This window comes from Paramisgurnus dabryanus, chromosome 8 (assembly GCF_030506205.2).
Source record: "Paramisgurnus dabryanus chromosome 8, PD_genome_1.1, whole genome shotgun sequence".
In the NCBI taxonomy this organism is placed as follows: domain Eukaryota; kingdom Metazoa; phylum Chordata; class Actinopteri; order Cypriniformes; family Cobitidae; genus Paramisgurnus; species Paramisgurnus dabryanus.
In genome coordinates this window covers 13,843,290-13,915,378 of record NC_133344.1, presented here as the reverse complement: position 1 = coordinate 13,915,378, position 72,089 = coordinate 13,843,290, and the positions used below count along the sequence as shown (strand labels likewise).

General features: G+C 35.9%; 2 protein-coding genes across 2 annotated transcripts; both read left to right on the top strand.

Moving 5' to 3' along the window:
* Window positions 1-16,907: 16,907 nt before the first annotated feature.
* LOC135771900 (sialoadhesin-like) lies at window positions 16,908-55,061 on the top strand. Its single transcript, XM_073815556.1, has 10 exons — window positions 16,908-16,934; window positions 17,025-17,119; window positions 17,432-17,486; window positions 20,641-20,800; window positions 22,970-23,356; window positions 27,819-28,106; window positions 28,641-28,809; window positions 31,553-31,621; window positions 54,848-54,866; window positions 54,999-55,061. The coding sequence occupies exons 1-10, from the start codon at window positions 16,908-16,910 to the stop codon at window positions 55,059-55,061; spliced, it is 1,332 nt and encodes a 443-aa protein (XP_073671657.1).
* Window positions 55,062-61,974: 6,913 nt separating this feature from the next.
* On the top strand, window positions 61,975-70,974 carry LOC135770789 (sialoadhesin-like). Its single transcript, XM_065280595.1, has 11 exons — window positions 61,975-62,001; window positions 62,810-63,196; window positions 63,302-63,589; window positions 63,781-64,074; window positions 64,158-64,196; window positions 64,292-64,424; window positions 64,558-64,599; window positions 65,472-65,519; window positions 66,710-66,757; window positions 69,923-69,941; window positions 70,071-70,974. The coding sequence occupies exons 2-11, from the start codon at window positions 62,848-62,850 to the stop codon at window positions 70,134-70,136; spliced, it is 1,326 nt and encodes a 441-aa protein (XP_065136667.1). The 5' UTR covers window positions 61,975-62,001; window positions 62,810-62,847; the 3' UTR covers window positions 70,137-70,974.
* The last annotated feature ends 1,115 nt before the right edge of the window (window positions 70,975-72,089 follow it).

Here is a 72,089-nt window from a genome sequence, read left to right as displayed (position 1 = left end):
GACTCAGTCCTTGGCTGAAATTCCGAGGATCCTCGACATTGGAACAGTCCTTTCGATGGACGTCGATGACGTTGCATCCTCGAAATTCTGGAGAAATGGCTATTACCCCAACCTACATCTACAGCCATATTTTGTTTTTCAAACTTTAACTTGTACTTGTTCAACCACAAAACCAAGAAAAGGGAAAACCCTTTAGATCTTGGTTGGCGTGGACATCAGATCACTACTATTGAAACTTAAAAAAACTCAATTCTGTCTTCTGCTGAACAAAAGAAGGATTTGTTACTTTTTTATTTTGTTTCAGTTGTTTCTCATCCAGTCCAATTGACCTATGGCTAAGCCACGCCCCCTCCACAAACAATCAGTATTGGTGATAGGCGCAGCTGTCACCGCTGGAGACATTTCACATGCGATTGATGATTTTTAAAGACAGAAAGACTATATATCATCTCGAAGCCACCAAAATGGCCTTAACTATGCATTGGAGGGTTATATTAATAATTTTATTGTTGAGAAGGTCGACGAAAAGCTTAAATGTAAAGGTCACAGTGTAAACGTGATAAACCGCATCTCGTTGCCATACTGACCAAACAAAGGTCATTTGCTTGAGCAGGGGGCTGAGAAGGTAAGGATGAAACTTGGAAGCGAAATGTACATTTAAGTGTATTAAAGAAACTTATTTTGTCCCCATTCACTTCTTGTTTTCTAATGGTAAAGGGCTACACTCAATAAACCTATGAGAACAATAGTGAAAAACACTTTAGGTGGTAAACTGATGAAAGTCATGAGATGTGCACTGTTACATAGTTCTGCATGTTGTGTTTGGGATAATCTGAGATGTTTCTAACATTTGAGCCTGTTTGCAGTTTATATAAGTGGGATTTTTCTATATAAGAGGAAGCATTGTGATCCAGGGATGAAAGGACTGATATATCTTCTGTTTCAAGGTACCAAGCAAGAGATCTTGTCCAATGGCACTTTATATACATGTATTCATATAACTAATCCACTACAGTATAAACTGAGTAATAAACTTATTTCAGGTTAGGCTCCTGAGAAAACTTTTCTCAGTAAACATTTAGGGCTCTATCATACACCCAGCGCTATGCAGCGCAATGTGCGACGCAAGTGTCTTTTTCTAATTTCAACCCGGCTCAAAAATCATTTTCACGTTTAGTGCCACGTTGTTTAAATAGCAAATGCATTTGTGCCCATTTCTGCGCCCATGGGCGTTCTGATTTAAAAACGAGGTGTGTTCAGGTGCATTGTTGGCGCGTTGCTATTTTGAGGCAACTAAAATAGACTACGCCATTGACCAACTAAAACCTAGTCTAAAGTCAATGGCACAATATGTTTTTTGTTATTTAATGAGCGTGTTAGAAATATGCGCCTATCAACGGGACGACAACGCGGGTCCGTCATCTAAATAGGGATTAGACCCCCCTTTTAAAGGGGATGAGACCTGAGACTCTAATTGATTTATTGCATGTTACGCCCAAAACACTCCCCATTAAGAGAATAGGACCAAAACTTTTCGACTGTGCGATCGGCGAACAAACCATTTTTCCCGTCGTTAAATTAGCAAAAGTGGATTCGGACACGCCCATTTAGACAATGCGCTTAGATCGTTAAAATAGGGCCCTTACAGTTTGCTTTGCTTTACCCATTATGCCAAAAGTTAATGTTTCATATTGTTTTTTGCACAAATGCATTCTTGTACTGTCCATCTCTGTTTATTGAAAAAAAAGGTATCAAATATATATTCATTGCAACCTTAAAGCTTACACTGTATGTTTATAACTTATATGTTGCAGTATGCTAATTGAAAGCAAAAGTTATATAAAAATTTCACCTTCATGAGTTCACATTAACATGTAATTGATAGGGTAATGTGATTATAAAGCATATTTGGCGTGCTGTCAGAGCAGAGGGGAGGGCTCAGAGCTCCGAATTTTAGCCAGAGCTCAGAATACCCTCAGAATACTGGAATTCTGTTTTCAGTAAATATGTGTGTGCGGGTGTTAATTTCTTAAATGTGTTGCGCCTGGTGTCATTAAACTTTTAACATACAGAGAAGTATACGTGAGATTGTACATGCTGACAATCTCACACTTTTTGTGCAAGCAAGCAACCTGTCAGAACAGAAGACAATGGAGGCAGGGATACAAAACTTAAATGTTTATTAAATGTCTTTAACAGAAACCAAATAAATGTAATGGAGAAACAATGTGAAATGAACAATCCCAGAACATACACACACTCCTATTGTCACAGATTTCCCAGTATTAACCTTAAATTCAACATGGGGTATCTTCGAAGATAGGGAATACATAGCAAGTCCTGGTTGAGATTGAGGAGTCAGATAAGGTTTAGTACAGCAGCATAAAAACAGCTTAAACGAGACCGCACAAGGAGTGTGTGTATGATTGCAACTTAAATAGTGTGGTGAGAGGAACTGGTGACGTAATCAAAATTTAGGTGAAAGTGATCGTGGGGAATGAGTGTGGAGAGAACCTGGCGAATCCTTTACACAACCTTTCCAGCTTTAGTCAACAGCAGCATGAAGTTTGCAGATACATTAGATGTGTTGTCCTTAACACATGATGTGTTATTTTAACACATTTGTTTTAAGAGTGTAACTGTCACAGGTCGGGGCGGACCACAGATGTAAACAAGCCGCGCCCCTTCCTAGTTTCCACCTCAAGGAGGTCCCAAAGTCAACCCAATGATCAGACAACACAAGCGTAAGTATAATTTAAAAAGAACTTTATTTAATTTATTTAAAAAGTATAGGGAAAAGGGGCAAGGGTAAGTTAAAATAAAAGGTATCTCTGTCTGCTCTCCAGGTGGGCCGGGTAAAAAGGGGGAGGGAGGAATAGAGACCAAGTGCCGGGGATCCAAGGCACCACTGATGTCAAGGGGAAGGCAGTGGGGCAAGGCTACTACGCCTTGTCTTCTTGATCCCCTGGCGCCCTCCTGTTCTCCTGGAGGCAGATTAAAACAGTACAGTAAGTGGTGGTTCAGTGCTATGGATACCTGGGGGTCGTTCTGGCAACAAGCTGGTATATCACTCGGTGCTACCCTAGGGTGGTATCAGGTAGGTTCCTCTCTGTCAGCTAGGTTCGCACCCTCTTCGTCCTCCGACTCTCCACTGTAAACACAGAGTATTTCTTGTCAATGGCCAAGGCTCTTTCTCTCTTCCAGATACCTGTGGCAGTGTACACCTCCAACTCTCCACCGACGTCGGACTCGGACTCTATCCTTATACAGACTTCCAACGGTAAGTATCTCCAGGTATTGAATTTGGGCTCTCTCCTTCTGCAGGCTTTTAGCTGTAACACAGAGGATTACTTGGCAGACACTGGGACTTTCTCTCTCACCAGGTTGGCTCGTGACGACAGACCGATAAGTACTTCACAGGTATTGTACTCAGGTTCTCTCCTTCTGCAGGCTCTTAGCTGTAACACAGAAGATTACGTAACAGACACTGGGACTTTTGCTCTCGCCTGTTTGGCTCGGGACACATACAGGTAAGTACTTCACAGGTATTGTACTCAGGTTCTCTCTCTTCCTGCAGGCTTTTAGCTGTAACACAGAAGATTACGTAGCAGACACTGGGACTTCCACTCTCACCTAGTTGACTCGTGACAACGTACAGGTAAGTACTTCACAGGTATGGTACTCAGGTTCTCTCTCTTCCTGCAGGCTTTTAGCTGTGACACAGAGGATTACAATTACAGATTCGGGAAACTTATGCTGGTTATTCTGGCAGCTCCTTTCATAAAACAGAGGTAAGTTAGCTTTAGCTACTGCATCTCTTCAACTTTCCTTCGAGTTGTAGTAACTTTTGGTCATTCAACAGGTAATTACAACATCGACTACTACTTGTGGATGGGGGACTTACTGTGACTGCACTTCAATCGGTTGATAATATACTCCAAACCTTGAGATGGTGAGGCGTCGTGGTACAGCCTTCCCAGAGGCCTCTGGCACTGCAAAGGGGGGAGATCTAGCACCGTCATGCCGAGCCGAACGCTGCCCTCTCCTCTCTTCCACCTCAGCTACAGAGAACTGGACAGGGGCCACCTTTGAAGAGGCTCCGTAACAGGTGAGATAGGATCTTCGCCACCCTACGATGTTCTTCATACACACAAACACTTGTTAATATTGGTTTTACTCACAGCAGTCTAGGAAGTCGATGTCCTTCACCACCATTCCACCGAGTCAGGCCAAATCCAAGGGATGACCAAAACGGGTACTACACCTGAAGCTTCAATACAGGGACACACACAGCATATACAATGGATTGTTTAACCGGCTTCCACAGCCTCTCGTTCTCCCACGGCGGATTCAGTGAAGGGAGGGGGGCTACTGACAATACAAACACAGCATACCACTGCACTAATTCAAAGTGTATTCTCACAGCAAAGGCACAGACTCACCCACAGCACTCTATGTGAACATTAAGGTCGCAGCCCCGTCTTCCTTGCATTAAACCTGGGACCGTTTGGCGTTGTAGGTGTAGGCCAGCAATATAAACGTCGCTGCAGCGGCCCCGTGCTTCTCCCAGAATCGTCACTACCCGGCTCTCCCACCACTCTGCTCCGTGGCAGGGCCGTCAACCTATGTACTGAAAACTCACACTACCCGTTGAACAAGATAACTCCACAATACACACTGTATCAGACGCTGAGTACTCAGAGTGGTTTAACGATGGCCTCCTTTGTCTCCTTCTCCTATAGACCGATGAAATCCTCTTCGCCAGTGTTCAAATACAATGCTCTAATCTTCTCCAGCAGCTCTTACGGTGAGTAGTTCTTCATTAATACTCAAAACACAACAGTGATGCACATAAATCCATTCGTTTCCAAATTCTTCATAGATATCACATACTCAGCCTCTAGCTCTGTTTCCTCCTCTGCTTCGTTTCCAGTAAACAACAGCTCCTACTGCTACCAGCGTGACTGTGCCCAGGTCCTCACTCTTCAACACTGAAACGGTTTGGAAACACAACACAGCTACCACAGCGCCAACAATCCCAACAAATGAACTCCTGCTCCTTTAACAATCGTGCACAACTCCTTCCTTCCGCCTCTTACGGCCCGCACTCTTTCCGCTCGCTTCAAAAGCGATCCCCGGATCATCTGCGCCTACGGACTCTTCAGAAGGAGTGTGTGTGTCCGCCCTTGGCGGAAAGGAGCTTTTTCTGGATCAACCGCACTAGGCGGAACTGCATCTGCCTAAAGTCAACCGCCTTCACTCGTGTTTCTGCAGGTCTATTTATGTGTCTCCTTTTCAACACATCCTTCGATCACAGCTGCTGCATTAAATCCCCACACCTGTCGCTGATAAAGCCCTGATTGTGTGGCCCCCAAAACCAGGAAGTAAGGGTGTTTTTAAAATTTGGTCCGGGCAGAATCCTGCTTTGGGCGGAACCAATCTTCGCCATTTTTGGTTCCGCCCTATAAAAGTCACCCTGTGACATAACATGAACTATACATAAACAATACTTGTTCAGCATATGTCATGTTAATTTCAGCAAATTTCAATTTATTAATGCACAATTTAAAATGTAAAATAATTTTTAATGAATGTATTTTATTTGCTGTATGATGATCACTTGTAAAAATGTATGGAAATATAATCACATGATAGTGTGCTAATGACTGAAGATGTCTAATGTGTGAGACCGAGGCAGCATCACTTCTGGTAAGCTTTGTTCATATGTGTGAATTATAGCTAAGTTAGTATACGCTCAAAAAAAAAATAGAGAGAGAGAGAGAGAGAGAGAGAGAGAGAGAGAGAGAGAGAGAGAGAGAGAGAGAGAGTTCCGTTGAGGTAGCAGCAACAAAATGAGCTCCTGATTTTTTCATTATTTTTGGCCAGATAATGTATGTTTTTTGACTCAAACTTAAAGTACATGATTGGCTACTAAATGACGAACAAAAGAGGCAGAAGATTTTTAAGGAAAGACCTCTAATTATATTTTTGGAAGCACCTAAAGTTTATAGTAATTATAGAAAGCTCAATGGCAGTTATAACTGTTAGAGCAGAAGCATCTTTTAAAAATGAAGAGGAGCTGGATATAATATATCCACCAGATATTAAGTCTATAAAGACAAGAAAGGGATAAAAGAGAAGATCTTAAAAGACAATCCAGAGATACTACTGTCTGACTACAGTGGATCAGAAGATAAGAGAGTTCGGTGTAATCTGCTCTTCTTCACTGAAAACCCTTCAGCATGGCACACAGTCCTCTGCTCTAATATGATCTGTAGCAGAAGAGGTGGAATCAGTAAAGGCAGACAACTCACTCTGGAAGGACATGATGACACAAATATGATTGTGAACCTTTATCACAACGGCACAGTTATGGTACAAGGACCAGAAGCCAGTCTTGATGAATTTCAGAAAAACTTTAGACACTATAAAACAGAGGTTCATCATCTTGAGAAAGAGACTGAAGAGAAGAGCTCCACAGAAGATGTGTCCTGTAAACCATCAGTTAACATCACTGACCCCAGCTCAAAAACACCTCAAACACACAGACACATAAACAGTCCTGCATCTCCTAAAATAAAGGCCTTAAGAGACAACATCGCTGAACTGGAGCAGGACTACTGTCTGTTTAAAGAAGAAATAACCAACAGCCAAATACACCGTCAGATCAATCACCCTGGCATACAACAAATACAGCAGCTCTGTTCTACTGTCAGACAGCTGGTAGAGTCCAATGAGGAGCTGAGACGTGAACTAAAGATTGTTAAAGAGGAGCTGGTCAGGAGAGAACAACATAGCGACACACTGGAGAAACTGCTGGAGGAAACCAGAAACAAGATAAACACCAACACAACACAACATCAGCAGTGTGTCAGTACACAAACATACAACACATCCACTCCTGACTGCGTTACAACCACAGCTCAACATCAGCAGTGTATTAACACACAGTCACAGAGCTCCATCACCCCTGACTGTGTCACATCCACAGCTCAACATCAGCAGTGTATCGGCACACAATCACAGAGCTCCATCACTCCTGCAACACCACAATCTCATCAAACGTCTCAGAACCTCAGGAAGAAAAACAGCAGTGATATCAGACAGCATCCTCCACCAGCTACAATATCATCTAAGAGCACAAACAGAGAACAAAAGAGGATAGAAAACATCGTCATCCTCTGTGACTCCAACGGACATCATCTTAACCACAGACGTCTGTTTCCAGGAAGATCTGTGAAGAAGTTCTGGTGTCCTACTTCTCAATCTGCTTTGAGACTGCTGCGAGAGGGAGTATTAAGAACACTTTCACACGTATTTGGGCCGACTTACCTACTGTTCTTCATTAGGCAGCAGCACTGTGGATTACGCCATCACTGATATTAATCAAAATCACATCAACTACTTCACAGTGATGCCACAGCTTCCAATATCAGACCACAACCATATAGTCATCAGTCTGAACACATCAACAAATCATCTGTCATCTTCACATCAAAAAGCTAAGATGTTCTCCTTACCCACTAAATTCCTATGGAGTAAAGACAGTCCGGCCCAGTATAAATCTGAGCTCCACAGCACTGGTATCAGGAACATGGTTGACACTTTTATATTGACCGCATTTAAAGAAGAAAAGAAAAGCATCAATTTAGCAACAGAACAGCTAAGCAACATTTTTTCTACAGTCATCAGAAAAACCCTGAAGAAAAGAAGATCTTACAAGAGGAAAAAAGAAATGATGAAAGCTGAATGGTTTGATAAAGAATGCCAAACATCGAGGAAGGAACCCAGAAAACCAACAAATACGAGCATCATATCAACAAGCCCTTAAAACGTACAAGTCCATGCTCATGTGAAAGAAGGCCGACCATATGATGAAAAAGCTCAAAAAGATTGAGGAGGCAGTCGATCAAAACCAAAAAAGACAAACACATCCCTATCTCAGACCCAAACATTTGGACCGAACATTATGGAAATCTCTATACACAAAACAAACCAACCCTCACTCAGGAAACTCTGACCACACAGCTACAGTAAATAACCTGGAGCACACAATAAAGGATCAATTAAATCATTTGGACACGCCCATATTAAAGAGTAACTAAAAACTAAACCAACTTTTTTTAGTTAATGATCTGTAAGAATGATGCTTTATTAGTGCTGTTCATTGATTTTAGTAAGTTTTTTGACATTTGGATATAAAGTGTTTCAATACTACAATATATGGTGTAAAAACGTCTGAGTGCTGCCCTCTTCAGGTTGAACGGTGGCTACTGCAGTTGAATTTTCCTATTGGATGTTGGGTCCAAGAAATAACTCGTGACGTAAGCAGGTTCAAGATCACCACGCCCTTGTTACGAACTCACCACACACTTAGTTCGTCCCCTCCATCTCCGTTGGGATCTGCCCACTTTTCTTGCATTTTTCAAATATTGCAGTGGGTGGAGTCAGGCTCTGACCAGGGGTTTAGTTACTCTTTAATGAATGAACTGACGGACAAGATCAAATCTCTCAAAAATAAAAAATCATGTGGTTTGGTTGGGATTTCAAATGAGATGCTGAAACATAGCAGCCCCTAACTGAAAGATGCTATCCTAAAATTATTCAATCTTGTACTGAAGTCTGGACAATTCCCAGAGATGTGGAAAGAAAATCTGATCACCCCAATATTCAAACACGGCGAGAAGTACTACAGGGGCATCACAGTGAGCAGTAACCTTGGGAAACTGTTTTGTTCAATTATAAACGAAAGATTAGTTAATTTTATTCAAGAAAACAAAACTCTAAACAAATGTCAAATTGGATTCATGCCTAAACAGAGAACATCTAATCACATCTATACACTCCACACCCTTATACAGAAATATGTTCATCTAACTAAACAGGGGAAAATATTTGGCTGCTTCATCGATTTAAAAAAGCCTTTGATTCAGTGTGGCATCAGGAACTTTTTCTAAAATTAATACAAAGTGGAATCGGAGGAAAGACATATTGCATCATAAAGGACATATACAACGGGAACAAATGCTGTGTTAAAATAAATGACAAGAGGACAGATTATTTCAATCAGACTAGAGGAGTGCGTCAAGGCTGTAGTCTCAGCCCAACTCTATTTAATATCTTTATTAATGAACTGGCCACAACGATTGAAGAATCCTCCTGCCCTGGTCTGACTCTCAATGGGAGAGAAATCAAATGCCTCCTGTACGCTGATGATCTTCTGCTACTGTCACCGAATGAAGAAGGATTACACCAAAGTCTCTCTATTTTAGAGAAGTACAGTAACGACTGGGCATTACCAATAAACATGGAGAAGTCTAAAGTCATGATCTTTCAGAAAAAAACTCTTCTTACAGACAAGAAGTATATTTTTACACTTGGGGGAACCATTCTTCATCATGTCACCTGCTATAATTATTTGGGTCTGACCATCTCTGCTTCTGGGAAATTTGATATGGCAATGAAAGAACTGACTGACAAGGCACGCAGGATGTATTACAGTATAAGAAAATCATTGTTTAAATTCAATCCTCCAATTAAACTGTGGCTGAAGATCTTTGACAGCATCATTAAACCAATTCTTTTGTATGGATGCGAAATCTGGGGCCCCAAATTTAAATTGAACTATGAGTCATGGGACAAAAACCCTGTTGAAATTTTTCACCTTGAGTTTTGCAAAAACATTTTGGGAATTCATAGAAATGCTCCAAGTCTCGGCTGCAGGGCAGAACTGGGAAGACTTCCTTTCTTAAGTGATATTCAGAAGAGAGCCGTAAAGTTCTGGTTCCATCTGTCAGACACGCCGCCTGAAAACTACCATCACAGTGCTTTTATATACAGAACTGAACACCCAGAGATCGACCCAATGCACCATTTAGAAGAAAAACATCAACTAAATTCAACAATTCAATTCAGGCATGCCAAAGTCAAAGAAACAAAAAGAAGAACACAAAAAGAGTACATCCATTATTGGCAAAAAGTATCGCATAAGCGAACACAAGCTGTCAATAGAGATGGGTCGACACAAGCAGAACTGGAGATCAAGAGGAGACAGACTTTGTTCTCACTGCACTGATGGAGTCGTGGAAGATGAGCTTCAATTCCTCACAGAGTGCAGTAAATATACGAGCATCAGAGAAAAATACTTCACTCTCATTACTCATACTCTACCTGAGTTTCAGTCTCTGAGTAATGTAGAGAAACTCTCATACATTTTGGGTGAGAAGAAGGAGTGTGTCCACTTAGCAGCACAATATGTGGCGTCATGCCATCAAATAAGGGAAAAGGGTTGAACTCACTTTTCCCTTTATAACTGCTCTCTGTTTTTTATCTTTTGTTGTGTATTTTTTGTTTCTTTTTTTTACATGTTTTTTTTCATTGCATTAATAGGTGTAATATATGTTTTATGCTTTGGCAACATTGTATCGTTTACAGTCATGCCAATAAAGCTCCTTTGAATTGAATTGAATTGAGAGAGAGAGAGAGAGAGAGAGAGAGAGAGAGAGAGAGAGAGAGAGAGAGAGAGAGAGAGAGGAGAGAGGGAGAGGGAGAGAGGTTGCTCGTTTTGCTTAAGCATTTTAATTTGTTTTAGTTTTTGTGCAAACACAATTGCAATGCATAATACTGACATAAATGGGTAACTCTTTGTTATTAAGTGTTTTATTTTCAACCTGATCTCACAAAGTTCCGTGAGATAGACACGGAATTTTTTGTTCATTTTTCCGTGGAATTCTCACGGATATCCGCATTTTTCCGTGGCCCTGCTACGAACTGTCTTTTTCCGTAGCATTCTCACGGATTGGTTACTCAACTGCTTTTTCCTATTTTCAAACCATTTTCGCTTCGGTTTAGGGTTAGATTTGGTGTTTGTGTTAGTATGTCAATTTAACTATTGGTTTATACAATTTTTTCTGATTTATTCTTTAATATTTTCTTAACATTAAACATTTGTCGCCTGGCGTTGGGGTTAGAGTTGTTTAGAGTAGGTAGGGATGTCATTTCATGTAAATCTAACCCTAAACCGAAGCGAAAAATGGTAAGAAAATAGGACAAAACAGTTGAGTAACCAATCCGTGAGAATGCCACGGAAAAAGACAGTCTGTAGCAGGGCCACGGAAAAATGTGGAGATCCGTGAGAATGCCACGGAAAAATTAGCAAAAAATTTTGTGACTATCCCACGGAAATTCGTGAGATCAGGCTGTTTATTTTTGAAAATACTCAACTCAGTTACCACGATCAACTGCTTGCTCCGTTTAATTAAGATGAGTAGGAAGTTTACTTAATCCATTTGTGATGGGACAACATAACTTGTTTCTTGTTTGTTGATAATTGTAGTATGACATGACTTTTACCAGTTTACTAGCTAAATTGTTTTCGTTACTTTTTAGCATGTGGAATCTAACTCTTTTAATGTGTTAATAAGTCAGAATGCATTAAATTAGATCCATTAGATCACCTGTCCTCTTAATATTTAGCTATAGTATCCATATTTTCAATAAGCTTTATTTTTATTATCAAAGATACTTACATTACAGCTCATTTAGTTCCTGGTTGGCTTCACCCAAATGTATATGTTGTTGTTAACTTTATTGCCCTCATTGTGGAAAAATACATATACATAACACAAAAAAATATACTATACCATAGTAAAAAAATATTTAAGGTCACCTGCAATTAAAATTTAAACAGCATTGGGCTCAAAATATAGTTGAACTTTCACAAAATTTTCTTCAGTTCTCATTATGCTGTACATGAGCATGTGTCTGGCAGAAACACTTCTGCAGTTTTGCGTACTGGTGACATAAGAACCGTTAACTGATAACTTTTCTTGACTTGAGAACCGCTGTCACATTGCTTGCATGCTTTCAAAAGCTCACAGTTTTTCTCATCTGAAACATTTCAACTAGTTTGCAATTTCTTGTTGTAAATACATCCAAAATGACATCTCTACTAGCCCAACCTACAGCCATCTTTTGTTTTTCAAAAACTTACCTTTACTTGAACTTGAACTTGTTAAACCACAAAACCAAGAAGAAGGAAATCCTTTTGATCTTTGTGGGCGTGGACATCAAAGCACTACTATTAAAACTTATGAAAAAACACATCATTATTTCTTCTGCTGAACAAGGGAAGCATTTATTACTCTTTCTTTACTTTTTTCTATTTTAATTTGTTTCAGTTTGCTGAGAAGGTAAGCTTGAACATGGAAGCGAATATTACATTTAAGTGTATTAAAGTAACTTATTATTGTCCCATTTTACATCTTATTTTCTAATGGTAAATGGAAAATAAACCCATAATGGGAACAATTGTGAAAAAACCCCACTTTAGTTCGTAAACTATTGAAGGTCATGAAATGTGCACTGTTACATAGTTCTGAAATGTTTTTACATTTGAGCTTGTTTGCAGGTTATAAGTTGGATTTTTCTATATAAGAGGAAGCATTGTGATCCAGAGATGAAAGCACTGATATATCTTCTGTTTCAAGGTACCGTGTCAGTTTACTTCTATTCATGCCTTTTATAGAGCAAGAGATTCTGTCAGAGGACACTTTATATACATGTATTCATATAACTAATCCACTATAAACTGAGTAATAAACTTATGTAACAACTGAGCCAGATCAGATACACAATAATTTCTTATATTTATATTTCACAAATATAACTGCAGACCCTCACCCAACAAGGCTAGGCACTGAGGTCTAACACTACCCCCAAACTGTTTTTAACACTTCAAAGCAGAACAGATCTCTCATGACCATGGCAACACACAAAGATTAGAGTTTTATGACCACAAAAGAATGTGAGAGATTTTGTGACAGACAGAGAAATGTTCTATTTAGTCATGCATGTATTCACTTATAAATGTATAATGGAAATGTCTTAATCAACTATTTCTAATCTCATTATGGATTAAATTCGAGCTCTGAATTTTAGCCCGAACTCAGAATATCCCCACCCCTAATTGTGAATTCAAGCAGAATTAGCAGACATCTGCCATGCCTGGCATTTCCAAAGTCTCTATACTAGCAATGCTAAGAAACTGAAACTTTGTGATACACAACAGAGCTTTGCCATGAGCTGTTACATAGAAGTAGAAAAAGTTTTATTTATATAGCACCTTTCCAAAGCTCAAGGTCGCTTTACATAACAATACATCAAAATTAATAACTTCCAAAATAGACATACATTTCATTCAACACAAAATACATAAAGTTCACAATATTACAAAGTTTGTCCGAAATGTAGGCTAAAGAGGTATGTTTTCAGCTGAGTCTTGAAAGATGACAGAGATGACTGTTTACGTAATGTCAATGATAATGAGTTCCACAGTTTGGGGGCAGCTATGCTGAAAGACCAGGCACCTGCAGTGGACAACCGGCAATGAGGGACAGACAGAAAATCCTGTTCAACTGATCTAAAGGATCTTGCAGGAGAGTAATTGTAGAGTAATTCAGCAAGATAAGATGGTGCTAGACCATTCAATGCCTTAAATGTAAGTAGTAGTATCTTAAACTGTATACATGAAGTGACCGGTAACCAATGAAGATCATGTAGTAAAGGAGTTATGTGGTCTGAGCGCTTGTGGACGTGAGTACCCTAGCTGCTGAGTTTTGAAAGTATTGTAACCTCGCAATACTTTTTTTTGTGGAGACCACTGAATAGAGCGTTAAAGTTATCCAGGCGTGATGTGATTAAGGCATGAATAAGGATTTCAGTTTCAGTTTGAGTTAAAGAAGATCGAAGACGTGCAATATTTCGAAGATGAAAAAAACAGGTTTTAACAACAGCAGAGGTGTGAGAGGCAAAAGAGAGAGATGAGTCAAATAAGACACCAAGGTTATGTACAGAGTTGGATGGCTTTACATGAACATAGTCAACTTTAAAGGATAAATCCGACCTATTAACTGATTTATCAGAGCCAATCAGCAAAATTCCAGTCTTGTTGTTATTTAATTTGAGGAAGTTCAAAGACAGCCAGTGCTTGATGTCCCTAATACAGGAAGTAAGTGAGTCAGGAAGATGTGAGTGATAGTTAGATAAATGTGGATATTATATATATATATATATATATATATATATATATATATATATATATATATATATATATATATATATATATATATATATATATATATATATATATATATATATATATATATATATATATATATTAGGGCTGTCAATAGATTAAAATATTTAATCGTGATTAATCGCATGATTTCATGAGTTAACTCGTGATTAATCGCAAATTAATCGCACATTTTTAACTGTTCTAAATTTACCTAAATGTAACACTTTTCAAGATTTTAATGCTCTAATCAGCATGAATTTGGATAATATATATGCTATATGCAAATGTATGTCTACAACAGCCTGTTTACATTTTCAACAGAACCATCAGCCATAGTTTTATATATGATTTTCTCTTTAGAAGACTTTGTTCTTTCTCCATTTCTGTTTGCTGCTGCATCATTTGTGACCTGTGCTGGCAAATTGAGTTGGGATGAGCAAATTTTCAAAAAAATTTCATTTATATTTTAACATTCTCTATTAAAAAACTTCAAAACAATTGGAACAATATGGAATATGACAGAGCATGACAGAACTATACCTGTTTACGCAGAGCAAAAACATTATCAATATATGTTACATATATGTTTTTCTTTTATTGTTTAATTTTGACATTGAGACAGACTGCTTTAAGATACTGTATACTAATGCAAGGGTTTAATATAATGTTAAACAACAGATACTTTTCCTCAACAGTTAACCAAACATTCACTTCAGATATAAAAGATTATAGGTCATACCTGGGTGAATTCTTGTCAAAACAGATATTTTTAAAAATGTAATTTTGTGTTAGATGTTTATATATAACGGGGTCGCGCACTCGCGTGTTTGTGTACATGCGCTTCAGACGTCTGCGTCAGACATCGCTTTTGAGCCTTGTCACTCTTAATAACTCTTTTAACATCAATCAGGTCCCGAACTTTATCTCTCTTAATAATTATTTTAACATCAAGAAAATCCTGCAGTCTATTTTCTATAATTTCTGAATGCTTTAAAAACTAAACTAAAAAGTGAAAGAAGACGCATCTTTGCTTTATATGGATTTGGGACGGTACACCTCACAGAAAACGTACAGATAAAGATCATTTTAGATGTTTAATGAACATTTAGAGCATTGGATTCGCTAGACAAGAGCTTAATGTTCTTATTTTTATGAAAAGCTCCGTCTCATCTAGACAGCGCGGGTCACTTGCTGCGTCTCAGTTCATCCAGCTGTGGGTCAAACAGAAATTGTGTGTTGCGTTAATCGCGCGTTAATAAAATTAGTGCCGTTAAAATTAATTTGCGTTTATTTTGACAGCCCTAATATATATATATATATATATATATATATATATATATATATATATATATATATATATATATATATATATACAACCCCAAATCAGAAAAAGTTGGGACACTGTAGAAATTGTTTTAGAAAAAATTCCTATTTCTAAACATTGGTCCTCCTCCAGCTGTTCCTTATATGTACATTTAACTTTTCTGGCATCTTATTGCTACCTGTACCAACTTTTTTTGGAATGTGTAGCTCTCATGACATCCAAAATGAGCCAATATTTGGCATGATATTTCAAAATGTCTCACTTTCAATATTTGATATGTTATTTATATTCTATTGTGAATAAAAATATAAGTTTATGAGATTTGTTAATTATTCCATTCCTTTTTTACTCACAATTTCTACAGTGTCCCAACTTTTTCTGATTTGGGGTTGTATATATATATATATATATATATATATATATATATATATATATATATATATATATATATATATATAATGGAATTGAAGTCCATGCCTGCATAGTATGTCACCGAGTGGATAAATGTATATGATAAACAGCAGTGGTCCAAGGACCGAACCCTGGGGAACACCCTGTGAAGCTGGAGCTATGTCAGATTTAAACCCCTGTATGGTGATATAATACCTTCTATCAGTAATGTATGAGATAAACCAGGACAGAGCTGAGCCAGAGATACCGATGTCAGAGAGACATGAAATAAGAAGCTTATGTGAGACTGTGTCAAAAGCAGAGCTTAAATCAAGAAGAATTAAGATGCATTTTGATCCTGAGTCCATGCATTGCAGGATGTCAGTGCCGTTTCAGTGCTATGTAAAGGACGAAAACCTGACTGAAAGGGTTCAAAAAGGTCATTTGCATTTAAGAAATATCTTAATTGTGCAGCAACAACCTTTTCAAGGATTTTACTTAGAAAAGGTAAGTTTGAGATGCAGTTGTTCAGGTCGCGGTGGTCAAGGGCTGTTTTTTTAAGCATGGGGGGTCACAGCAGCCGTTTTTAGGTCTACTGGAACAATGGCAGAGACCAAACTACAATTTATCATGTGCGTTATGACTGGTACGACCTCCCGTAGACATGACTTTAACAAAACAGTAGGTATAGGGTCAATCTGGCAGGAAGTGGAGTTAGACTTCGTGATAAGATCAGAAATAGCAGCAGATGTAGTGAGATTAAAGAATAGAGAGGATTTGCGGCTGACTTCAGAATAACATTCGTTTCAACCATGTTTGCAGTATCTACAGAGAATGATTCAGTGATTGACTTAAGTTTGTCCAAGAAGTGTTTAGAAAAATTTTTCACCAACAACTCAGAGCCCGATACAACAAATTGTGATGGATTAGTGAGTTTGTTAAAAATGGTAAACAGAGATTTTGGCCTGCATGTGGCATTATTAATGGTGGTGGAAAGGGAAGAAGATCTACAGTAGCCATAATAAGAGCACCACGGTAACTCAACAAATGTTCTTTCAGGGCCAAAGAATGCAAACTGAGTCCAGTTTCTTATATAGCCTTTTCAGTCTGCGACCAATGGCCTTCATTGCTCGAAGTTCCAGAGTAAACCAAGGTGACACATGGGCAGACGGCACAAATCTAGTTTTAACAGGAGCTAGTGAATCAAGTATATTGGTGAGGGTGTTGTTATAGGTAGTGGTTATTTCAGATGGACAGTTGGATAATAAGCAGTCAGTCAGAGCTGAGTCTATTATTGCATCAGATATGTCAACAGAGCAGATTTTACGGTACGTGAGCTTTTTTTCTCAGGTGGTCTAGGTATTGGAAACCCAAAATTGAAAGATAAAAGTTTGTGATAAGATTTTTTTTTCAAGCCAGATGTACATATTAGGTCAAGTGTATGACCCCTAGAGTGAGTAGCAAAGTTTACATGCCGAGTTAAACAAAAGCAGTCCAGAACAGACATCAGTTAATCACATTGTAAAGTATTTTCGTGGATATTGAAATCACAGAGTAAATTAGGATAATAGCCAATTTTTTGCCAGACATTTTCAGCGTAAGATACTCTAAAGAAGCAATACTATAAATCTCAATCATAGATATACTGATACTCTGGCAATAGACTACAGCCAATCCTCCACCTCTACTATGGAGGTGAGGTTGGGAGATAAAACAATAGCCAGGTGGCTTTAGGAGATTTAAATGGAAATAGTCATCAGGTATCTGCCAGGTTTCAGTCAAAAATAGAATGTCAAGATTTGCATCAGTGATAATGTCATTTAAGACCAGTGCTTTATCAGTTAGGGAACGGACGTTCAGTAACGCAGAATGCATGACCGACATAGCGGGATCACAGTTACCATAGACTGGATCGAGGCGTAGTGGTTTTAATGTTCCAGAGTCGATTACGCGCTTTTCCTGCCGTATTTTTCTATCAGCACGGGTATTTGGGCAAATAACCGGGATACTACACTGTAAAAAATAAATTGTTGACTCAGTTAATTATTTTTTAGTAACTAGCTCCACAGAAATGTTATGTTCATTCAATTTCTGTCTCCAAAGTGTTACCTGAATTATTGTTTTTTAGTTGGCCCAAATTTGACTCAAATATAAAAAAGTATGTTTGCTCAACTAGCTTTATAGGTAATTCAACTAAAATGTTTTAACCAGTTGAATCTTTAAAAACTTACAGCAAAGACTCTGGTCTGCCTCTCACTTCATCTCCGCTCTGGTTTGATAAACAGAGGAATATAAATACATACATAAATAAATACATGTTTAATATAATAAAGCTTGACGATGAAAGACTTAATTCCCTAAAATAACGTTAACGTTAGGTCTAGAATTAGAATTAAGAGCCCTACCTGTCCTGTAAACCAACCCTATATCCAGGTTATTTTAACTAAAATACCTCCACTTTACCTCGGACACATAACATAACACACCTTTATATATACTGTATATATATTTACAAAAATGTCGAGTATTTGCGTCTTTGCCAATTAATATAGTCTAAAATTAACATTTAATTACAACCACTTACCTGACGTGAACTTGAGGAAACGGCTGATGACTTGTGTCATTGTGTGAAACAAGTGTTTCTGGCTGTTGTGCAGATTGATCTCAGATGAAATAACCTGTGATCCAGATCCATCCGAGTTAAGACATTTTAAATTCAAAACACAATCACACACACGCACACGCACTCACGCGAGCGGTTTGTGTGCGCCAACACACGGGTATATTTAGAAGTTTTATTTAAGATTGTTATGATATTGGGACTATTTCTCCACCCGCTTCTTCAGCTCTGAAGTTTGCAGGCAGCCCGGTTCTAACAAATGTCAATCATTTGAAACATCACTCAACAGCAATACCAATTAAGTGCAATACTAAAATACGATTTGAAACATAACCCTTTCATTATTAAGTATAAGGAATTAAAATGAATTAAATCACGTTTAAACGCCACTGAGATATCAGAGCCAGCAGTCGATTTCTGATGGGCTTGCCGAGACGAGGCTGCGCTGGGCGGGGTGTATGGAGAGAGATATGTGTCTTTATTACATGCGAGAAATTAAATGATCTGAGAGAAATAAAACTATTTGAAAGAAAAAGTTATCACACTGATAGCAAAGAAGCATTTCATGAGAAAAAAAGAATATTTGAGAGAAAAAGTTTTCATACCAATAGTAAAAAATAATAATATTTGAGACAAAAAAAAGTTTTGAGAGAAAGTATTTTCTCATGTTAGAACATAAAAAAATATAAATTTGAATTTTTTTTAATTATTTCTAAGAAAAAAAATCTCTCAAGTATATATTTGTTGCTATTAGTGTTAAAACATTTTATCTAAAAAAAAGTGTTTCTCTCAAAATGCTCTCGATGAATTTCTTGCTGTCTTGTCAGGATTTAGCTTTCTCTGTGAAAATTGTGTCATGGGCGGGGTCACATTCCTATTGGCCAGTCGGGTGAGCATCGTCTTGTCTTGGGAATCGAACTGAATCATTACACCGTTGTTCGGTTCACTTAGATAGATGCCGTCTCTGCTTTTAGTTGAGCATGGACACTCTGATGTTTGAGTAAGATGACAAACACAACTCGATGAATAGCATATTGAGCAAGTTCAATATAATTGAAGATTAAACATAAAAAAATTGTACTCTTATTCATGAATGAATGTGTATTATATTATTAGCTTGCTAATCGCTAATTAGCCATGATGCTAGGTAAACTTGCAAACTCACCTGCGGTTTATGCTATTTTAAATCAAATGCCAAAGGAATGTTCTGATTCTCACTCCTTATTTAGTGAGTAGTGAGCTAGTTTCTACCTTTGCACTTGCTAGCCTCAAAGCACCTGAAGAGTAACTGTTTGTTCATCATATACAACCTCCTGTACAACTTTCAACCAACGTGTCGTGTGCATGGAGGAAGGTAGCTCAATACAGAAAAATAAGGACGCCTGCCGGAGCGGGGGCCACACACGTCGGGGCTACGGTGACCACAGTCCCTATGGCGTGCCAGTGGTGGTATAATATAACTTACATTTTTTTTCATAAAATATTAACATTGATACCAATAGACATTATAATAAGATAGCTGCTGTTGAAATAAGTGTGAACAGATGCACTCAGTCTCTCAATATCACAACTTAAGTGGTCATATTGAATACACAGTTATGACAATAATAAATAGGGCAACAAAGTAATAATAATAATAATTTGTTACACTTATTTAGCGCTTTTCTGCAACACTCGAAGTGCTTTACATATGAAAGGGGGAATCTCCTCAACCACCACCACAAAAAATAAGCTTTGGAGGAACTTGTGAGATGTGAACCATATTTTTATTAACTTATTAAATTAATAGATCCATAACTTAGTAATTATAGATTAAACAAATGCTTTGATACTCATATAAGTATATTGGGAAAAATATATACTCGAGTCTCACTCACGCATTCACTGTGACATTCGGTTCACATGGTCACACGTCACACCTTGTATTTCTCATGCTGAGAAGAGACTTATAACTTTTCCTGCTATATACAATTAATGGACGAGGTGCAGGAAGGTCTCTGTCAAGTTCATAGCTGTCTCTAATTTTTCTCACGCTCCTTTGATGGCATTCACTTGGAGTTGATTTATTCAAAAACTCTCCAACTGCTTTGCAATCAGAAGCTTAAGCTTACCTGAAACTATAAGGAAAGTAGACTATAGAGGCTTTCTGAAATGAATGAAAGGACTAGAGATGACTATTGGAGCATGTCAGACTTCTTTTATAAGTGTAATTCTTGTCACTCCGTGCAGCACCGAGATGCTGTTTTTAAACCTCTGACTGCCAAAAGAACCGTCGAGACGGCGTCCCGCCCTCCTCTGACTCTGATTGGCCGTGATTCACGGCCCATGTACCTGAAACAAACCAATCAAACCAACGATGGCAGCAAGTATTACCCAGAGCCATTACCCAGTCAGTGGCAGAATAGGACGTGTCTTCACACAATTCGGGTGGGGTGATTTGCATGGGATGCTGCATAATGTTGACCTACGCAGGTGAGTTTGCAAGTTTACCTAGCATCATGGCTAATTAGCGATTAGCAAGCTAATAATATAATACACATTCATTCATGAATAAGAGTACAATTTTTTTATGTTTAATCTTCAATTATATTGAACTTGCTCAATATGCTATTCATCGAGTTGTGTTTGTCATCTTACTCAAACATCGGAGTGTCCATGCTCAACTAAAAGCAGAGACGGCATCTATCAAGGTGAACCCGACTGGCCAATAGGAACGTGACCCCGCCCATGACACAATTTTCACAGAGAAAGCTAAATCCTGACACGAGAGCAAGAAATTGCATCGAGAGCAAAGAAAAGCGTTTTAAGAGAAACACTTTTTTTTTTAGATAAAATGTTTTAACACTAATAGCAACAAATATATACTTGAGAGATTTTTTTTCTCAGAAATAATTTTACAAATGTCAAATTTATATTTTTTATGTTCTAACATGAGAAAATACTTTCTCTCAAAACTTTTTTTTAGTCTCAAATATTATAATTTTTTACTATTGGTATGAAAACCTTTTCTCTCAAATATTTTTTTTTTTTCTCATGAAATGCTTCTTTGCTATCAGTGTGATAACTTTTTCTTTCAAATAGTTTTATTTCTCTCAGATCATTTAATTTCTCGCATGTAATAAAGACACATATCTCTCTCCATAGGGGTGTGAGCGCTTAAGTGTCTGTGATTTTCTGGAGCTCATAAGGAGCTCATCTCCGTCCGAAAGTGTCCGAGCAAATTTTTAAATAGACGCTATTTTATTAACCGACCGCATATTTAATAAACTTTAAGCACATACATCCACGCCTGAACAACTCTTACAATTACATTTTGTGACCAAATAACAGTAATATTAGGAGCATTTTGTTGTCAGGAAACATAGCTGTCATAAGTCCATATATTTACCTGATTTGTTTTAATTAGTTCAGTCAACACCAGCCATTCTGAATGTTGACTGAATTTGAAAATAACCATTCATTTAATGTTTTAAACACAGATTTATCTAGACTTAAAATAATATGTCTTCTCAACTAAGCACAAACAAGAAAATTGGTTTAACTGATATATTTTTGCCCATCCAACATTTCATTAATTGGATTTTTTACAGTGGAGACGAGCAGCAATAAGTCTGAGATTTCTTCCGTGAGTGGTGTATGTAGCGGGGTTTACGTAAGATTCCTAGTTGTGCACACCAGTTGTAGGTGTCCGGAGGCAGACGAAAAAAAAACCATGACAGATCACTTCATGTGGCTCATGTTATAACTTTAAGTCCAAAAAGTGTGTGAATATTTCTTTTCACTTCATGTTTTTGTACTGATGAGAGGGATGCAGACTTGTAAGAGAATTATAAACAGCTGTTAGCATTGTCCACAGAAATACCACATAAGCTTACATACATAACTGATGGGTAAATATCACTGATAGCACTAAATTCAGATAAACTTTCATGTACATAAACTACATTCAGAACATCTCAGATGAACATCTGCAGTGATAAGTTACATAAAAAGCTGTTTTTAGATGACTGTTTTCAGATGCCTATCGACTGTGATTGTTTATAGCTTCTGTTTTTAACAATGTTTTAATGTGATTCTATAAGCGCGTGTAAACTTTTAAAAAACACGTCTCCATGTGCCGAGTACTTGCGTCCCCACATGTAAACAATGCGGTGGTTATAAAAAATTGTTTTTGATTTTAATAAGTTTGTCTAAAAGTAGACATTTCAGGCTTTCTTTGGATATGTGTTTCATGTTTGTGTGACGAGTATTCGCGGAGTTTCAATTGATTTTTTTAACATGTTTTGAGAGACAGCTGGCGGAGACAGAAATGTCTGAATGCACACCTTGTTTATTTTCTTTATTTGACAAAAACACAGAGATTGTTATTGTGAATGTGCACAAACTAAAGACGCCGTACAGTTTCAAATGATGTATAACATGTAAGTGTATGATCATTAATGATGGAGTATTTTAATGAGGAATAAACACCTGAAAATACTGCACCACGTTTTTGGACCCCAGAGTGTTAACATGCAGCCATTAATACATTAATATTGTTTAATGTTTTTTCACACAGGTGTTCTGCTGTATGAGACTTTGGCATGGGAAGTGAGAATGCCAACAGAAATTCATGGCCTCAAAGGTTCCTGTCTGGTTATACCGTGCTCTTACTCTTACTATTCATACCCACCTACTAACCCACGTAGAGTTGTGTGGTATCAGTATGTGTGGAGTGGCTACCCTATAGTTTATGATCCCAGGTATCCAGACAGTGTCATTGACAAGTTCAGAGGAAAAACTGATATATATAGGCCTAAAAACTCATATCTGGATTGTAGTCTGCTGATCAAAAGTGTGAATCCGTCCCACAATGGAGAAAAATTATTTGCATGGATTGACCCAGAAAATATTGGAAAGAGCACCTATAAGTTTTATGATGTCACCTCCACGATTATTGTTGACAGTACGTAAATACTTCACATTCTTTAAATGTAATATTTTTTTGTTTGAGAGTGTCATTACAGCTGGATCATTGGTTGCCTAACTGTCCCAGGTCAAAAAGACGTAGTATTTAATGTATTAAAAATATACTTAAAATACAAATAGTATGTTTATAATACATTTGTATTTCCAACATACTTATTTGAAGTGTATTAAAAATACGTTAAATTGCATTTAAACGTATTTTTTAAAAGTATACTAGAAGTACATTGGTAATAAATATATACTTAATTACATTTGAAAGAAATATGCTAAACTTAAGAATATTTTTAATGTATTTGTATTAAGTGTACTAGAAGTATGCTGGTAATAAATATATGCATAATTACACTTTTAAGAAATATGCTAAACACAAATGTACTTCTAGTGAAGTTTTAGTATATTTGGATAAAACATACTTTTTTCAAAACATGATTCATTAATTGTAATAAGCTAACATTGAACTTTTCTCAGGCATTTCAACATTATATCATTCCGATTGCATAATAAACTATTTTTTTCAAAGATTTGCTTAAAATCTTACGTTTGCTAGTGTTTATTTTAGGGCTGTCAAAAGATTAATCGCGATTAATCGCATCCAACATAAAAGTTTGTGTTTACATAGCATATGTGTGTGTACTGTGTATAAATATTATGTATATATAAATACACACACATTCATGTATATATTTAAGAAATATTTGCATTTAAATACTGTATATACATTTCTATAATTTATATTATATATAAATATAAATATTTTATATATAAATATAAAAAAATTTTCTTAAATATATACATGATTGGGTGTGTTTTTATATATAAATAATAATTATACACAGTACACACACATATGTTATGTAAACACAAACTTTTATTTTGGATGCGATTAATCGCGATTAATCTTTTGACAGCCCTAGTTTATTTACAATCAACTAGTGATGGGTCGTTCGCGAACGAGCCGCTCTAAGAGCTGATTCTTTGTAGCGAACGAGCAGAGTCGAATCTTCAGACGCAGGCAGGGGTGGGACCGTAAGAACCGGCTCTAATAACAGAGCCGAGCCAAAAAAGCCGAATCTATTAAAAGAGCCGGACTGCCATCACTAAAATGTAGAGCCGGAGTTTTAGCCGAAAGAGCCGAATCAATGGAAAGAGCTGGACTGCCCATCACTACAAACAACACACGTGACACATGTGACTAAACCTGATTGGTTGTTGTCATAGTAACACGTCACGGTGCTATTTGAAACTTGTTCAGTTCAGTTCACGAGGTGCATGTGGTTGCTTGCATTAAACGTATAAACTGTTAAATTAGATGGCGACTCTGCATTAAACGTATTTATTTAATTAATCGGCGATCATATTTCACCAGAGGGCTAAGATAAAACAACTCGATTTAAAATGTGAGCAGTTTTAGGGGATCTGACGTCGAGGGAAAAAGTATTTCGCTTTTTGCTTGGAGATGAACCAGACAACACGAGGGTAAGTGATGACAGATTTTCGCATTTCTTTATTTAGTTAACTATTAAATAAGTAAAACATTACATTACATTTAACCTAGCTTCTTTATGTAACGTTATGTCTGTGTTGCGTGTGGTAATTAAAACATCTTTATTTTCTGACTAACGTTAGGCATTTCTCTCATTAAATCATTAAAGCCTTTCTTTTTTTTTAGCACAGCGACATAAATATGACCAACCAGATCCCAAGTAGACAGGAACAAATGAAGATATAGCGCATAGAAAGACTTATTCTTGGTGGTAAGTTTGTTGTTGCTATTTGATTTCACGTTTAAGTTTTTCTAATGTTTCTCTTGCAACGCTAACGTTAGTTTAAAACAGTGTTCTTCACTCCCAATCCTGGAGAGCCGGTGCCGTGCAGAGTTTAGCTCCAACCTTAATCAAACACACCTACCTGTGATTTTCTTGTGATCATGAAGACATTGATTAGTTTGCAGGTGTGTTTGATTAAGGTTGGAGCTAAACTCTGCAGGGCACCGGCTCTCCAGGGTTGGGAGTGAAGAACACTGGTTTAAAATGAATGTTTGAGCTGTCTTACCTGAAAATACCATGATATGACCATATGGTTATTGAAACTCCAGTAATGTTCAATGGCTAATGTTTATATCAGTTCAATCTTGACAACCTTATTGTCTTTTTGTTCATTTTTAAATGTATTTCTAATTACATATGGACACAAAAATGACATTGTAAGAAGGGATACTTTTATGAGAGATTGTAAAACTGCCGAGGCTGGGTTTGATTATATTATATTGTCTTAATATATTGTACTCGGGGTAAGTAATTCTTAAAAAGAAAACCAAATCATTAATCATCATTTACCTGCCTGTTGTTTTTCAGATCAACTGCTATTGACATTTTTGAATTGGGACAAATGTGGAGTGATTCGGAAGAAAAACGTTTGCAACACATCCATTCCAGGTGGCTAATTTCTGTCCTTTTGAATTATTCATGTAAGAAACATTTTTTTTTATTGTAAAGCTGTAAGGGACTTGGCCTAGTTATCCTTGCATATACCATTTGGCAGGGCACCAGACTAACTTTTTTTACTAGGAGCACAGTGGCCCCCAACTGAAAATTTTAGGGGCGCAACCAGAAAATTTAGGGGCACACACGGTAAAACAACATGCTAACCAAATATTCACATGTCTACTAATTTATACTGTATTACTAATAAATACTTTAATTATAGATTCAGAAGTACAATGTGCTGTTTCAAATTCAGTGTCATATCACAAAAAAAAAGGTCAAATTTGCTGGTCGCACATGTGCGACCGGATGTAAAATTCAGTGGCACACTCTCAAATTTAGGTGGCAAAATGCCACCATTTGATAGCAGTCTGGAGCCCTGTTTGGCATCATTTCTGATTTCCTTAAATCTCCTTAAACAGAGGTGAACCTTAAGTTTGCAAGACCACAATAGACAAACAATGGAAAATGATCTAGGTTCAAATAAAACACAATTATCAATGTAAAACATATCCTGTAATACACACAGGTTGCTTTATATAATGAGCCTGTTCTAATCCTATCTTCATTCCCACTTGTAGAGTGCTGTGACAGATTAAACTGACACGCTTGATGAGGACACAGTCAAAGCTTTAAAAGGTAAACTGAGAAGTTAACAAAACTTCCATACATGCATATCTATGCCAATTTATTTTAAACATGGATAGCCAAATGTTCATTCATTATTGGTTATTTGGTATATTCTGTTTCCTTTTCACAGACCGTGTGATAAAGCAGTCTTCAATTACTACGGTGTCTGAATTGCAAGAAGAAGTGACCCTCCACTTAAACATGTGACATCTAAACTGTTTTGTGTTTTAGTTCAGCTTTGTATAGGTTTATCTTAAGTTGGTTAAAGGCGGAGTGCACTATTTTTGAAAGCCAATGTTAACATTTGAAATTACCTAAACAAACATGCCTCTACCCCAATAGAATCTGGACCTTCTTTTGATAGAGCCACCACACACATACGCAACCCCGGCAAGGATGTCAGTTAGTAGACACGCCCCTTACTGCTGGTTGGCTACAAGTGTGTTTTGGTAGTCGGCCCAATTTCCTTTTCCAAAGCGTTTTTCAAACATTGTGCATTCCGTCTTTAAATTGCACTTAAACATTTTTATTTCAGTAACTTTTTATGCAGAGAATTACATTATGATTATTATATAATCATTGCTTATGAATATTTAGTGATTGCATATTCATAGTGTACTTTTCATTAATACATTTAATGTTAATGTTGTACAATTTGGTAGAAGTAGCTCTGTAATTGCATTTCTTTGATATTTGTTTTATATGTTTCTCTTTGGTCAAGAGATTATGTATGTCTCTGTGCTTGCTTGATTAATTTACTTTAGTAAATTAACATTTTTGTAATGTACACAACACAATATGAAGTATATTAAATTGTTCTGTATTCAAAATCTGTGTATGTGTCTTAATATTTAATGATTTTAATATAACATTTTAAATATTAAAAACAGCTTTATAATAAAATAGTAGTGTAATGCTAATACATTTCTATTAATGTAATGCTAGTATATTTCTAATATGCTGAAGTACTATTAAAGTGTTCTTAAAGCACAGTTAAATTAAGCTTTAAATGTATTCTAACTGTATTTTTAAGTGTATGAGAAGTGCATTTCAAATGAATTTTAAAGAAGTACACTTAAATTGCACTAAATATATTTGAAGTTGTTCCAATTTAACACAATTTCAATATATTAAATATAATGCAAATAGATTTAAATTGACTTTAAATATATCTTGAAATGCATTTAATATATTTGAAGTGGGTTCAATATAATACATTTAATATGCATTTAGTATAGCAGCTTTTAAATATATTAAGTATGTCCCAAAAAATACTATTTAAATATATTTCTTTTTCACCTGGGGTAACATTTTTCCCTACTGTAGCAAATCCACAGCACCCCATCATTAATATTTCTGGAGGTTTAAAGACCGGTGACAGCATTACAGTAGCGTGTTACACCTTACACACCTGTCCATTCAGAAAACCAAACATCGTTCTGAAGGGTATTGAAGGATCTGATAAAATAGATGATGTTGATATCAAAACTGGTCAATGGAAAACCACTCTGACACGCACCGGTGTTGTGAAGACTGAAAGCTTAGATATTGAGTGTACTGTAACACATCATGGAGGCATAACAACAAGAGCTACAAAATCACAAAGTGCAAAATGTGAGTAATAAAATGTATATATGCATTCAAAAGCATACATCTGCCTCTGTTTTATTTGTGTGTTAAAGTCAGTTTCACAATAAATTTAAAGACATTGAGGATTTTGTAACAATTAATTAAAGCAAAAGTTTAATCTATTCACATGTTGCTTTAAAGCATGTTTGATGTTTGTGCCAACTGCGCATAATTTTAATTTGGTAACACTTTACAATAAGGTTCATTAGTAAAGATTAGTTAACTATATTAGTTACTGTAACATTAACTAATAATGAACTGCACTTATACAGCATTTATTAATCTTTGTTAATGTTAATTTCAACAATTACTTTATTAAAATCTTGTTAACGTTAGTTATCACCGTGAACTAACATGAAAAAACAATTCAAAGCTTTATTTCAATTAACTAACATTAACAAAGATTAATAAATACTGTAACAAATGTATTGCTCATGGTTTGTTCATGTTAGTTAATACATTAACTAATGTTAACTAATGAACCTTATTGTAAAGTGTTACCTTTAATTTTAATTTCAGGTGTCCATTATAATATAACCATTGAGCCTAAACAGGCAGCAGATATCATAAAGGGTGTTGATATGAACTTCACTTGTACCGTCCACCATTCCTGTCAGAAGAATCCTCCGATCCTCTCCTGGAACTATGAGAACATGTCGGTCAAAGATGGAAGGAAACAACTTACAGGGTTCGAATGGGCCACCTTTTCCACCATAACATTTTTGGGGGCAAAAAAAGACGATGGGAAGAAATTAATCTGCACTACAAATATTTCTGGACAGAAAATCACAGCATCTGTCGACTTACATGTACAACGTGAGTGATTTCAAGACATCATACATGATGTGTGCGATTCCTCTGTGTCTTATCATTTATAGATTTTCATCTGCAGATTATTTTACAGAGTCTCCAAAACCAGTGAATCCAGTCCAAAATAAATGTATGTGTTTCGCATTTGTCCTCTAGCTATTTACATGATATATACTGTACATCATGACCAATGACCAATAAATGACTTCCTTCTTTTACTTCCTTTAGCTTTTCCCCAAAAACATGATGTGATGACCTTTGACTTAAAGACAATTGGCCTTTACATTCTAGCCCCCTCATTTGCCTTTCTTCTCATTTGCATATATGCTGGAGTCATCATATACAAGAAGTGTAACAGGTACATGTGTGTTACATCAGAGTTATACTAATTCAGGATTAAGTATTCATATATTGACATGATGTAGTTGTATTGAGCAGGTATAGCTTTTCATACTGTCATATAACACTGTCAATATTATTTATAGGTCTTCACCTGCTAATCCACAAGAGCCACCGCCTGAACAAAGGTACACTATGCATTTTTAAATGTAATGTTTAACGATATGTAGATGTTAACCAACTTGTGTTCATATATTAGGGCTGTCAATAGATTCAAATTTGAAACTTCAAGTTTTTTATGCTCTAATCAACATGGATTTGGACAAATATATACATGCTATATGCAAATGTACATTTTCAACACAACCATCAGCCATAGTTTTATATATGATTTTCCCTTTAAAAGACCTTGTTCTTTCTAGATTTCTGTTTGCTGCTGCATCATTTGTGACCTGTGCTGGCAAATTGAGTTGGGATGAGCAAATTTTCAAAAATTTGTTATTTATATTTTAACATTATCTATTATAAAACTTCAAAACAATGCATGATTTGTTGGAATCTGACAAAACATGACAGAACTACACCTGTTTACGTAAAGCAAAAACAATATCAATATATGTTAAATATGTGTTTTTCTTTTATTGTTTAATTTTGACATTGAGACAGACCGTTTTAAGATACTGTAGGCTAATGCAAGGATTTAATATAATGTTACACAACGGATACTTTTCCTCAACAGTTAACCAAACATTCACTTCAGATATAACAGATTATAGGTGCTGCGTGAATTCTTGTCATAACAGATAATTTTGAAACTGTAATTTTGTGTAGATGTCTATATATATCGTGGTCGCGTACTCGCGCGCTTCAGACGTCAGCGGCTTGTCACTCTTAATAGCCTAACTCTTTTAACATCAATCAGGTCCCGAACTTTATCTCTCTTAATAATTATTTTAACATCAAGCAAGTCCTGCAGTCTATTTTCTATCATTTCTGCATGCTTTAAAAACGAAACCAAAAAGTGAAAGAAGACGCATCTTTGCTTTAGATTATGGATTTGGGACAGTAGCTACACCTCTCAGGAAACGTACAGATAAAAATCATTTTAGATGTTTAATGACCATTAGAGCATTGGATTCGCTAGACGAGAGCTTAATGTTCTTATTTTTATGAAAACCTCCGACTCATCTAGACAGCGCGGGTCACTTGCTGCGTCTCAATTTATCCAGCTGTGGGCTAGACCAAAGGTCAAACAGAAATTGCGTGTTGCGTTAATCGCGCGTTAAAAAAGTTAGTGCCGTTAAAATTAACGCGTTAATTTTGACAGCCCTAATATATATATATATATATATATATATATATATATATATATTTGTGTGGAGGGGTGCACTGGTTTTCATGTTTTGTGGGGACATTTCACAGATGTAATGGTTTTTATACTGTACTAACTGTACATTCTATTCCCTTCCCCTAACATAAACCTTAAACCCAACTCTCATAGAAAACTTTCTGCTATTTCAGATTTTCAAGAAACATTACGTGTCTATGTGTAGCCGCTAAATGGCACAAATTAAATAGATGTGTGGGGGTATAAATTTCTAAAATGTGTTGCGTATTTCCAGTTTTAAAATACAGAGAGTTATTCAAGGAAACAACCCTACCCACTTTAGGGAACTCTGCAGCATAAAGTTTGCCGATATCAAAACATATTTACAATTGTATTAGTTAATTCATTTCCTAACTCAGGGGTAGGCAGCATCAGTCCTGAGTGCCGATGTCCTGCAGATTTTAGCTCCAACCCTGAAAAAACCTCACCTACTAGTTTTCAGGTGACTCTTTAGACCTTGATTAAATATTTCAGGTGTGCTTGATTAGAGCTGGAGCTAAACTCTGCAGGACATCGGCACTCCAGGACCGACATTGCCCTTAACCTAAACTAACAATACTTGCATAGCATCTGGTGTGCTAGGTTTACGGTATATGGGAATTATAGCTTAATAAGTTAGTATATGAGAACATGCCTAGAAACTCCTCTCTGCCTTAGCAACCCTATCACAATGTAAACATTTTAGGTAAAAGGGTGACATTCAAGGGGTTGTCATGCATCTGTGTCTGATTTCTTATAGTCATTTCTTTAAAACCTGTGGATCTAAATGCATCTGTATAAGTGTAAAAGAATCAAGCAAAGGGATAAAGTAAATGTAAATAAATATATTTATAAAAACATACAATATCACACTTCACCTTTCTTGTTGTGATATTAATGCATGTGTTTTTTACAGGTTAAATGATCTGTATGCAGCTGTGGCAGTCAAAACTTCCCCTAAAGCCCGTATACCATCACCAAAGAGGTATTGTGCATTTTAACCCAGTCAGTCTCTAAAACTGTAAACTGTACATTTGTTTTATAAAATATTTTTGTATAGTATGTTTTGTGGTGACATTCCAAAGACATAATGGTTTTTATACTGTGCAAACTGTACATTATATTCCTTTCCCCTAACCTAAACCGTAAACCCAACTCTCACAGAAAACTTTCAGCAATTTCAGATTTTCAAGCAACATCACTTGTGTGTGTGTGGCCGTTAAACCGCACCAACTAAATAGATGGGTGTGGGTGTAAATTTCTAAAATGTGTTGCATATTTGAAGTTTTAAAATACAGAGAGTTATACAAGTTCATGCTGACAACCTCACACCTTTTGTGCAAGCAAGGAACCCTACCCTCTTTGCGCAATTCTGCAGCATAAAGTTTGCAGATATCCAAACATATTTACAATTGTATTAGTTAATTCATTACCTTACTCAGGGGTAGGCAGCATCAGTCCTGAGTGCAGATGTCCTGCAGATTTTAGCTCCAACCCTGAAAAAACCTCTCCTACTTTTAGTTTTCAGGTGACGCTTTAGACCAGGGGTCACCAATTTTGCTTCTGGATGGCCAGTTTCTCTACAGAGTTTATGTCCAACCCTATAATCAAACACATCTAAAGCAGCTAATAATGTGTTTCAGGTGTGTTTGAATAAGGTTGGAGCTAAACTTTGCAGAGACACCGGCCTTCCAGGAGCAGGATTGGTGACCACTGACCTAAACTAACAATACTTTTATAGCATCTGGTGAGCTATGTTTACGTATGCAGGAGTTTTGGCTTGGTAAGTTAGTATACGAGAACATGCCTAGAAACTCCTCTATGCCTTAGCAACCTTATAACGATCTAAAAAAATGTCGGTAAAAGGGTGACAAACAAGGGGTCATCATGCATCTGTGTCTGATTTCTTATAGTATTTTTTTACCATATGTCTGCTGATCTAAATGCATCTGTATAAGTATAAAAGAATCAAGCAAAGGGATGAAGTAAATATACATAAACAGTGGCGTGTTTTCCATTTTGGTGGCCCTAAGCAATGTCCAAGTACCTTGGGCCCCCCACTCAGTGTCCTCGTGAGAATATCGTGAGGAGAAGATAACACTTTAGTGGCAGGGCACAACGGGATCCTTTCGGGAAAGTCACTTGAGTGGGAAACACAGCACAGCCGTGGGACATCCACTAGCACATCCGAAATACACAATGATGATATACTGGCGGGGGCACAGAGAGAGAGAGAGAGAGAGAGAGAGAGAGAGAGAGAGAGAGATTACTGATAATGTCTTCCGCAGAGTAAACGCTGGACAGCGCACAGATGTTGGACAGCGCTCAGAAGCTGGACTCCACAACAGGCGGAGCGCAAACTCGGCTGTGCCACTACAGCCGAGCGAGAGAGTAGAGATGAGAATAATCCAGCAGTCAGACGGGAAACCAATCCACAGGTAATAAATGACTAAGCGGGGAAATCTGAAGGGGCAAGGCAGCAGAGAGCACAGATGATAATTAGAATAACTATATATTACACGACAAGACTAGAACTAGACAAGGCTAGCGGGCATGAATATACAAAGACAAACTTCAGGAAACGAGGGAATTTTAAATCAAACCGGATTGGGCATAAATGAGAACAGGAGTGTGACGCTGGTGAGAAGAGTCAGAGATAATGGCCCTCATTTATCATACTTGCGTAGAAACGGGCGTATATGTTGGCGTAAGATTATGCTTACACTCCTCTCACCGCCTGATTTATGAAACTGTGCGTATCGTTGATATTCAGGTGTACGCAATATCTGCCCTTCATAAATGCCGCGGCCGAAAACGAGCATCATTAGAATAACAAGCCCATATAAATTCAAGTCTCCGCCTCCCCCACGCCCTCATTTTACGCCATTGACACACGAAAGACGGCAAAGAAGAGAATCCGGGGAAGTGAAAAGAAACAAAATTGTTTTATTTGGCAGTTTAAAGAGTGGGATTAAAGACACATTAATAATTGGATGACAATTTGTAATATTCTTATTATTATTTTTATTATTAATTGATATTTAGAAGAATAATTATTTATTATTATTATATTTACTGTTGCCTACATCTAAATTCTATGTCTGCTTAATGGTTCAGTTAATTTTTTTATATAATATTTTAAAATGATGTAGTAACTTTTGTAGTGTGTTGTTCTGTATTTACATACAGTTGTTTGTTAGCTGTATCTTAGATCCAGTTTGATACGGAGCTCCGGATATAATTCAAATTAACAATTTGTTTCCACGACATCCACATGTTTTAGCTAAGCTAATTCATAATTTGAAGTAATAATAATTGTAATAGTAATTACGAAATATTCTAAATATTATAATAATTAATTCCAAGGAACAAACTGTTGAATATTGGGAACAAATTCTAAATTTATGGTCATACTTTAGACTAAATAAGAAAAAGAAGTGTCCATAGCATAAAAAATTATTCGTGGCCATAATTTTGTCCGCATGTCATCATGATCGGATACGGCTCCATTCAACACAAGCATTTTACCTTACCTCATCTGTATTTATTTAACCTTTTATTGCATTACCATGTTTTCGTAGCACATCCTTGTGCTTTCTTGCAATGTGCCGCTTCAGATTCCAGGATGAATATTTGCTAACTCTTTACAGTCTCTCCGCAGTCCCTTTCAATTTTTTCTTCCTGCTCAATCTTAACTTTGATTTTTACTTTACATTTATGTATAAGGCTTGAATTCCATAACTTATTGCTAGACGTTTTTACAGATTCTCGAACTAGCAAATTATCAAAGGGCGTTCTGGGTTCAACGAGCGGTGCTGCGGAATTTTCGGAAAGGCGCTTTGATGGTAATATTACCGCACCGCTCAACGCTCCGCTCCCACTAAGCTCCGTTCACATGCTCGCTCTGAAACATCACGTAAAGCGCACAGGCTCTCAACTGAAGGAATACATGTGCATACAAATCAAATGCTTTGGTAAAGTCTCACAAATTAAACATTGAACATTGTTGCATAAAAATAAACACTGCAGTTTATAATTACTATGTTTTTTACAGTGGGTCATAATATATCATATATTTTAGTTTGTCAGTACGTTTTGTGGTGTTAGGAAGTTTTTGCGCATTTCTGCACTAACTCAAAATGTGCGTACACCACCTCCTGAGCAGGCGTAGGATTTGAGCGTGCCGTACGCCAACGTCCATATTGATAAATCTCAAAGTCACCGTGGTTTTGGGTGTACGCCAGGTTTACGCTGGAATTTTGGTGTACGCACTTTTGATAAATGAGGGCCAATGAGATCACCAGGTGGGAGGCGGGCACGTGTGGAGCTGTCAAAACAAAACACAACACATAATGAAACAAAGACAAAGCGGCCGGTAAGACCGAGATCATGACACCAACATTGTCTAAAGTTTTTTATTTGAATTGCACAACTATAATATTGAATATCTAGAACAATTTGGACATATATAAACCATATTTATTTTATTTTGAACTGGTTAACACAACAAATTTTACAGTTTGGTATAAGAAAAAATTTTTGATTTAAAAAATACAAATAGTGCCCATTGTCTTATTCAAATGATACAGAATTATTCTGGTGTTAATGTCTTGGTTTTACCTTAAACCAGTGGTTCCCAAACTTTTTCCACCGGGCCCCCCTTTTGTACAGACAAATATTTTTTAAGCCCCTCTCCGATACATCCTTTGCTTTGAAATTTCAAATAAAATAAATACAGTACTGCAACTTAAACTAATAAGAAAAAAGGGGAAGCATTAGATTACAATTCAGACTGATCTAACAAACTGAACTAACAAACACCTGCAAACACTGAGTTGGTTATTGCCTGGATTTATAATATGAATCACATAGCTCTCTGTGAGATACAACAAGTATATACTGTAGACTAGACATACAACCCCAAATCAGAAAAAGTTGGGACACTGTAGAAATTGTGAGTAAAAAAGGAATGGAATAATTTACTAATCTCATAAACTAATCTCATTATTTTATTTACAATAGAATATAAATAACATATCAAATGTTGAAAGTGAGATATTTTGAAATGTCATGCCAAATATTGGCTCATTTTGGATTTCATGAGAGCTACACATTCCAAAAAAAGTTGGGACAGGTAGCAATAAGAGGCCAGAAAATTTAAATGTACATATAAGGAAAAGCTTAAGGACTAATTTGCAACTTATAAGGTTAATTGGCAATATGACTGGGTATAAAAACGCCTGTCAGAGTGGCAGTGTCTGTCAGAAGTCAAGATGGGCACCAATTCCCCCAATGCTGCGGCGATAAATAGTTTTCTGAGTTTCTCAGAGATAAATTGCAAAGAGTTTGAAGTTATCATCATCTACAGTGCATAAAATCATCTGAAGATTCAGAGAATCTGGAACAATCTCTGTGCGTAAGGGTCAAGGCTGGAAAACCATACTTGATTCCCGTGATCTTCGGGCTCTTAGAAGGCACTACATCACAAACAGGAATGCTAATGTAATGGAGATCATAACATGGGCTCTGGAATACTCCCAGAAAACATTGTCGGTGAACACAATCCACCGTGTCATTCGCCGTTGTCAGCTAAAACTCTATAGGTCAAACAAGAAGCCATATCTAAGCATGATCCAGAAGCACAGGCGTTTTCTCTGGGCCAAGGCTCATTTAAAATGGACTTTGGCAAAATGGAAAACTGTTCTGTGGTCAGACGAATCAAAATTTGAAGGTCTTTTTGGAAAACTGGGACGCCATTTCATCTGGACTAAAGAGGACAAGGACAACCCAAGTTGTTATTAGCGCTCAGTTCAGAAGCCTGCATCTCTGATGGTTTGGGGTTGCATGAGTGCGTGTGACATGGGCAGCTTACACATCTGGAAAGGCACCATCAATGCTGAAAGGTTTATACAAGTTTTAGAGCAACATATGCTCCCATTCAGCTGTCGTCTCTTTCAGGGAAGACCTTGCATTTTCCAACATGACAATGCCAGACCACATACTGCATCAATTACAACGTCAAGACTGCATAGAAGAAGGATCTGAGTACTGAAATGGCCAGCCTGCAGTCCAGATCTGTCACCCACAGAAAATATTTGGCACATCATAAAGAGGAAGATGCGACAAAGAAGACCTAAGACCGTTGAGCAACTAGAAGCCTGTTTTAGACAAGAATGAGACAACATTCCTATTCCTAAACATTGGTCCTCCTCCAGCTGTTCCTTATATGTACATTTAACTTTTTCGGCCTCTTATTGCTACCTGTCCCAACTTTTTTTGGAATGTGTAGCTCTCATGAAATCCAAAATGAGCCAATATATGGCATGACATTTTAAAATGTCTCACTTTCTACATTTGATATTTTATCTATATTCTATTGTGAATAAAATATAAGTTTATGAGATTTGTAAATTATTCCATTCCTTTTATACTCACAATTTCTACAGTGTCCCAACTTTTTCTGATTTGGGGTTGAACACTAAAGATAAGATTTTGATGACATTGATGAGATACAGAATATGATTAATGTTTTTTCTGCGTGATTTAAACCTCAGCATGGTGTCTTTATAGCCTATTATGTTTCTTCCTGTATTTCACAACGAGTTTGGAACCAAAGATGCGTGTCACTGATCAAACCATACCACCAATCACAGGTGTCAAGGCCAAAGTCTTAAACTTGACAATCGAGTGAATGTTGTGCAGTTGCGAGAGCACAGAAAGAGTCGAGGAAGCGCTCATCCCAGCACTTAAATGTGTGACAGCATTTGTGCGTGCTAAGCAGAGGTGCGCTTTCGCGTGGAGTCTTTTTCGCCCGTGAACTAGCCTATTTATGTGCTCTTGCAAGTATGCTTTTTAAGGCACGAAAATTATTCTGCATGCATACTCCCACATCTCCGCAACATACTTTCGAAACTATGCTTACCAAGCTCCCCTTTTTATAACTCTGCCCGCAATCATAAAATAAGAAATCATTAAATAAGTTAACCACTCTTGGCCAGTAGAGGGCCCTCCAGGCCTGTGGGGCCCCACACAATTGCGTGGTTTGCATGGTGGGTAAACACGCCACTGTACATAAATATATTTATAAAAACATACAGTATCACACTTCACCTTTCTTATTGTGATATTAATGCATGTGTTGTTCACAGCTCAAATGATTTGTATGCAGCTGTGGGAGTCAAAACTTCCCCTAAAGACTGTTTTCCATCACCAAAGAGGTATTGTGCAATTTAACCCATGTCAGTCTCTAAAACTGTTAACTGTACATTTGTTTTATGTAAAAAAAAATTGTACAGTATGTGTTGTGGTGAAATTCCACAGTGTAATGGTTGTATACTATACAAACTGTACATTCTATTCCCTTCCCCTAACCTAAACCTGAAACCCCAGCCTCACAGAAAACTGTCTGCTATTTCAGATTTTCAAGAAACGTCACTTGTGTGTAGCCGCTAAATGGCACCAACTAAATAGATGGTAGTGGATGTAAATTTATAAAATGTGTTGCGCATTTGAAATTTCAAATACAGAGAATTATACAAGTTTATGCTGACAACCTCACACCTTTTGTGCAAGCAAGCAACCCTACCCGCTTTATGGAACTCTGCAGCATAAAGTTTTCAGATATCAAAACATATTTACAATTGTATTAGTTCATTCATTACCTAATTCAGGGGTAGGCAGCATTAGTCCTGAGTGCCGATGTCCTGCAGATTTTAGCTCCAACCCTGATAAAACCTTTCCTACCTGTAGTTTTCAGGTGAAGCTTTAGACCAGGGGTGCCCAACCCTTCTCCTGGACATCTACCCTCCTGCATATTTTAGTTCCAACCCAGGTTCAACACATCTGACTCTACTTTTTAGGTTAGGGTTAGGGTTAGGTTCAGGTTCAGGTGTGTTTGATTGGGTTGGAGCTGAACTCTGCTGGACAGTAGGGCTGTTTCTTAGTATGTGTTTTTTTCAGCGATTTTGCATCCTTGTGTTCTCGCTCTACGTCATCATTAACTGTCGAAGTTCAATTCCAATTCTCTCGCTGGCCAACCAAAAACTAACCCTGTGTTCATTTTTACGATGGCCAAACAGTACCTATACCAGGGTTCAATAAAAACTAAATATACTCCATCCCTTACTAAATTTACCATTATTACTATAGTAAGGGTGTCACGATTTCGATTTTAAATCGAAATCGATCGAAATTAAGTCTAACTTCGAATTAAAAAATGGGATCGACGGTGTTGCCACGTCCCCATGTCACGTCCGGTCGGCTTGTCAAGCGGGGGAAAATAAACCTCTCAGAGGTGCCTTTAAAATCATAGATCCAGCGGAACGCGATTTATATTTTAAATATGAGGGATGAATTGCTCCATGTAATGCATATCATAAACAGGATTACTACCTAGTGATCTGCCTTCGGACAGAGCCCAGCTCTGTGCACGTGCGTGAGAGAGCCGCCAAGATGCAGCGGGTTATATTTTAAACAAAAGGGATAGTTTGCCTTAGCCTGCATAAAACGCATAAAACTGAACAAATACGTTAGGATTGCTACTTTAGTTTATGTTTAGACTGTGGACAGATGCGAGAGCACGTGCACGTGAGACAGAGAGAAGCACAGCTGCTTATGACGCACCGGTTTTATTTCAGATGCTAGGAGGAGTCCAAGACGCATGTATTAAGTCCATCTGCGTGCAAGAAGGAATCCTCTCTCTACATACATGCTCTCTCGCGTAAAGTAAAGCCCACAAACCCCCATGCAAGGAAAAGCATGCAATGGGCATGTTAATGTGAAACTATAATAATAATAATAATAAAGGCATATAATTTTTGTCTTTAAAAAAAATTAATAATTTCAAAACCGAGAATCGAATCGAATCGTGGCCTTAGAATCGAAAATGTAATCGAATCGAGGATTTGAAGAAAAGTGACACCCAAGGCCGCGTTATCCTAATGGGCAACATGGGCTGCAGCCCAGGGCCCAGAACACTAGGGGGCCTCCGAGACAATTCTATTTTGAGTTTTTAAAAACATTTTGATTGACGTAATTAGGCGTAAGTGCTACCTAGAGCAGAGGCCCCCAACCACTGGGTCGCAAGAATGTTCTGAAAAAAATTGTATAATAGCTACGTAATAGCTTATGGGATATTTTGTCCTTTAAGAGCCGACAAATAACATCGATCATTTCCACTCTTGTACAAGGCCGCGGTCTCTCTGGGACCTTCAGCCCACCAGGAAAAATTATAAATGGAGTACTAGATTAAAACCTTGGATACTGTACATAATCTATGCGGACAGCATCCAAGACATAATCTATTAAAGACTTCTCCCTGTATTAATTTCGTGTAAGAAGGCTGTGTCTTTATTTCTTGTTTGTGTATGGATCGACTTTTTTCTTAGTTTAACTGTTGGATGGATGCATGAATAGCCATCTTCTGTGGTAAGTCCTTACATTAAAAAAAATGTATATGCAAAAGCGAAGTTGTAAGATAAGGCAATATGCATGTTATTCTGTTTCATGTTTATTTCCTTTCGTTTTGTATAGCCCTTTTCATTTTTTTATTTCTGCACACGTTGCAACTGCAAGCAGCAGAGCAACCTGCCTTCGCTTTTTAAAAATAGTATGTGTTGATAATAAACGTTTAAACTAACATTGTGATATGCTGAAAATATTTATTTAAATAGTTGTTATTATAGGCAAGTGTTGATTTGAGAGGCTCAATTCATCATACATGTCGTCAACTTGCTGTCGGCCACTAACCACTACTTATCATAAAAACTTTAACAAACAAAAACTGCTCTAAAATGTAAATAAAAAAGAAATATAACTATTTTTGCAATTTAAAACAAAACTGAACTGCTTTAATTGCTGCAAGAGTACAGCTGTACAAGCTGTGTAAGCAGTTATTTTTTGCTATTTCTGCGGATTTCTTTTGCAAAATCTATGCGGAATTTTGCAGAATGATTTAAAATGTTTTAAAACGATCCGAGAGAATGTGTGCTGTGAATATTACAAAACAATAAAATATTTTATAACATATTATACATTTTATTAAAGGATTACCCTGAATTAAACTAGACCAACATGAACCAACAGATAATGGATAATGTGCTTTCACGACCATAGAGTTTTTTATTATATACATATATTACTGTCTACAGTGTAACAGTAAAAAGAAAAGGCTTCTCATAATAAATATAGCGTATATAGCAAGATAATTTCATCAGTTTAACAACACAATGTATATATATTTATCTTGTAAACGGATTTGAAATAATAAATAATTGTCGTGTCACGTAGCAAGAGAGACGATAGAGATCTCATTAACTTCTCCGCAGTAAGTTTTATTTCAAATTCAAGTTTTACATATTAAATAGACTATTAAAAAGTTTGTGCTGCTCTTATAAAAACCTCACTGCAGACAGCACAGACTTCTACTCACAAACATACGCGATGCAGTAACTATATCTGCGGAAACAGATTCCTAATGGGGAGAATTAAAAAGTTCGGACTCGGGCTGAGAATTCTGGGCTCTTCTACTTTTGCGTCAACTTGATTTTAATAATTTAAATGAGGAATTATATTTAAAGAAGAACAGACAGTAGCACTTTTAGTTGTGAGTTGCATTTAATAAATGTTATTTTCTGGGCTGTTTCTGATTGTAAAATTATTACTTGATAATATTGTTTAATTTATTTAAATAATTTCAGCCTACTTTTGCGTCAACTTGATTTTAATAATTTAATTGAGGAATTATATTTAAAGAAGAACAGACAGAAACACTTTTAGTTGTGAGTTGCATAAATGTTATTTTCTGGGCTGTTTCTGATTGTAAAATTATTACTTGATAATATTGTTTAATTTATTTAAATAATTTCAGCCTACTTTTGCATCAACTTGATTTTAATGATTTAATTGAAGAATTCTCTTTAAAGAAGAGCAGAAAGAAGCACTTTTTGTTGTAAGTTTTATTAAATAAATGTTATTTTCTGGTCTATTTCTGATTGTAAAATTATTTGATCATATTGTTTAATTTATTTAAATAAGTTTAGCCATTTAATGTTGCACATACACTGTAAAAAACACTGGATTTACTAAAAAATATAGACAGTGCATCGTTTTTGCATCCCTTTTTTTAGTAAGTTTTACTAAAAAAAAATTCGCAATGGGGCACTTAGTAAATCCAGCCTATTTTTTTCAGTGTATATTGGGGGGCCTCAAACCAGCGTTAGCCCAGGGCCTCACAAAGGCTTAACCCGGCACTGGTGACCAGGGGCGCCGTTAGCAATTTTGGACCCCATGAAAAAATAGGGGGTCAGGCCCCCCCATACCCATTTCGTACCAAACATACAATCCAACCTACTGTAGCTATTCAAAATCTTTGTCTGTAATTTAATAATACAGAACTATTTATTTTGCTATTGTTTTGACCACAGTTATCAGTATTTATAGATACCTAAAATGTCTGCAGCTAAGATAATTTATTGTGCAATGCAAATTTAATTGAAAAATACAGTACATTAAATCAAATATTCAGAGAAAATGCAACATTCTTAAAGATTACAGATAAATGTGACCATGCCTGTGAAAACTCAGCTGAAGTATTTCTTTGTGATTTACTGTTTTCCACATAAAATCATCCTATATAATGTAAAGAACATTTGTGAAAATATAAACTTGATATCTTTAATGTTGACTGAGTAATGTCATGTCAGCGATTGAAATCATAGTGAAATTAATGCTTGAAATGTGATGCTTTTTATCTCACAATAAGATTTGAGGCTTAGTCTGATTTTCAGAGACAGTCTTAGTGACATACTGTATACTTGAGCTCTTACACACATGACATTGTAACATTTAAAAAACAACAATGCATCTTTTCTATGTACATTCTGCCTGAAATAAGACTGGGTCAACAATGCTTGACCAAAGCGACGTGGTGAGCTTGAACCTGCTTACATCACGAGGCATTTTTTGGACCCAACATTCAATAGGAAAATTCAACTGCAGTAGCCACCGTTCAACCTGAAGAGGGCAGCACTCAGACGTTTTTACACCATATATTGTAGTATTGAAACACTTTATATCCAAATGTCAAAAAACGTACTAAAATCAATGAACAGCACTAATAAAACCCCATTCTTACAGATCATTAACTAAAAAAAGTTGGTTTAGGGTTTAGTTACTCTTTAAGAAAACAGCTATACTGTTATTAAATGATTCTTCAGGGCTCTAAAATGAAATGAATGACAACTATAGCAGATTACGACATAGATTTCCATTGATTTCTTAAACCTGTTGCAAGTTGAGAAGCTTTAATATACAAAATTTGACTAGTTTAGCCTTAGTTGCTTTTCAGTAATATCACAACCAACTCGATTTACGACTGCATAAAAATTCTTCCTTGGCATATTGCGTTACAAAACAAAACAGTGTGTAACCGATCGCATTTCTAGTTTATGTTAATTAGCTTATACGGGCTACGTTAATTAAACAGCTTATAAGGGCTGACTTCGCGTAAGAATCATAACACAAAACAGGGAACATAAATCACCTTGATTTTTTTTTAAACTGAGGTGAACAGAGCGAAGACTTATTACAGTGGAAAGAAAACTGCATTGTATTGCTCCTGCGTCACATTGTGTAAACTGCATTTATAATAAGGAAGTGCACATATGCAGATATCATAGGAAATAGCAGTAAATACACACACCTTGCTCTCTTGTGAAGTTCACGCGCACTGTGAGACCGTGGATTGAAGACGGCGCTAAAACGCAGAGTAAAGACGGGGCGGAGCTAAGAGGGCTCAGCTTAAGGGGGTTGCGTATGCGGCACAGTCCTTGGCTGGGGCCCTCAAAAGTTCATGGGCCCTTAGAATCGTCCTAACTTTTCCCCCCCTTACGGCGCCCCTGCTGGTGACACCCCTACACTATAGTATTTGTAGCCAAAAACATGGTTGCACTTTTTCAGTAGTAAAACCATGTTTTTTAAATGTATACTTGTGAAATTATAACAAAATATTTAACCTCCTCTACACGGCGGACCCTGTACCAGGTCCAAAATTACTTATTATGACTTAATATAAAATATTCATTTAATTTTTAATGGTCTGTCAAGGACCCAGTGCCACATATGAGATGCTGTTTGAAAGCTTAAATAAAAATAATAATAATTTAATATATTGTGTGATTGTGTGTGTGTGTGTGTTTACATTCTATTTACTTTTTTTATAAATTCCCAAGTAAACCTTATCATGGTTTTACTACAGATAAAGTTACATTCCTCTTACATTCCTACAAGGCTCATTATGTGGCTTATTATGCAAGTCTTTTGTTTCCTCAGCTGTCAATCACAGATTATTCAGGAGCTTTCACGCCTCTTCGCATACAGCCTTTCCCAAGCGAAAGTGTCTTAGAAATTGTAAATCAATATATTGTTTTATGTGAATGAGTAGGCAGAATGATTTTCACATCATTATAATGAAAAAAAACTCTAGACTACTAGATCTCTCAAAAATACAAACATACATACATGTTGCTCATAAAATATTGTAGCTTAGTTTGTGCTGAACTCCATGTTATGAGACTTTTGCTATTTATTATGTTTTTAAGCAACTGAAAAAATGTCAGTGCAGGTCAAAACTTCTCCAGGGCCATGAAAACCCCTTTGACCCCAGAGGGTTAATAAGTTGAGATACAAGGGGCCAACATGCATCTGTGTCCGATTTCTTATAGTAATTTCTTACCATTGGCCGGTTGCATAAACATAGCCGTGACGTTAAGACTGCGTCTTAAGAATGATTCTGACTAACTAGCAATTAGTTAGGGCTAATCAGTTTTATTATTTGGATTTAAATTAGACCAATCTACCTTTCTATGTAACATACTTAAAACAGTTATGATCAGTCTTGAAGAAAAAAATCCATGACTAACTTTTAAGACTCTTAAAGTTTTATGCAACCGGCCACATATCTCTGCTGATCTAAATGCCTTTAAGTGTAAAATAATCAAGCAAAGGGATAAAGTAAACATACATAAATATATTTATAAAAACATACAATAATACACTTTACCTTTCTTGTTGTGATATTAATGCATATGTTGTTCACAGCTCAAATGATCTGTATGCAGCTGTGGCAGTCAAAACTTCCCATAAAGCCCGTATACCATCATCAAAGAGGTATTGTGCATTTTAACCCAGTCAGTCTTTGTTTTAAAATATAGTTTTTGTACAGTATTATCGTAGATTGAAGTAGCTGTCTACACTCTTAAATATAAGAGTGCATCATATTGACATTAAAGAATCATTTTTTGACTGTGGGTTTCCATAAAGGACCTAACATCAGAATAATCTTTCTTTTCTTTGCGCTGAAAAGGGAACTTTAGATTAAAGCCCGGCTGATTTTACAGATTTATTGGTTTGCTTTCTCATGTTATATTCTAACACATCACCTACACTTGTCATCAAAGGTGATGTGTTAGAAGCAGGAAAAATGGGCAAGCGTAAGGATCAGGGCCCGGTTCCCCAAAACGTTCTTATCGCTAAGTAGTTCTTAACCTATTCCTTAACCTCTCTCTTAACTCTATGGCACGGTTCCCAAAACGTTCGTACGCTAAGTATATCTTCTGTAAGTCACACTTTCGTAAGGTTGGTCTGGACCATTCGTAAGCTCTCTCTTAGCGTTGTTTGAAGGCAAAACGCTATCACCGCAGTCTTTAGAAATCAGCGCAGCGCAGTACAAGTCAAACTATGGTATGGTGACAATGATTTTATGATATGGACATTTTTAAGACTTATAATAAAATATGTTTGCAATGGATACAGGACTATTTATGCAGTTGACTTTATTTGGTGTCAGAACTAATGAATCAAAGACGGCGCCGGTGTTTGTTCCTCATTGAAGTCTGTTCCCTCTATGTTTATAGCGTTTTCATCACGTTACATTGATAATTTATTTAGAAAGATTAAAGATTTCAATTGGTTATACTAAAAAGCAATAATATCATATATTCTATTATACAATTTATTAAATATTACATATTTGACAGTTTTATGTCTTTTAACATATAGCCTGTCTTTTTCCGTTTTTCTCTCTTCACTGTTTGTTTTAAAACTGTTATGTTTCCATACATTATAAATATATATTATACATATAATATGATTCATACTGTAAAAATAATCTCAGTAGCCATTAAAACTGTCAATGTATATAAAGAATAAATGTATAATGTGATAAAAACGCTATAAAAACACTGCACTAAAGGTAAAAAAGGGGGACAAACTTCCCCGTAACACCGGTAACCCCGTAACCGTTTAGTCCATGGCAATTTTTTTTATTAGGCAACACTTAAAACCTTTTGACAATTTGCCTGACGTGGCTAAATAAAAAAAATTGCCTCCCAAGACAACCCATTATGGAGCTGCTGGATCTTCTCAGACCATATTCTCTATCTAACTCTCTCTGTTTATTGTAGATAGGTTGTTTTTTATTGAAAACATTAGTGACAAGCAATACCGCATTAAACAGAGGTAGCTGCTTGCCAAGTAATTCTGATTGTAAAGTACCTTACCTTTAGTGTAAAAGTGTATTATATAATTTTTTTAAGTCGTTAAACCCACATCAATAAGCGGCACAAGTGGCACAACGGAATAAGCAGGGTGGATGATTAGCGAGGGATACCCGGTTCGTCTACCCGTATTACTGACAATTTGATAATTTAATTAATAGTCTATATTTTACAGATAACTAAACTATGTTAAAATAAATGTTACTGGAATAATTTGAGTAATGTTCCATTTGTATAGAACGTGTTGTCGTTCTTAACGCTGTAATGCACCTTCACGTGAAGTGGAAAATCGATCCCTGAGAGATCGATTGCAAATAATTCAGCACCTTCACTTGGGACAGCGTCATTGTTACGTCGTTCTTAGAGGCAGCGTGTTAAGAAGCTTCCTAAGAGACACTTCGGGGAACACACTTAGGAACACAAACAACTTTGGTAAGATATATCTTTTTGAGTCTTCTTAGCGCGCTAAGAGTGAACGTTATCGGGGAACCGGGCCCTGATCAGTGTAGTCTACGTGATACGCAGGTATACGCTGTATACCCATTAGGAAAGGTGAAGAATTTTTTCCGTATACCCACTTAAATAGCGTGAAGATGCGTAACAGCATCGGTTTGGGACACATTTCTTACTTTATTTGTAAATTTAGATGTGCAACACTGACCATTAGCATGCTCCACTTCCTTACCTCCAAATGAAGTAATAAACTGGACTGATGATTTAAGCGTGTGCCTGGTTAACTCTACGGATTTTGTAATGTTTCGGCACTGTTCCGCGCATTCACTTTCATTAATTTCATGGACTGTTTCTTTACAGTGTCGTGGTGGTAAGTGGTCTTGACACATGGATGCCAATAAAAATACAAAAACATCAATGCCTTCTATTTAGCCCTTTCAATATGAACCAGAGAGTAACATAATGTGAGAGCAAAACACATAAAAAAACTATAGCAGATGTCATGGTATTTACCATAGTAAACTGTTGTAATATTTTGCGACAACGCATCATTGACCCAGAATGCACTACACTGTAAAAAATAATATGCCCCATCTACTCAATAAAATTGTGGCAAAAGATTACAAGCAATATCATTAATTGCATTCAACAAATCAAAATTGATTTAGATTTACTCTATAAACTCCTAAATATTAACATATTCAAAAAGAAAAACTGCAATTTGCAATTAAATTTTTTAATAAAATTTAAACAAAAATATTGGGTTTACTAGACAAAGATCTAGCACTATACAATAAAATATATTATGCCATATCTACTCAATAAAAGTGTGGCAACAGATTACAAGCAATATCATTAATTAAACAATTTCTTTGTGTGTACAAGTGTTTAAAACAAGTGCTCACTGCACATTCACAACATATAAAATAAAAAACACAGGTGGAAAGAGGCCACATTGTTTGTGATTCAATAAAACAACAATGTTAAAACTGCACAAAAGTCAAAAACAGTAGTGCTGACTTTACATATTGCACATTAATTAATAAAAAAGTGTTAGATTTTTACAGAAAACAGTACATTTGTTCATGAATCATTAAAAGCATTATTAAAATGTTTAAAACTACTGATTCCCAGATCTTAAATAAAAAACATTATGACATCTGGACTAACATTTCAGGCCAAGGATGCACATACATGTCTGCTGCAAAGTTTCAGTATTAAAACGTTTTTCAGTCCTTGAATTTTTGGGGTGAGCTTTAGAATCCATCTGCATAATGAATTTTCAAAAAATGCATAGTAGTATTTTAGTTCTTTGGGGTACGGCAAATTAAGCACATAGAAGGTACCCAGCATCAATGCAGGCTTGTGCCACAGATTTGAGCGGCTCAAGAATCATCACTCCAACAACGGCTCCAATATCGTCATAGTCTCAAAGAACACCTTCTTTCTATTTGATTACACATATGCCCATGGTGATGTTTTCCGGGTCTTTCAATAAGTCATCATGTTGACTTTCCTACATTTAAATAAAAATAAGCTGTTATTAGAGATTGTTCTGATTCATAATACTTTGAGAAGTCTACAGGCAAGGGTAATTACAAAAACTATGACACCCCTGTTCCCCATATATTATACAGTGCCCTCCATTAATATTGGGACAGAGTGCACACTCTGAGCTTTATTTAGAGGGTATTCACAAATTCCAATTGGTCTTTAGGATTTAGGAATTACAGTCGTTTAAATAGGCCAAATGTAATGGGACAATTGACTTAAAAGCTGTTTAATGGACATTAATTTTGTATTTGTAATAATTTCCTCATAAATGAAGCATGTTATGGTCTGAAGTTTGGCATTTGGACGCTGTGGCTGTGAACCCACATTATACACAATTCATGTTGTCGTGGATTTTCCAGATGGAATAATGGATGCAGTAGAGAGATATGTAAAATAATTTGTTTTATTAAAGAATTGTATCTAGACAGCATAAACACAATACTGGCTCAGCCTGATGATCATCAAACAGATATGACAGCTGAACTCACTCTCCAAAATCACAACTCCTATTCTTATAGTTTCATTGCAAGCTTGCAACGCACAGATTTCCTGTTTTTTAACACCTTTTAAAAACCAGACTCTGTGTTTTCCATAGCATCAGCCACTAATTCTGTGTCTGTCACTTTTGCTAATTTGAGCTGACCAATTGTCAGGTTTTTAGTTTTCAACCTTTTAGTTTCCACCAATCAGCAATTAGGTTTGCTTCGTTGCTACAGAGCAAGTTATTTTTGTTTCAATGCAACTGCGCTTTTATTGGAAACTTAACAATGCACTTGCAATAAACTTAGTTCAAAAGGGCAATGCACTCAGTGTCCTTTTGATGAACCAAAACTTAACCGCAAAACAGTTCTATTCAGGTGACACATTAATATTCAACTTTTAAAATATGAAAACACTCAGTATATAAAACCATATGATAATAAAACAAATACAGAATATAAATGCGATATGAATCTCCCAAATTCTCTCACAATGTCCATAAAACAGCTTTTAGCGAACTGTCCCATTACATTTGGACCTGAAATATACCTGAAATATCCCAATATGAAGGAACACCGAGAAAGCAAAAACACAGTGGAACTGCAGGTAAGCACTGCAGCTTTTAAATTTTGACAATTGATAATGAATTTATCGTGACGTGAATATTAAAACATGTTGTGAGATATCGCCACTGATATTTTTATAAGCAGCATGCAAAAAACATCTCTCTGACACTAAAAAATGTTTATAGTAGGCTACTGACAAGAACAAAGTCTAATAATAAGCGAGTGCTCGTATCGCGTTAAGATTAATTGGGAAAGCAATAGTGACGTTACATAAATATGGTTTTATTAACTTTTACCTCGCGCCAAAACAATAACAACACAAAACACACTAAATATGAATAAGAAAACAAGTAATAGTTTCATGACATCAAATACTGCTGATTTGATCTCATTTCTGACAATTAAAAAAAAAACAGACAGGGCCCGACATCAGAGCCAGGGAATCCCTGTATGAAATGTAGCCCAGAGAGGGCGGTGGTCAGCGGGGCGAGTGAACACTGACGTCCGCTCTCTGATTCCCACGTACCGAAGCTTCCCAAGCAAACGTTCAAACAGGCGCTATGTTTACTAATCGACTGCATATTTGAATATTATACATATATATTCTCGACTGAACTAATCTTAAAACGACACCTTGTGACCAAGAAACAGTAATATTAAGAAACGGCTATTTCGTCCATTGAGTAATTATGAGATTCAAAACAGCCGAGTGTTACCTGTCATTCTGGCCTTCAAATCCGTGGCGGAAGAAAGTTGTTCCCAAACAAAGAGGCTTTTAAAATAACTTGTTTATGTTTTCTAGTTTTTGTTTTTCAAACTTGTGCCGTCGAACTGTTGTATAAAAGCAATATCGCTCTCGGAGTCGTGTGGTATTTGTTTACGTTATATCGTAACGGCTGTGATTGCCTCCGGCACTCGCCTGGAGGAGCTCTCTTATAAACGGCGTATTTTAAGTTTATAAAAATATTCAATGTAATAAAAGGTGCTGTATTACATGAAATAGTACTTACTGTGAAAATAGACCGACTGAGCAAAACTCCAGTGCTGAAATATCCCAACTTCAGATCGACCGTAAACCTGACTGGAAACTTAAAAGACATGTAATTTGCTTAAAACCTATTAATATATATTAATTAAAATCAAAAACTTAAATTAAATAGTTAAAACTAGCTAAATTGAATTATGCTTCATTTAATTGGGGCCATAATAATTTTTTTCAGTGTATTTGTAACAGTGTACACTTCAAAAAGTATTTTACAGTCTTTAAAGAACTGTCCACATTTCCCGACGAAAGATTCCATGTTTGTGTTCTGTTACATTGATTCACACCCAGAAAATCAGACAGCAGTTTAGACTTATCAGGTTATAAACGTTGAAGAATCCAGCTCCAAGAAAAGTTTCTGAAACACCTGAAAAGATGCCTGGGATACTGGAGATTCAATGCATAGATCCAATCCTAGGAGGATAAAGCATGCCCTGTGAACACCTTTAAGGCCTCGATAACAATTCCAGCATCCCTTGGGCTGCCACTCCTAGAAGATCCATTCTTTACAATTACAACCATCACAAGCTGCCCAAGTCCCGCCTCTTCATCATTATCCTGCAACATTAAACAGCAATTATGTCTTAAAACCTTTATAAATGTATACAGCTTGAATATCGAAATAATCCACACATTAAACTTCTATATTAAAATGTTTTAAAGAAAACTGGAAGATATGTGCAATGGAGTTCATCTGAGTTTGTGGCTTATTAGGTGTGTTTGAAATGTGCAGTAATATTGAAAACTGATAATAAATTCTCATTGGAATTACAAATAATATCAAAAAAATGTTTGAAAAGATATATAATCTATGTTTATAATTAGGGCAAATCTTTTCCCTACATTTTTTTCTGTCACACGATAGGATACAGTCACATATTTATTTGTTAACCAAGTTACTCACATGTGTATATACACACACATACACTATATACACAATATAATATGTACAATATATTTATTTAATAATATTCCTCACCTTTTGTGTGAATAAAGTTCTCCCTCAGCAATGTTTCACGTTGCCTGCAGGAAACTGAAGTACAGGCCTTCATGAACACACAATTTAGATAATAGGTCGCAAAATTAATAATAATAATAATACATGTTCAATTTACATTATGTAGAAAGCTTAAACATTATAAAAAGACAACTTATACATTTACGTTAATATCTTACTCACCTTTTGTGGAATTAAATGAATAATGTTATATTTCCCCTCAGTAATGATACTGTACTCCAGTAAGAGGCCTTTGTCAAACAATTCAGTCAGCAATGGTTCATGTTTTCCGCGGGAAAATTCAACACAGGGCGTCACAATTGAGCACAAAATTAATTTACAGCGGAGAATAGTTTTACATGACCAATTTATTAGAATACTTTGTGGATATAATTAACACAAAACTAAATAAACCGAAAAAGACCGCAGTAAAGTCACATTTATCTTTAAAACACGAACCAAGCGAGCGAGCGAGCAGAATTTGTCATAATAAATGCATACATATCTATGAAAGTTAGTGATAAGAGAACCCACCCATTCAGAGGAACAGTATGATTGGTCAGTTTTTCTGTCACTCAAAATGAGTTGCATCTGGACCACCAATGGCAGCATGCGAATCGACGAATGCATCCTATAGAAATGCGACCTCCTAGGTCCTAAAGCTGAAGTTACGTCCAAACCCAGTTCATATTAATCCTTATTGCAATTAATATTTACAAATTACAAACAAATTATACAAAGAAACACTGCTTATAGACTTATAAAACCAAAGATTGCCCGTTAAATTTACCCGAAATGAATTTTATCCACAGTTTAAACACTACATTGACGTCACAGCCAGCGGTGATTTTCAGCGAGACTGGCCGAGATGAGGCGCCGTTGTCCGGTATATATGAGCCCTAAGCACCGGCTGATTATCTGGAGCTCCCATCGCCAAAATCTCGAAGGAAATGTTTAAATAGGCGATATCTTTATGAACCTACTGCAGATTCTTGTTTAAAAAACATACATTCTTGACTGAAATGCTTTCAAAACTTTGAATTTTGGCACAATAACAGAAATATTTCCTAAATCCGTCTGCTCAGCGCTCAAGACCTGCATATCAACCCGGAATGGTTTTTAATTTAAAGCTCTACTGTGTACTTTATTTAGTTAATTCTTAGCAAAAACCCATGTGTTCTTTCAAAAGTATGTGCTCATTCATGTGTAATTACTTCCACCCCACTAATCAAAGCATTCTTGTAAGTGTAGAATCTGCTATTTAAAATGCATACCGTCGAAGCGCTCTCTGGCTGAATCCATGTTGTGTCTCCATCTTTGAAATACATTCGCCGACGAGGGACATTCCTGAAATTCAAGCTCCGCCTTTCGCGCTTTCACTCTACACTCACGCTGCCCGATAGCTGAAGCCTCCGGAGGTTGCATGTGTAGGCGGTATACGTCATCAAGACAGTCTTATTTCAGAATATTAACAATTATAAAGCTGACAATTATTCTTAGTTAATTGTAAATTGATGTAATATGCTTATGACTTGTGAATGTAATTCACAGTTAATTTAAATAAACCAGGCTTGATGACGTATGCAGCCTACGACCTGCGTAGCTGAATCCTTCGGCTGCGACAGCTGCAAACCGTGATGAACCTGCGATCTATGAATAATGCTTTGATTTGAAAGCCTGTTGAAGACATATTCTCGAGGACATTAAAACAAATCGCCATGGAAGCGAAACGGGGATTTTAAACGACAACGCGACAGGAAAAACATCAAGACCAAAGTCAATATTGGAGTTAGTTTTCCAAGATGGGGCTCAAGGGACACTGAAGTTGCACTTTATATCTTCTCCACAGGTAATTCAGCATATTCGTTTACATCTATACAGTCTATGTTGTAAACTTGAAGTTTTATAGTTCCTTGGCTAACTTTAGCATGATTATGCATAACACTTGTTAGTGTAAACACGCATGTGGTTTAATGTGTTCGAACAGACACACGCCGTCTCTCCACCCATTTATGTAATCTGAGGTACTGAGATAAATGTTTTTCATCTTTTCTGACCTCTAGCACAAACACTATTTTTAGCCTTTCATTGATAAAACGCAGCTGATCTGCGCGTCTTTCATTTCATTTTACAAGCGTGTGAAAGTTGCGCGATCTTTTTTCACCAATATGAGAGAAAGCTCTTACATATACACGGACATGTAACGCTTACATAAAACATAAGCATTGGACTCTGACATAATATTCGCGTCCATTTAAACCCGTCATTACTCTCGCTCATGATTAAATGACAGGAGAGGGACTCGTCCACAGACCATCTCATCAGTATTCTGGAGAGAAGCGGTCGAAAATGGACAAAAAGAGACGGATTAAAACACATATTTAATTCCAAGTTTAACAGCCCCTGTGATATTTTTCCTCGCGTCGATGAAAAAGGAGTGTCTAAGCTACGTTTATGGTTGCTTTTTGTATGTGATTTTAAGCGGACATATCATGACAATCAGACTTTTTCCATGTTAAACATAAATCTGTGTGCTTTGATGGATCATAGGCAAAGGACATTGCAAATTGTTCATTTTTTTTCATTGCTTTTGCTTTGTAGCTACTGGAAGCCATGTTTACCTTGGCATGACACGGCCGGGCCATCGTACGAGTTAAAACGCATTCCGAATGAGGGGGGCTAGAAAGTAATATTCATTTGGTTGTCATATAGACTTTCACCGCTAGATGGGAGTAGATCTTACACAGTGGAGCTTTAAAACAGCTCATTTGTATTACGTTGGATTTATTCAGTATTCGCTACATGCGCAGATACACAATAAGAATAGCTAAATCCTTCACAAAAACAATAAGTTGTTTTTATTCCAGTCATTTTTAAAGAATTTTAACACAAAAAATACCAAACTACATGAAATTAATTTTATTAAATAAAGTTTACATATTCAATTTCATCAAATCTACAAGCCTGCAGAATGACTTTTTACAGTGTATGCACAAAACATTATTGCGGCCTCCACAGCTTAAAATGAGTATTACATGTTGGGATTTTAAAATAAAATGTTATGAGTAATTAATAAAAATTCATGCGTTTATATACACTCTTAAATGTGTTAAAAACAACACATTTGTGTTGATTATGGGACAACACACTAAATGCATTGTCCCAGAATCCACCCATATTTGTGTTATTATTGAAACAACACATTTTAACACAACATGTGTTATATTTTAACACAAAATGACACATAACGTGTTAAAATTACACATAATGTGTTAAAAGCTTAACGCACAAAGATGTGTAAATCCTTTCTTAGACTGTAGATTTTAGTAATTAAAGGCAATTTTTTTAAGTACCTTTATTAAGTGGCAGTTAGATATTTATGATTATGCTGAAGTATGTTTACTGAAGAGTTTAATATGTTTCTTTGCCATTTGGCAGATAAAAATGTTCAAACTGTATACTAATCAGATGTAACATGTTTAAATAAATTAACTTTAAAATGAATACATTTTTAATGATTTATTAACTTCATTTTTAATTGTTTATTGTCTCCTGTGCAATTTAGTCAGAGAAAATCCTGCGCTGTAAGTACATAATCAATCTTTATCATTACTTTACACCATTTTAGTGAATTAACACCCAGTTTCTGACCTGAAATGGTGTCTGAACTGTTATTGACTGATTTTACCTCTGTGTCTCTGAATTTATACTTGAAGATTGAGGATTATGAAGATTATTATGCCAACATGGAAGATCTCAAGATTTATGGAAACGTCTAATGAAAATGCTCCACATCCCCTCCAAAATGTGCTTAATACAGTGTTTAAAACCGAAAAAGACAAAAGTTAAACATATATTTTAGTCAATATAAAAAAATACAACTTTGTCATGTATATGTTATGGAAATAATAGCATTAGTAATTTAATTCACATGCTTTATACTATACTTTATGTAACTTTGATTTGTTTGAAATCTGGATCTCTCTTTGGCTTTTGCAAGTTGGCTAAGCAAACAACTTTTCACTTACATGGATAATTCGCTCAAAAACTAAACTTTTGTCATCATTTACTCACTCTCATGTTGTTCAAACCTGTGTGAGTTTCTTTATTCTGTTGAAGATACAATAATTTGATAAATGATGGTGAGAATGGTACCCATTGACTTCCTTGATGTTCCTACTATAGCATTTAAGTGAATGGTTATCATCATTTATCAAAATATCTTCTGATGATACTCATACAGGTTTAGAAAAAGCATGAGGGTGAAAAAATGATGACAGAATTTTAAGTTTTTGGGCAAACTATCCCTTTAAGTATACAAATTATGTATCATTGTACAGTAAATATAAAAACAATTCTAATGCTGCTTTACCTAAGAAAATAAATAAATCAGAGGACAAGAAAACAAAAACGTAATACATTTGTTACATTTTCAAATTATTTTAATAGAAGATTTTGCACTTATGCCTTTATGTATTGTCTTGTGGGTTTTATGAACCACTGCATGCATCCAGAAGTCCTGAGGAATCTTTAAGAGGATGTCCAGGAATGTAAGGAGGAGATACCAAATATTTTATTTGGTGATGACTTTTTACTCTTTGTATTATTTTTTTTTATTAAATATCTTTATAATATACTGTCATTATTTCAGAAACGGCACATGTGTAGAGGGCAAAACCATATTAAAGCAGAGGGGTGACGAGGCGGGTGCAGGTCCCGGAATGCTCAAAAAGCGGTGCTGAAAACAGCATGATATGTGCTCAAATACTACCTGCACTAATATTTACAACATATAAAAGCCCACATAAACCTCATGCTTAACTGTTAAACTCAGTAATTAATTTCGGAACAGATATATACTGTAGGCTACTTCCCAGTTCACAATTACACAACGCTTTCTATAATATTAATAGGTAAACAAATGCTTGCTTGCTTACCTTTATGGAAAAAAAAATATATTTCACTATGTTCTTACCTTTACTTAGACAAATTATGCATGCCTATATGTACTTTTAATCTTTGTATAGCGTGTGGTGAATGTGTTAGCATTTAGCCTAGACCCATTCATTCCTTAGAATCCAAACAGGGATGAATTTAGAAGCCACCAAACACTTTCATGTTTTCCCTTTTTAAAGACTGTTACATGAGTAAATATGATTGCAGAAAATAAAATGTTTGTTTGGATCCTAAGGAATTAATGGGGCCTAGCTAAATCCTAACACATTCATGAGGCGCTGTACAAAGATTAAATGTGCACGCATCGAAAAAAGATACTGTATGTATTAATTTGTCTTTGTCTTAATTAAGTTGAGGTAAGAACATAGTTAAATATTGAAAAACAGTGGTGTTTTCCTTTAACTTCTTCCACCCTGAAGCTAATTTGGGGATTTTCGCCTGGATTTGGCCTACCCAATTTCAAAAGCTTCCCATACCCACATGCAGAGGTTTACATACAAAAGTTTGGTATCATTTTACAGGAAACCCTTTGAAATTACATAAAACACTGTTGAAAGTGCTAAACATGGTTGTTTTCTCTATCATAATGTATGCAAAAGTTATTTTACTCCAACTGAAGGGAGGATTAATACCCTTTTTGTATACAATTTCTGCCTAAAAACATTTGAAGTTTCCCCGTAACCACATACAGTGAAATAAATGCAATATCTTTATATCATTTTAAAGAAAACCCTTTGAAGTTACATAAAAAGCTGCTGTTTGTGACAAATATTGTTATTTATGTTGTTTTTCATATGATAAAACACCAAATTTTCTTTTTTATGTTGTAAATACTGTCTTTGATAGTGTATAACTCTGGTTCTGGGTGCTCTAGCAGACTGCAGACAGTTCTGGTTGTTAGCAGCAGCAGACAGTAAACACCCAAAAAAAGAATGAACTCTTTAGCATGTCGCATTCAAAAGTTATTCTCATTTTACTAAAGCGTGTGAAAATACATTTTTCATATAAATATTATTTTTTGTTTTGAACATATAATAAATAGCAAGGGATTATATATGCACACAACCAAATAAAATGCTGTGAATGGACTCATTGTTTAGAGTAGGACCTAAAATAAAAGATGGTGTATCATTTGTGGCTATATGTGCTATCTGAGGCAGCTCACGCTCAAGTTTCACATATGTTTACAAAAGACAAAAGCCTTATTCCTGAGAATGAGAGCTTTCATTTGATATAAGACTTGCCCATGTTTGTTATATTTGAAAAATATGAAATGTGAATATTAAATTATATTAAAAAATATGGGGGGGTGAAAATTAAGTGTAAATAACTTTCTTACAGTAAAAGATATGTCAAAGTGATGCATATCTGCCGAAAGTAGAGACTCTAAGCTTTCAAACAGTATCTCATATGTGTTACTGGTGTCCATGACGGACCATTAAAGATTAAAAGAACATTTTATATTTAGTCAAAATACAAAATTTTGGACTCGGGACAGGGTCCTCAGGGTTGAAGAGGTTTTAACTTGTCTAACCCTTACGAAAATGTGAGATGGCGGATTCGTGCAAATAGGTACCAGAACACAGACAGTCAAAACCCGACAAGTCCGGATCCTACAGTAGCAGGACCCGGCTCAAAACAAGCCCTGCTAGAGGGTCTTACTGTTTGCAAATTATGAAAGCTGTCACTGAGAGAAAAAGGGTACTGTCCCAGTGACTGCTTTTTCTGAGAGTGTGCTGCCCTCTAGAGGATAACACAGCTAATCACAAAGGAAGATTGCAAAAAAACATTTGTGAAAAATATTCCACTGTTGGTAGGCATATCTCTATTATCAATACTTGTTAAATCCATTCTTTTATATTTGAAGAGTTTGGTTCCAAAACGCAATAAATCCATTTTGACAAATTTCGGTAAAAACGTGTTTTCTATACCAAGAAAGTGACAAGATGAAAACCACTATTTTCTTTTACAAACTTTCACATAGCATCTTTGGGTTATAAAAACATAAAAAATTCAAATCCATAACTTGATTTTCAAAGATTTATTATAAAAACGAATTATTTTTTCCACAAAATGCAATAAATCCATGACACCTTTTTTCAAAATTCTATGAATCTATTCAATCAATGTATAAATGTTCATTCATTTTTGCCATTTTATATTCATTAAGTTGAACAGTTGTACAAATGATGTAAAAAAATAAACATTAATGGCATTAATCAAAACACTTACTTTGTCATATTAAGAACACTGTCATTGCTGCTGTTATACTTGACGTCGTCGCTTAACATTTTTCACAGCGATCAGCTGTGATTCTCGTTGACTTTGAGTAAAATTATGGAAAGTTTTTCATAAGATCCCCTGTGTTCAACGTGTTAGCACGAGAGAAGCTAGATGCTGTCAGGAGAACAAGTGATCGTCTCCTGAGTTCCTCTCGCGTAAATTATTAGATATTGATGTCTTACATTTCTTTCCCGTCACAGAAAGCCACCACAGGTTTATCAATGCTAATAAAGTATTATTTTGTTTTTGTTTGTTTGTTGATCACGAAGTACAAAGTAGATGAGGAAAACTAGGATTCTGTGTACTCAACGCGCCACCATTGTTTGTTTACATTGCGTGGAATAGTGCGCTGTAATTTGTGGAGTGGATTTATTGCGTTCTGTAAAAAAGGAGGAGTGGCGTTTATTGCGTTTTGGGAAAAAAGGGAGAAAAGATGACAGAATAACACAGCGGATATTGGATTTTGCGTAAAATTAAGAATTTACTTTTAAATACTGACCTGATATAATACTGATTTTGGCAGTAACTCATTTTTTTCAAAAATGGCCTTTATTGCGTTTTGGAACCAAACTCTTCATTTGTTCCCAAACATTGGTGTGATGGGTGAGGTTTTTGTTAAACAAAACAATCCAGGGTTATTTTGTGGGACTGGACATCAGAACACACCTCATAAAACTCCCTTCTTTCAATCCAGTAAAGCATTTCTTCGTTTCTTTTTTGTTTATTTTGTATTACATAGTAGTTTTCATCCAATCCATGTGTTCAAGAAGGGTGTTGAAATAGTAATGATGAGTCATGAAAAAGTATTACATTTGGGTGTAGTTATGTAACATGTTATTGCCCACGTTCACATTTCCAATTTTAGTATTTGCAAGGGATTCTGAAAACAATTTAGCTGTTAAACTGGTAAAAGCCATGTTATACATCGATTATCCATAATGTTATGACCACTTGCCTAATAGTGTGTAGTAGGTCCCCCTTTTGTCACCAAAATAGCCCTGACCCACTCCACTAGACCTTTCTATTAGAACCAGCATTCACTTTAACAGCAATTTCAGCTACAGTAGCTCATCTGTTGGATCGGATCGCTTTTCCTTCCTTTGACCACTTTTGATAGATACTGACCACTACAGACCGGGAACAGCCCACTGCAGCTGCAGTTTTGGAGATGCTCTGACCCAGTTTTCTCGCCATTACAATTTGGCCCTTTTCAAAGTCACTCGGATCATTTTTTTCTGCTCAAAGTTGTCATCAAAGTTGATATGTTAGAAGCCCGAAAAATGGATCTGCAGAGGCGGTCTTAACATGTGCCATTGGGGCCCCCTACCAGCAGTCATATTAGAAGGGCCCCCAACCAACTTAATAAATAAATAAATAAATAAACCCTTATCATCACTTCAAAAGCATGGTAAATTGTATTAATATTTTTAAGAAATACGCTGAAACTTTGAAGTATTAGTAAAAATGTCCAGTTCATGATTATCTGTCACTACGCACATACACCCCCTTCTTTCACAATAAAATGGATAAGTCTGTAATGGTGCGCGCTGTGCAGCGCGGAATATAAATACAGCGTGACAGGAGGACTGGGAAAGTACACGAACAGACACGAATCCAGACAAATATAAACGCGAAAATGAAACGATCTTACCCAAGAAACTCAAATAAAAGAAAAAAAGTGATGATGGGGCTTTGGTGAATCAACCGCCTAGTTCTGCTAGTAATAGCCCTAGCCCTACACTGATAAAAATTATTTTGTGGTGAAGTACATAATGTTACTAAAGAAAAAAAATTATCCCTTATGTCAGTGGTTTTCAAATTGGGGGCCGGGGCGTGAGATGGTGCCAGGGGGGGCCCAGTTTTATGATATTTTATGACATACATTAATTTATCATGAATTCTGTGTAATTAAACCTAAAAAATATAAGGCTACTAACCAAAAGCACTACTTTTTTGTATAATTTAATGTTTTTTTTTTTATTAAAATGTTGAGTTTTAGAAATGTTTTTTGTCACAAATTTTCTTTGGGGGGCCGCGAAGGAATGCACCGTACACAATGGGGGCCACATGCTGAAAAAGTTTGGGAACCACTGCCTTATGTTATGTTGGGCATGTTTTCCTCCACTATGGGGTGCTGTTGAGTCTTAATTTGGCCACAACTTTCTCTGCGTTTCAGCAAATGGAATGATTTTTTTTACACTGGGAAAGTCCTTTGAACATTTAAAACTCAACAATACACTGTGTGCAAATTTAAAACCCTTTCGCTATGTTAGTTTTCTGCATAAATCTTTTAATCAACCTCAGTCCTGATCAAACCTACTAGATGTTTAAGATGAAAAACAGAATTGTTACTCTTTAATTGCCACTGAGTTTTTAAAAAACTCACTCAAAACTGATTTGGGGAAACACACACACACACGCACGCACGCACGCACGCACGCACGCACACACACACACACACACACACACACACATTCTGGTTTCCATGTTTTGTGTGGACATTCTATAGACGTACTGGTTTCTAATTTTCTTCCCCTAACCCAAACCCCAACCATAACAGAAAACTTTCTTGTACTTTAGATTTTCAATAAACTTTTTCCTCATGGGGACCTCAAAATGACCTCAAAATTCTCTTTTAAAGATCAGATATAAGGGCCCCATACATACCTTTGCCTTAGGCCCCCAATTTGCTAAAAAAAAAATAAGATCACCTGCAATTAAAATATAAACCACACAAAAGATATTTGACCTTTTAGACCTCTTTCTTTGGTTCTGTGCATGTGTCTGGCAGAAACACTTGTGGTGATATGAGAACTGATAACCTGTTCTTGACTTGAGAACCGCTTTCACAATACTGCTTGCATGATCAGTTTCAACATCTCACAGTTTTTCTCATCTGAAACATTTAAACTAGTTTTTTTTTTTTCATTTAAACTAAGTTCTTGTTGTAAATAAATCCAAAAGGACATCTCTATTACCCTGGCCTAAATCTACTGCCTTATTTTGTTTTTCAAATACTTGAACTTGTACTTGTTAAACCACAAAACCAAGAAAAGGGAAATCCCTTTAGATCTCGGTGGGCGTTGACATTAGAACACTACTATTGAAACTTATAAAAAACTCACAATTCTTTCTTCTGCTGAACAAGAGACGGATTTGTTACTCTTTTATGTTGTTTCAGTCGGTTCTCATCCACTCCAATTGTTTAAACGGGGCTGAGAAGGTAAGGCTGAAACATAAAAGCGAATATTAGTGTATTAAAGAAACTACTTTGGTCCCTTTTCACTTCTTGTTTTCTGAAGGGCTACACCCAATAAACCCATAATGTGTACAATTGTGAAAAAACACTTGAGGTGGTAAACTGGCATTAGATGTGCACTGTTCTGAGATGTTTTTAACATTTGAGCTTGTTTGCAGTTTATAAATGCTGGAAGCATTGTGATCCAGAGATGATAGGACTGATATATCTTCTGTTTCAAGGTACCGTGTCACTTTACTTCTATTCATGCATTTTATACGGCAAGCGATTCTGTCAGAGGACACTTTATATACATGTATTCAACTAATCTACAATAAACTGAGTAATAAACTTATTTCAGGTTAGGTTACTGAGTAAACTTTTCACAGTAAACATTTAACTTTTGCATTGCTTTACCCATTATGCCAAAAGTTATTGTTTCATAATGTTTTGTGCACACATTCGCTCTTGTACTGTCCATCTCTGTTTGTTGAAAAAAAAGGTATCAAATATATATTCATTGCAACCTTAAACCTTACACGTATATGATATGTTGCAGTATGCTAAATGAAAGCAAAAGTTATATTAAATTTCACATCCATGAGTTCACATTAACATGTAATCGATAGGGTCATATGGTAATAGAGCATATTTGGCGTGTTGTCAGAGGGGAGGGCTCAGAGCTCATAATTTTAGCCAAAAACCAGAGTATCCCCCGCTTTAACTGGGATAGATATATACAACCAGAGAGTGAGGTGATGGGGTGAAGGAAGGACAGTGATGAGGGAAGGATATATATAGAAACGTCTTTGCACTGATTGGTTGGATTACATGACCCTGCTCCTTTCGATCATAGTTAAAAAAAAAACTTTGTTTTATTTGTATATGACAAAATATCTTTCCCTACAGTGCATTCCCTGAAAACCATCCAATGAACTTGTTGATAGTGTCAATCTCATCTGATTGAGCTACTGGAACTTAATGTTAAATTGTTAGGTTTAACAGACAGCCATTAATACATTAATACATTATCTTATGTTTTTCTCACAGGTGTTCTGCTGTATGAGACTTTGGCATGGGAAGTGAGAATGCCAACACAAATTCATGGCCTCAAAGGTTCCTGTCTGGTTATACCGTGCTCTTACTCTTACACTTCATACCCACCTACTAACCCACGTAGAGTTGTGTGGTATCAGTATGTGTCGAAAGGCTACCCTTTAGTTTATGATCCCTGGTATCCAGACAGTGTCATTGACAAGTTCAAAGGAAAAACTGATATATATAGGCATACAAACTCAGATCGGGATTGTAGTCTGCTGATCAAAAGCGTGGATTCGTCCCACAATGGAGAAAAATTATATGCATGGATTGACCCAGAAAAAATTGGAAAGAGCACCTATAAGTTTTATGATGTCACCTCCACGATTATTGTTGACAGTACGTGAATACTTCACTTGTTCTTTTAATGTAATATTTTTGGTTTTAAGTGTCATTACAGCTGTATCATCGGTTGCCTAACTGTAAAATTTTTCCCTACTGTAGCAAATCCACAGCAGCCCATCATTAATATTTACGGAGGTTTAAAGATTGGTGACAGGATTACAGTAGAGTGTTACACTTACCACACCTGTCCATACAGAAAACCAAACATCATTCTGAAGGGTATTGAAGGATCTGATAATGTAGATGATGTTCATATGGAAAATGGTCAATGGAAAACCACTCTGACACGCACCGGTGTTGTGAAGGCTGAACGCTCAGATATTGAGTGTACTGTAACACATCATGGAGGCAGAACAACAAGAGCTACAAAATCACAAAGTGCAAAATGTAAGTAAAAAAATGTATATGCATTTAGAAGCAAGCATACCTGCTTCTGTTTTATCTGTGTGTTACAATCAGTTTCACAATAAATGTAAACATTTAACTATAAAGGAAGGAATTTAAAAGTTAAATTAATTCAAATGTAGCTTTAAAATCATGTTTTAAAAAATGTTTGTGTCAACTGCTTATAATTTTAGGTGTCCATTCTAGTATAACCATTGAGCCTAAATTGGCAGACATTATAGAGGGTGTTGATATGAACTTCACTTGTACCGTCCATCATTCCTGCCAGACGAATCCTCCGATCCTCTCCTGGAACTATGAGAATATGCCGGTCAAAGATGGAAAGAAACAACTAGCAGGGTTTGAATTGGCCACCTTTTCCACCATAACATTTTTGGGGACAAAGAAAGACGATGGGAAGAAATTAATCTGCACTGCAAATATTTCTGGACAGAAAATCACAGCATCTGTCGACTTACATGTACAACGTGAGTGATTTCAAGACATCATACACGATGTGTGCGATTCCTCTGTGTCTTATCATTTATAGATTTTTACATTTCTTTTACAGAGTCTCCAAAACCAGTGACTCCAGTTCAAGATAATATATGTATGTTTGTGTGTTTCACATTTGACCTGTATCTCTTTACATGATATATACATCATGATGACGCATAAATGACTTCCTTCTTTCACTTCCTTTAGCTGTTTCCCAGAATGAACCTGAGTTGAGGACCTTTGACATGAAGACAATTGGGCTTTACATTCTAGCCCCTTCATTTGCTTTGCTTCTCATTTGCATATTTGCTGGAGTCATCATATATAAGAAGTGTAACAGGTACATGTGTGTAACATCAGGGTTAAACTTAGGAAAAGTCTAAATTAAGTATTCATATATTGCTATGATGTAGTTTTGTTGAGCATGTATAGCTTTTCATACTGTCATATAACACTGTCAATATTATTTATAGGTCTTCACCTGCTAATCCACAAGAATCACAGCCTAAACAAAGGTACAATATGCATTTTTTTATGTAATATGTAGATGTTAACCAACTTGTGTTTAAATTTAAAGTAACATAATTTTTAATAAATTGATTTCATGTGCTGCATGATGATCACTTTTAAAAACAATTATGGAAATATAATCACATTGCAATGTGCTAATGACTGAACATGTCTTATTTGTAAGAGCGAGGCAGCTTCACTTCTGCTGTGGTTAGCTATGTTTATAACGTGTGTGTGAATTAAAGCTATATGAGAACATGCCTAGAAACCGCTCTAGGCCTAAGCAACCATCACCTAAAACAGTAGCACCATAAATGAACTGACATTTGTGGCTTGCATAAAACCAGCTGTTCTAAATTGATGCAAATGTGTGCAATACGTATGCTCATAAATAGATGTTGAATGACTCATTGTATGTCAACCTCTTCTGTCTTTCTGCTTCTGCCCAAAACTTTCAGAAAGAATTGCAAGTGAAAGGTCAATATATGCAGTACAATTTAGGTATAGATGTGTATGCATTTGATACCAATATGTACCTTTGAGGTACTTACAGTATAATATACTGAGTATATGAACTCTTTAGGTACAAAGGGATACTTTTCTCAAGGGTAACAGCCTAGTGACAGTTTTTGTACCATTAAACTATGTGAGTGTAGGTCAGAGAGTGACATCCTACACCTGTGACTGATTTTGTATAGCAATTTCTTTAAAACCATACGGTTTTGGGAATTTATATTATCTGCTGATCTTAATGCATCTGTATAAGTGTAAAAGAATCAAGCAAAGGGATTAAGTAAATATACATAAGTCTGTTTATAAAATATTACACTTAACCTTTCTTCTCGTGATATTAATGTATGTGTTAATCTGTTCACAGGTCAAATGATCTGTATGCAGCAGCGGCCCATATACCATCACCAAAGAGGTATTGTGCATTTAAACCCAGTCACCTACAGTGTTGCCTAAAGTATAACAGGGAACTTAAATGTAGTTTAAAAAAATCTCGCAGAATCATTTTGTTTAAAACAACGTGATTTAATGCATTTTCAGTTACATTTTTAACCTGCATATATACATCACACTGTTTACTGAGAGGCCACACCCCCTGCATGTATTTGCATTCTTCCATAACATGCAGAGATAATTTCTTAAGTCCTGCACACAAAAAAGTGTGTTAAAACTTTTGACTGCTACTGTACTAAAATATGTACATAAAGAATATCGGCTGATATTGGTATTGGGCCTTTTAAATCCCTAATAATGATATCAGCCTAAAAAAAAATTATAAATCATCGGTCGGGCTCTACTTTAGATTATATTAAAGTATTAAAGGTAACTGGACTAAAAACACATGTATGACTTAATAGATTAATACTGGAGTTGGCTATATGAATGTGAAATTTAAAACAGTACAAATGTCATCGTTTTAATAAACTTTGAACTTTTCACTCAGAGACCACAATTTTGTTTACATAACAATACATAACGACATTAACCCTTATGTATTGTTGGGGCCATTTTTTTTTTTTTTTGGCCACAACTTTCTATGTGTTTCAGCAAATGGAATGAGTTTTGAAGACAAAGTTTATATTTACAGATATTTTAAGAAAATGCTTTGAAATTTAAAAAAAACTCAACAATACACAGTAGGCAAATTTACTACCCTTACGTGTTGTTAGTGGCCAAAAATGGCCACTAAATTAAACTGCTGTAAAAATGTTTTAGATGTTTTTACATAAATCTGTTAACCCTTTAGTAGGCCTGTGCAAAAAAGAGCTTAAATTCTGGCTTTATATGCAGTACAATTTAAGTATAGATATGTATGCATTTGATACCAACAGTATATGCACTTTTTAGGTACAAAGGTGTACTGTTTATAAGGGTACCAGTCCAATGACAGCTTTTTATCATTCAGTTCTGTGAGTGTAGGTCAGAGAGTGACATCCTGCATCTGTGTCTGAATTCTTATAGTATTTTTTTGAAACCATGGTTTTTGGTATTTACATTGTCTGCTGATCTAAATGCATCTGTGTAAGTGTAAAAGAATCAATCAAGGATAATGTAAATATACATAAATTTGTTTATAAAAATATTAATGTGTTAATCTGTTCACAGCCCAAATGTGCTGTATGCATCACCGGCCCGCATACCATCACCAAAGAGGTACTGTCCATTTAAACCCAGTCGATCTCTATAAAACTGTAAACTGTAATTTGTTTTATAAAATATTTTTGTACAGTAGATTAAAGTATCTGTCTTAACTCTTAAAAATAAAGGTGCATCATGATTTCATAGAAGAACCATTTTTGTCTGTACAGTGTGGTTCCATAAAGAACCTTTAACATCTGAAGAATCTTTTGGTTCTTTGCACTGTAAAAAGGGTTTTTTAGATTAAAGCGAGATTTTATGGGCGGATACAGTATAAGCCTGGCACATAGAAGCACTCCAGCGCTCTCTTTACAATAAGATATTAGGGCTGGGATTTTTCGATTAATCGTTTTTTAAACGTTGGTCACAAAACATTTGCTAAGTAAGTCACCATAGTTTGTAAGTACAGTCAGTAGCAGATGAAGTTAATGCAGTCCAATAGATGTAAGTGTGGTTTTAGCTTAATTATTAAAATGATTATTTTATTTATTCAATTAATTAGACATATTTTCTGTTTATGTATTTACTGTATGGGAAGTAGGGTTATGAAATTCCAGGAATTTTCAAGGCTGGAAACTTTTCATTGGAATTAATTGGAATAAACTGGGAATTTGAAATAAAAAATGCTGAGTTGCCTATAATAGGGAACTTAAATGTAGAATGTTAATCTTGCAGAATAATTTTGTTTAAAACAACATGATTTAATACAATTTCAGTTCAATTTTTACCCTGCATTTTCCTCAGTCATGCACACAGCTTACTGAAGGGCCACTGAGGCCACACCCCCTGTATGCCTTTGCATTCTTCCATAGAGACAGAGCGCCGATATGCAAATTTGAAAACCACGCCCACCGGGGGGGAAAACAATCCAACCGTCTCCATTGACTTTGTATTGCGAGAAGCCGCCTCCTTGTCATTTCTGGCTTGTAACAAAAAACAGAATAATGCCTAAAAGCTGCTGTGTGACAATATGTACAGCTAACAAGCCAAAGAACCCAGAAATAAGTTTTTATAAGCTGTCGAGCCGTAAAACCCAGCCTTTAAGGAGAAAAAAGTGGATCGCCGACTACGTTTCCCCCTAGTGGACGCAGTTTTACTAATAGGAGTACTATGAAAAGTTGCCTGTTTCCATTTCTGTGTCTTTAAACGCTCGTTTTTTTGGAGTTGAAAGCTTATAAAAACGTATTTGTTTTTTTGGGGTTGTTAGATGTACACCTTGTCACACAGCAGCTTTTAGGTATTAATCTGTTTTTAAGTTTAATCTGTAAATAAGTTTTTATAAGCTGTCGACCCCAAAAAACGAACGTTTAAAGACACAGAAATGGATACAGGCAACTTTTCATAGTAATACTATTAGTAGAACTGCGTCCAATAGGGAGAACATAGTCGGCGATCCACTTTATTCTCCTTAAAGACAGGGTTTTACGGCTCGACAGTTTATAAAAACTTATTTCTGGGTTCTTTCAATCCAACAATCCAACCATCTCCATTGACTTTGTATTGCGAGAGGCCGCCTCCTTGCCATTTCTGTATTAAAGGGTAATCGGACTAAAAATACACGTGTGACTTGACTTAATAGATTAACACTGGAATTGGCTATATGAATGTGAAATAAAAAATAGCACAAATGTCATAGTTTTAATAAACCGCAATTTCGTTTACATAACAGTACATGATTACGTTAACAGGTTGCAATCAAAACTAACACTACAGTGAGGTAAACAGGGTAAACAAGTCTTCAAAGTAATAGTTTTAAATGCACACAGACAGTAGGGGGTGCTATCTGGTCTTGTCCTGCATGCCATTAAAATAGACTGATCACTTGGAAAGTCATGTTATAGTAACTCAAAATTTTATTAATTTATTTGTGTGGTACGAAATGTAGATTTTTTCGTGCCTTGAGCACTAATGTCTTTTTCGTGTCACTGAATTTCTATAAAAAGTTTTTTTGTGTCCGTGGCACAACTTTCTTTTTCGTGGCATTTTATGTATTGTTTTCTCATAGTTTTTTCCTATTTTCTTAACATTGTCGCTTGGGGTTGGGGTCAGAATCACTTTCTGTTACATTTTTACACATCCTAACCCAAACCCCAACTCCGGGCGAGAATAGTGTTAAAAGCGGAAGAAAAACATGTAGAAACCAATTCATAAAAGTACATCCATACCCAAAATCTAACCCCAAGTGACAATCATTTAAAAATAGAAAAGTGGCGGCCAGTGACTTCTTTTTTTCGAGGGCACAAATGTGAAGCTCATTAAAACATGTACTTATATGTCAAAATATGTGCATGCTGCAGATGCTTCGAAGGAGTTAAAACACATTTGTCAGGTACTCGCTTAATCTCATGTGTAATCAGAGTTTAGTGTTAAGCGAGTGTCTTGGGAGTATTTTGTGAATGTGAGAGTCTCTATCATAAACCCTTTGATTCATGAGCAGCAGACACGTATTTTGACAAGACACATGCTGCACATAGGCTCACATGACGCACTGAACACATATTTTGACATGACGAGCCACAAACTACATGCCACACACATATTTTGAATTCCTGCCGGCCGCCATTGTAATAAACTCTAGTAATATTTTGCGGCCACCACAGCTTAAAATGAGTATTAGATGTTGGGAGTTTTGAAGTAATGACATTTTTCATCATAGTCATTAAGGTATAAGAAATGCTTTTTAAAGCACCTATGACTGAATGGTTCTTTGTGGAACCAGTAATGGTTCTTTTATGGCATCACTGTGAGGAACTGTTTAAGCACCTTTATTAAGTGACAGTTAGATATTTATGTTATATGTTTACTGAAAAGTTGAATATGTGTTTCTTTGCCATTTAACAGATTAAAATATTCAAACTGTATGCTAATCAGATTTATACCACGGGCCTGTTGAATGCTTTAGTCTGATTGGCTGAGAAATGTTCCATGGGTGTTGATTATTTTTTTGTGAACCACACACCTAACCTTTAAAATGTCTTAAAAATAAGCACCAGAGCAATGTTTCGCAGTGTAAAGGTACTCCGCTTTGTGCCACATTGCCACCTTGGGTGTGCATTATTTTCGTATAATTAATTGGCCGTCTTCAATTATTCCTTACATAAAGTTTAAATAAATTTACCTTAAAATTAATTAATTAAATTATTTATTAACTTTCTTTTTAATTGTTTGTTTTCTGTTTAGTCAGGGACAATCCTGCCCTGTAAGTATATCGATCTTTATCATTACTTTATACCATTTTAATGAATTTACACACAGTTGCTGACCTCAAATAGTGTCTGAAATATTATTGACTGATTTTACCTATGTGTCTCTGAATTTATACTTTAAGATGGAGGATTATGAAGATTATTACGCCAATATGGGAGATCCCAGCATTTATGGAAACGTCTTATGAAAATGCTCCACATCACATCCAAAGTGTGCTTATACAGTGTTTAAAACAGAAAAAGACAAAAGTCAAACATATGTTTTAGTAAATATTAAAAAATACAACTTTATCATGGATATGTCTTGGAAATAATAGTATATTATACTTACTGTAACTTTGTCTGATTTGTTTGGCATCTGGATCTCTCTTTGGCTTTTCAGCTCTGCTGAGCAATTTGTATAAGCAAACAACTTTTCACTTAAAGGGATAATTCATTCAAAAATGAAAATCTTGTCTTCACATTACTAACACCTGTTTCAAAACTGTATGAGTTTCTTTATTCTAACACAGAGGTGATATTTTGATAAATGATGGTGAGCACAATACACTGTAAAAAAATGCAGAACGAAGTTAAAACAACTCCGTTTTTCAAGTCAATTCAACCTACTATTTTAAGTTTTGGCTTAAAAAAAGTTGACATAACTTATAAATTCAAGTTGAAATTGTTTAACTTAATTTTTTAAGTTAAAGTAACTTAAAAATATATGTTGATTTTGACAAAAATTGCACATTTTTTACAGTGTACCTATTGACTTCCTTGGTATTTGCTTGTACTATTATGGCAGTCAAGTGTGTGTTTACCTACCGTCATTTATCAAAATATCTTTTTTGTGTGTTTAACAGAATAAAGAAACTCATACAGGTTAAGAACAACATGATAGTGGGTAAATAATGACTAAATTTTCATTTTTGGGTGAACTATCCCTTTACAAATTATGTATCATTGTAAATATAAAAACAATTCTAATGCTGTTTTACATGAGAATTAAATATTAATAAATCATAAAATTGATTAAACATGAAACGTCTTTGTGTTTTGAACTTTGATTTGAGGCAAAAATGACAACCTGTAAGATATTAGTTAATCTCAGCACCAGTTTTAGGCCCTTTTACAATGTCACACATAAAAATGTGTCTTTGCAAGCTTTTGAAACCCAATTTTTTGCTGATTTTACAACAGAAGAAACAGATGTCTTTGGAGTTCAACTTAAAGTTTAAACATCAAGATAAGCGTGTTATTTTCCATTAAGAATCAAAGTAAGCATTCTGAGATATAAATGTTCTTCACTTCCCCTAAAGTTTTATGTTTTCTCACTTCTTTAATTTTGCAGTGTTTGAAGGCTGACTTTCCATCGATTTGCTTGTGCAGGGAACGATCAGAGAACGTGCAAATAAAAAAATGAACAAGGTTATATTTGTATCTTATTTTGACTGAAGATTTAGCATGTATGCATGCATATTGTAGTCTGCTGGGTGACAGCGATTCTTTTTTTTTACTAGTAGTAGACACATTTCGAAGTCCTGATAAATCTTTAACAGGATGTCCTGAGCTGTACAGAGATAACAAATATTTAGTTTTGGGATGATTTGTTTTAATCAAATATCTTTATAATATACTGTCTTTATTTCTTTATTTCAGAAATGGCAAATACTAATGCCAGCATATTACTTTTTGGAAACAACCTGAGTCCTGCACCTGAGTCGGAAGTAATGTATAATAGTTGCCATTGATACATTTTAGGTACTAATGTGCCCTTTATATAGTTATAAAGTTTGATTTGTTTTTTATATACATATTTATTTTATTTTATATTTTGTCTCTTTCCCTTTTTATTTTTTTATCTCTGTTGCTATTAAAGGAAATATTTAACTGGAAAGCACCTTGGATCAACAATGGTTGTGTTAATGTTGTGATCCATAAATAAATTGACTTGACCTGACTAGGCATACTTTTTAAAAGGGTACAGGCCCAGTGACAGCTTTTGTACATTTTCTTTGAGAGTATGCCGCCCTCTAGAGTAGATTTGAAATCAAAAAGGAAGTAAATATTTTGTCATTTTTAGCAGGGTCTCTAGTAGAGCTTCTGGTAGCACAACAAAAGACAAGATGGGCAAAAAGTGTAAAATTGGAAATTACTTG

Excerpts from the sequence above, each read along its gene's own strand:
- LOC135771900 (XM_073815556.1), top strand. The coding sequence starts at position 16,908 with ATGGCCTTCATTGCTCGAAGTTCCAGA. Across the intron at positions 17,487-20,640 it reads CCTCCACCTCTACTATGGAG|CACCGAGATGCTGTTTTTAA; the intron begins GTGAGGTTGGGA and ends CACTCCGTGCAG. Across the intron at positions 28,107-28,640 it reads AAAATCACAAAGTGCAAAAT|GTGTCCATTATAATATAACC; the intron begins GTGAGTAATAAA and ends TTTTAATTTCAG.
- LOC135770789 (XM_065280595.1), top strand. The coding sequence starts at position 62,848 with ATGCCAACACAAATTCATGGCCTCAAAGGTTCCTGTCTGGTTATACCG. Across the intron at positions 64,197-64,291 it reads TCCAGTTCAAGATAATATAT|CTGTTTCCCAGAATGAACCT; the intron begins GTATGTTTGTGT and ends CACTTCCTTTAG. Across the intron at positions 65,520-66,709 it reads CATATACCATCACCAAAGAG|CCCAAATGTGCTGTATGCAT; the intron begins GTATTGTGCATT and ends ATCTGTTCACAG.